The following is a 72,089-nucleotide window of genomic DNA, read 5'->3' as shown; positions in this document are numbered from 1 at the left end:
TTTATCGAGGCGAGATAAATTGGATGAACATCAAAGATTATTTCATGGATTACCAATTACATCCAAACGTCAAGCACCGCCACCACCATCAACTCAAACATCACCGCCACCATCAACTCAAGCACCACCGCCACAATCAACTATTGAAACTCAATCGAATTTAGAGATGGGAGGTTCTTCATCATCATCATCATCATCATCATCACCACCATCCACTAAACGCCGTCGAGGCTCAACACCACTACCACATTCAATTACCAAGAACAAAGGTAAGGCATGCGAGGTTTGCGGTGAGTTTTTACCGTCACTTACGTCACTCGAAACTCATCTTCAAACACAGCATGCCGAATTAATCGATAAGAATGTTGCAAAAATGATGTCATGCTATAAAAATAGGGTAAAATAGGGGAAAAAAATTGAGATGCATCAACCGTATAGTTTCGCGTACTATATCGTTTCCACCATTGATTCCAACTCCAATAAGTTTGAAACGTATGCGGGACCTGATGCACCTCAAGTTTTTATCTCTAAATTAATTGATGATGTCAAATTTATTTACAATAAATACTTTAAATCCGTAAAACCAATGCTACCTTTAACGGTCGATGAGCAACGGAATTTCGATTCAGCTGAAAATTGTTTTATTTGCCAAAATCCTTTCACTTCAGATCAGGTTAAGGTTCGCGATCATTGTCACATAAGCGGTAGGTACCGTGGGCCCGCTCATACAAATTGTAATTTAAATTTTCAACTTCAAAATTTTATTCCAATATTTTTTCATAATTTTAGTGGTTACGATTGTCATTTATTTATTAAAGAAATGGCTGATGCGGATGAAGATGGGCTTGATGTATTACCTAATAATAAAGAAAAATACATCAGTTTCAGTAAACGGATATTAGTCGATAAAGCTCAAGTGGAGGGGGACCGCGTTGAAAATACTTTTTTTAAACTAAGATTTGTAGATTCATTTAGGTTTATGGCCTCATCATTAGATTCTTTAGCTGGTAACCTTGACGAATTTGATTTAATAAATATACGTAAATTCTTTCCACACAATGATCAGTTTAGATTATTGAGCAAGAAGGGAATATTCCCCTACGGTTATATGGATTCACTCGATAAATTAAACGTAACTTCATTGCCACCTAAAAACGCTTTTTTCAACAAACTATCATTTGAAGATATAACCGATGAGCAGTATTCCCATGCTCAAACTGTGTGGGAAAAATTTAATTGTCTAAATTTAAAAGATTATTCGGATTTGTATCTAAAAACTGATGTCCTTTTACTTGCTGATGTATTTGAAAAATTCAGACAAGTTTGCTTCAAAACCTACGATTTAGATCCCGCTCATTATTATACTGCCCCAGGACTTTCTTGGGATGCAATGTTGAAATTTACCAAAATTAAATTAGAATTATTAACGGATATAGATCAAGTCCATTTTATTAAGAAAGGTATCCGTGGAGGCATTTCCCAATGCTCCCTACGGTCCGCTAAAGCCAATAATAAATATATGGATGATTATAACCTCAATTTACCGTCAAACTTTTTAATGTATTGGGACGCTAATAATTTGTATGGGTGGGCGATGTCTCAATTTATGCCCGTTTCCAATTTTAAATGGCTGAGTGAAAATGACATACAAAAATTAGATTTTAATAATATACCCGATAATTCCGATTTTGGATATATTTTAGACGTAGATATTGAATACCCTGCAGCTTTGCATGATTTACACAACGATCTCCCGTTTTTAGCTGAGAATTTAATTGCCCCCATTAATCGATCTGAAAGTGAAAGGAGATTAATTCCAAATTTATTTGATAAGAAAAATTATGTGATCCATTATAGAAATTTGAAACAAGCTGTTGCTCACGGTCTTAAAGTTTGCAAAATTAATAGAGTTTTATCGTTCAGACAGTCTGCGTGGTTGAAATCTTACATCGATAAAAATACGGAATTACGTCAATCCGCAAAGAATGCGTTTGAAAAAGATTTTTTTAAATTGATGAATAATTCTGTATTCGGCAAGACAATGGAAAACGTCGATAAGCGAGTCGATGTAAGATTAGTGACCAGTTGGGATGATGTGCATACTGGTAAAGCCGCAGGTAGACCTCGTTTAGGAGCTCGGAGTTTAATAGCAAAATTAAATTTTAAAAGTATTAAAGTATTCACAGAAACGTTTTCGGCAATTCAAATGGATCGTCTTCATGTCGTTTACGATAAACCTCTATACGTTGGTTTTACTGTTTTAGAACTTTCAAAATTATTAATGTATGATTTTTATTATGATTTCTTAAAACCTAAATATGGCGAGGACGTTCGGTTGTGCTATATGGACACCGATAGTTTCACTGTATTAATTAATTCTGATGATATATATAGAGATGTGAAATTAAATTTAAATAAATTTGACACATCTAACTACAGTCCCGATAATCGGTTTGACATACCCTTGCAGAATAAAGCGGTTTTAGGTAAAATGAAAGATGAGAATTGTGGAAATATAATGGTCGAATTTGTTGGTTTGAGATCAAAGGTATATGCTAATAGGGTTGCTGATGGGCGGATTACCAAAAAATCCAAAGGCGTTAAGAAGGCTGTTGTTAAACATCACATCTCTTTTCAAAATTATTTAGATTGTCTAAATTCCAAATCGGTTTTATTTAAAAAACAAACATTATTTAGAAGTTTTAATCACAGTATATTTACTGTATTACAAAATAAATTGGTTCTTTCACCAAATGACTCCAAGCGATATATTTGTGATAATGGAATTAATACACTAGCTTGGGGTCATTATAGTATAACGTGTTAAGTAATGTTACTATAATTTTAAGTATATAATTATTAAGTTTGATAGTTTTATTGTACAATTTTAATACCTTTTGTAATTAGTATGTTACGGAGGTTCATAATATTTTTAAAATTTAGATTATTTGATTTCATATAGATTAAGTATATTAAATAAATGTAATGTTATAAAAACTTATTTAAAAAAATGTATTTATTTTAATTTAAACAAATTGAAACAAGTGTTGGTGAGGTGCAATGAACTTTACTTAACTTCGGTAATTTAATAATAAAAACTGCTTAATTCGCATTTTATGTAGCAATAACACCTGTTATTTCTAGAAATTTTTTTTCAAGAAATCTGATATGTAATCTGATACCCTATTGTTCATACTTATGTATATTAATTGTTTTATAAAATTTATGTTTTACTTATGAAACGTAAAAAATTTCCGACCGATGACCCTGATGTTCATCTGTATGGATATATATTTTTTAAAATGTAATTGTATAATAAAAGTTATGTATATTTAAAAATTAAATAATAATAATAAATGTATTTCTTAAACACATCATTCTGTTGTTTGTATTTCACCTTCAATTCAATCCGCTTAAATTCAATTAAATAAGTAAGTTTTATATATTTCTTCATCTTTTAATATTAAATTGAAAAGATTTCGGTGGTTCATAATAAAATCAATGTAATCACTAAAATGTAAATTATCCAATACTTTCAATTTGTATGAAATGAAAGGTTCCTTAGATAAAATATCTCGCATAAATTGCAAACCAACGTGAAAATGGAAAAATGAAAAAGAACAATATTGTTATATAATTGGTTTATACAATATAAAAATTTTGTTTTATTATGTTTTTTATTAACAATTCTACATTTTTAAAAGTTTTTCATGTTACACATCGTCGTCAGGAAACGAGATGAGTTTCCTCTTTTTAACAATTCAACCCTTTCCTACATCTTCGTTGCTTTGTTGTTGTTGACTTTCAATTTAGTGATTCAGTGGTTTATTGCCTTTAAAGTACTTATATTTCACCTTGCAGCTATCAGTTCAAGTCGCGCAAAATTCAATTAAATAAGTCTGTATTATATAGTTCGTTAATTTATATTACCACTGAGCCACCGAAACCTTTTCCTTCTTTTACTTAAATGTATTTTTCACGTGCATAATTTTTGTTATTTTTATTCAACTGTCAATATAATTGAATTTGTAAAAAAGTATCATAACATTAAGGTTTTTAATTGAGACAGGTGTAACTTGACACCCCTGGCGACGTGATGCATCGGACTTTACTTAACCGTGGTAATTTAATGCTAATAAAAACTGCTGAATTTTCATTTTATAGAACAATAACACCTGTTATTTCTAATTTTTTTCTTTGCAATTGGACGTGTGAATTACATCATCCTTCTAGAAACTTCTATTGCCCATTTCCCCACTCCCCGTAATCTTTTTTTCAAGCATATAATTACATGTTCTTTATAATTTATTCAGTTTAGCAGCTATGTGCAAGCAAATAGGTTACGCTTATTATTAACCCACGAAATAATTGTTCAAAGAGCGAACCACCATGTCTCGTCATTAATCTTGTTTCAAGCATATAATTACATGTTCCTAATAATTTATTCAGTTTGGCAGCTATTTGTAAGCTAACAAGTTACGTTTTATTATTATTAATCTACGAAACAGTTGTTCAAGGAACGAACCATGTCTCGTCTAAGTCAATTGGGTCAGTATAATTTCCTACCGAAAAAGTCAATTTCTGAGCTTCAACCGGACACTCCATATCCAATTAAGTGCGTGAAACGTCTTAAAACGTGTTCTTGGCCGTCCGTGGTACTTACTTGAGTTGGAGGCTGGATTCATAATTTATTTACCAAGACGCACCGCTGAAGGTATTGCTGACGAGGAAATCATCGAACTCAGGAAAATGTGCATAATTTATAAGGGTGCAAAAGACATCGGTAAAACTCACCCAGTATATTTATTGGATTTCATCAAGAAACCTGAAACGTAAAAAATTTCCTACCGATGACCCTGATGTTCATCTGTATGTATATAAATTTCATAAACCATAATTGAATCATAAAATTTGTTTTAAAAATTAAATAATAAATGTATTAACATATAATTCTTGTTTATATTTTTCTACCAACCAAATTTTTTTTCCATGATTTTAAATTTTCGCACGCCATCTATCCCTCCCATCAGGTGAATTTAAATTTTAAAAATATAACAGAGCCATCTATCACCCATCAGGTGAATTTAAATTTTAAAAATATAACAGCGCCACCTATCACCCATCAGGTAAATTTAAATTTTAAAAATATAACAGAGCCATCTATCTAGCCCGATGGTTAGTAATTTCCGGCCCAACTTAAAAAGATGACAGCGCCATCTATCGTTCATCAGGTAAATTTTAAGCTGCGCCATCTATCAATCATCAGGTAAATTTTAAGCTGCGCCACCTATCTCTCATCAGGTAAACCAACCTTTTTTAGTTTAACTACACACCACCAGATGGCGCCACATGAATTTTGAATTTCAAATTTCCCGCCAAATTTCCCGCGCTGTGACGTCACTTCCTGCGCATGCGCAGGGAGCAGGGAGCACAGGGAGCAACTTCCGCTCCAGAACTCTCATTATTATACTACTCACATTTATTCATCGCAGATATTAAAATTAAATATAACTATTAAAATTTCATAGTAATATTTTATAGAAAGATAATAAGTGTAGTTCTTTACATTAAGAGGCAGAATTAATACTTTGATAATTTCTTGCAGTTTATAGAAAATATGGGTAGGTTTTATTTCCTTTTATGAGAACAACTCGAAGTTTCTGAGGGCGGGTTTCCGGTTTGTCTGGCGACAGCATGGCGGATGCAAGGTCCGTAAAGCGTATTGTACAATGCGCTTTACGAACCTTGGGCGGATGTAGAAACTGTTAACACGACCCGTATCGATACTTCAATACAAAATCTCGTATCAAAGTTGTAATTAACAACTTTCAATGTAAAATAATGATAGAACCTAATTTTACACTTAATCGAACATTATTCAAGTTTTTCAACAATTTATTCTAGTATTTTCGCTGCTATAAAAGTGTACGTTTTAGCATACAAAGAACAATGTTAATTTCTAAGCCACGCCCCTGTATTACATCGTCAATCCTACCCCTATATAAACCGCAGACGCTTGGCCTTCCAATTCAGTCACCTCACCGATGTTTAGTGTTTGTGTTAAGTTTAGGTTAAGTTTACCCCGCGGAGATGTTTACAACTTATTAAAAATTCTCTTCTTATATCGAAAATTTGTGAGTAGTTTTGGGTTTTATATACTTCATTTTAGTATTTTTTAATTCAGTTGTTCATTGTGACGTTACTGTCAATATTGCCGGCATTGATGAACGAGTTCAATCTATTCAATTCAATCATTAGGGTCTATTGCTTATGAAAATTATATATTTTTATTTGTTTCCAAGATAACAAATATGTATTTATTTTATATACAATTCATTCTGTGTTAACATTCGTATCAATTAGACGTATTTATCTTTGAATAAAAATATGGGCATTTTTCAAGAATCGCTCGGTCGCATAAAAATCGATTCTTTTTAATTGAAGGCAAAACAAAGAAAAAGTGCGGAAAAGTAAAAAAATCACTTTAAAGTTTTGATGTGACGTCACGTTTTGTGACTTCATCAACCATGCTAACCATATATTTTCAAAGCAACACCGTTACACATAAATTTTGAAAAAATTAATGTATTTTCGGGTGAAATAACCTTGGGTTATAAATTTCAGGTTAGGTTGGTTTTGTTGACAAAAAAAAAAACCGTCCACACGAACAGGTGTATGGTAAATAAAGACTTTTAGTCGTTGTATTATATCCGAAAATATGCGTTATAAATATTATTAAATTAATATTAACAAGTTGTTAATTCTTTCATTAAATTTGAGACAATGATTTAATTTTTACTTACTATATTCGAAATCAGATTTTGAGTTAGTTTAATTAACATTTAAACTGGTGTGAATTTCCGAATTGTCGGGTTGGGTACCGGTTGGGTTTGATGCAGGTGGTAGGTGTAAATTCCGGGTTGGATTAGGTCTGGATTAGGTTAGATTGGATTTACTTCAGAATTTTGTATAGAAATTGGATGTTCAGTTATGTTAATTAACATTTAAACTAGTGCGAATTCGCTAAATGTCGAGTTGTAAATTACGGATTGAAGGGTCCATTGAAAGAAAACCGCTAACATTTAGATCCACGCCAGTAGAAAGACGGTAAATAAAGACATTTCAGTCGTTGTAGGTTTTTGTATCACTTGACAGACAGTCTATTGATACAGTCTATCTAGGTAGTGCTATGCATCGAAAACTTAAGAAACTAGGGTATTTCATCCGAAAATATATGTTGTAATCTCTACAAGTTAAGTAAAAATAACTTTACTTTTAAGTTTATTAGATTTATTTTGTGCGTGGCTATAAAATAAACAATTTGTGGGTTAGGTGTTGACCGGTTGAATACGAAAAAGCATGTTTACAAAAAAGTTAAATGTTTAAAAAGCATTGCTTGTGACGTCACAAAAGTGAACACACTTTTTTATTGTTAACGTCATTTTTAGGTCAGTACCTATCGATTAAAAAGAATCGTCGATTTTTAAGCGACCGGGCGATTCTTGAAAAGTTCCAAAATATATTTTAATTTTAATAATCATTTGAATCGTCGTTTAATTTTTTCGGAAAAGTATAGTAATTGCATGTAATTGCATGAAATTTCTGTGATGTTAATAACGTTTATGTTTAACAAACTTCATTGCTTTTTTTTTATTAACTTCATGTACTTACACTAACATTCATAATAACGTTTTAACTATCTATAATAATAATAGCCTATATTTTTTTGTTATTTCTAGGAGGTGACCATAGATCATTTTACTCACTATTTCCTGATAATGGTAATACTGTATATTCTAATTATCGATATTATATCGATGAGGCATTGAAATTGAGACGACCTTGTATCTCTTAAACTGTCAATTTTATCGTAAAAAGTTTCAGGTAAAACTTTCATGATATAAAGGGTGAAAATATTCTGCATAGTTCCCATTTGTCCCATTACATTTCAGAAGCGTCTCGATCTGTCTTTCATTTGTCAAGTAAGATTTTTTAAATAGATACTTACCCTTTTTTAATCATTATGGTATTCTCCATAACAAACACAATAAAACAAATAAGCTTCAATTAAAAATAAAATGTAAAGGACACTACGTTGGGATACCGTACAGCCTCGAGAAATAGCGAGAGAATAAATGTGGATTATTACGAACAGCAGCTTAAACGTTGATTGTACTATTATCACTCATCGTCGTTTATCTTGAGCAAAATTTTTCAAGGCAAAAATTAATAATTTTTCACAAATTTTTTTTTAAATTATTTCACAATACGATAAAATGAAGCACGGGACGGAATGTTTCTGTAGGAAATCTTCGCATAAATTTCGAGCATCATTGATAACTCTGATGTTTCTCATAAACTAAAATTATTTAAATCGTTTCAGTAATCATATGTCCTTCCAAGCTTAATTAGTGAAACGTGACGAATGAATTAGGTAGCTACGGAAAGACTTTGTTTCTTTTTGTTTTATGTTGTTGACTTGTCTTTGTTGTGAATTATGAGTTGCATAATTTTGGGATGCATATATTTTACATTGTTTTTTTTAATTAAGATTTTTTTACAGCAGCATACTCCTGGTAATCCTCAATATTCCTTTCTTCTCTTTTCCCTTAAAAGATTCCTAATTCTTTGAATTTCTTCCTTTCATTTCGAGACCGTGTTGTGACTTTATTTTTGCGCAGGTGTAATTTTTTCTCATTCGTATAAAGGTATGTTCAAAAGCCTTCTCGTTCTCTTTCAAGTATAGAAAAGCGAAGTCACAGTTTTGTGAGTTTTTTCAATCCAAATTTTTGGGATTCATTATTCGTGATTAATTGTGAGAAAAGTGATTTTCTTTTCTCGAATTTATCGGTACATCCGGATTTCAACGTATTTTCTTATTCCCAAATTTTTCTTTGCTTAAAACCTAGACCACCTGAGGAAAGCATTTGCTTAATTACTATTCATTCAACCCATTCATCTATTCACACATCCTTTCTAGTACTACAAAACTACTATCCTAAAACTATTCTACAAAGAAAAATTAAAAAACCGTCCTAAAATTTAATCTTTAGTAATGCTTCTTAATTTTCTTTACTATTCTTCTTTAATTTTCTTTTAACCAGGTTTTATTGTGAGGAGCTATATTATTCTCGATTTACTTTTGTGGAATAATCTCATTTCATTACTTCTTCGGTTACCAATATTTTGGAGACAACTTTGGTCCGAGAGGAATTACTATTTCGTTACTGACTGGAAACAACTGCATCAATTAAGAAAAATTGTTCAATAAAAATAAATTTTCCTATAGAACACCAAAAGTTGCTGGTGTAGATAAGTTCCTTCAGATCAGATCGGAATAGTCAACGAACATAAGGTCAGATAACATCAACATTTTATTTCTGCCGGAGAATCGTGCACTAATCTTGTTCTCACTGAGGAATTTTCATGTAGTGTTTCATTCAATTATTTTTTTGATTAAAAGCAATTCATTGATTAAATTAAATTCATTTTATATCCTTCGTACATTTTTGTTGGCGAGTTTCAATTTTTTTGCCACATTTTATTTTTTTGCTTGTTTCATTTTGCGAACCATTGACAACAAATTCTGTTTTTAGTATATTATCCTTTGAATTACATTATCTATTACAATACCTTACCTGTATTATTTTTTGATTATATTTTATGCGAGTATTATTTTATTTCAATAAAATTATTGCAACTCAGAATTCCGGCCGGTCGAGGACTCGCGTGTGTCCTTAGGTGTAAACATATTTCTTTTCTCTTTGTCTAGATTTTATTTTGTTAAAGTTAGATATTTAGGCGTTACAACTTAACAATTGAAAGACATATATAGCGCTTCTAAAATGTAAACTGAATACCATACAGAATATTTTCCCCTTCATATGATGAAAGTTTTATCTGAAACCTTATTCGATAAAATTGACGATTTATGAGCTATAGGTAGTGTCAATTTAAATGCCTCAAACGGTATATGCATTATAATAATTTTTTATAAGTACGAAGGCTTTCACGGCCGGTGTGAATTAAACTAAGGTTAGAACTAAAACTAGAACTAACACTAGAAACTTTCGGGTTTTGCCGTGCGTCTTTTAATAAAAGGTTTGACGTTTCGGATGCCATGTTGCAACCTTCTTCAGAAACTGGTTCGAAGTGAGCTTTTGACATGGCATCCGAAACGTCAAACCTTTTATTAAAAGACGCACGGCAAAACCCGAAAGTTTCTAGTGTTAGTTCTAGATTTAGTTCTAATCTTAGTTTAAATAATTTTTTATCTTTCCCTTTTTGTACAGATAAATGGTGGGAATGTCACCGGCTGCATATTGAAGAAAAATCTACGGGATGGAGGTGAGATACTTTTATGATTATTTAGATCGAATTTATATTTATTTTACGTTATTTTTGTATTCATGTAAACAGAAATGACTAACACATTTTCCGTATTTTATACAGTGAATACTCCAAACATTCCAACTGATGCTTCAGTAACAGCTTCAAAGCCACTCTCTGCCAATCATCAAACTACTGAAAAGATTGATAGCTTCAAAGGAATTCCTGATAAATGTCCATCACGTTGTCATTTGTTAATTAACAACAAAAACCCTGATATATTTTCCTGTTCGCTCTGTCACCAGACCACCAGCATCTATAACATTCCTTTTAAATATTCATCAGAAGAGATCATAGTTAGCAATAATCAACCAATGGATTATTACGTGACAAAAATGAAAGAGGTATTTTTAAGACAACCTATCGCCAAACAGGAAGATAATCATAAGTGGGATAATTTTCTCAATGGAAACAATTCTACCGTAAACGGGTGGTCAAAAGCCATATCAACAAGAACTTGTACGTTTTGTCGAAGAAATTCAGAGGGGCGAGAATTTTATGAAAGTCATTCGTTGAAAGATTCCACAGGTAAAGTTTCATGTCCGGTTTTGAGAGCGTTGAAGTATCCGTATTGTTATGCAGATGGTTATAATGCTCATACTAGAAAGTATTGTCCACTGTATAAATCCGTCAATGAAACACTACCAGAACCTAGAAGGTTGGCTAATGGCACGTTGGCATCAGCTAGCAATCACAAGTAATGAACTTAATTATTGTTCTGAAGAACAATATTCTTGAATTTCCGAAGTGATTCAACATTTCTTACTGAATATTTCTAGTAAATGCATGAATGTAGTTCGTATAGTTTTGTCAAGGTTAATTTTGATTTAATTTTTAGAGATTTAATAATTGTTGTTTGGAATGAGTTGTTTATGAATATGTTTCGATTATTTGCAGTATTATTACAATTCTTGGCGATTTACATAATTTAGTTTCACTTATATATTAGATTGTAAGTGCAATATATACTTTATTAGAGTACTTATTTTATTTGCTATTGTTGATTAATTACGTCGTTTCGTAATATGTTTATATTTATTGTACTTCTTAATAATTTTCTGTCAAATTTTAAGTTCATGTGTTTGAATAAACAATTACTTATTTGTTTTTTGAATAAAGTGAATACTCCAAACATTCCAACTGATGCTTCAGTAACAGCATTTACTCGTTATTTACTCGTTTTTTGAATAGGTTTAATTTGTTATTTTTTCGGATGTAATTAATAATAATGAGCATTACATTATGTGGCTAGAATAAATATCTATATTTTTCATTGATGTTTCAGAATTTCATTGATTTCATTTTATATTTTTAACAATTTAATATACCTATTAAATATGAAGTGTGTCCCAGTATAGATGTTACAAGAGGTATGACCTAAAAATTTAGAAAGATTGGGGATTAAACTCTGCTTGGTGTGAAGAGAACTTCAAGAATATTTTCATATTTTGAAAATCAAGTCGGCGTTGACAGTGAAACTATTTTTAGTTCAGTTAGAGTATCCTTTCTGTTCATGATAGGGCAAAATTTCATCATGAAAAGTTGTTTGGAATGTGAAATAATGGCACTATGAAAAATTTCAGAAATCTAATCTTTACTCTGATCTACCTCCATACTTTTAGATTAGATCAGAGTGAAGGAACACAAACATTAGTACGCCTAGAAAAAATGTACTTAAGTAGTCGCAAATATTGGAAAATTAATTGTATTGTAATTTATTTAATATTATTTTATTGTAATTAACAACCTTCACGATCTCAACAATGTCAAATGAGAAAATATGTATATATCTTAACTTCTTTCTGAATTCAAAATAATTTCTGAAGTTGTCAAAAAGCCGAAACTAGTCAGACTATTGTATTTTTTTAAATTGCAGACCAGTTCAAACTACGAAGAAACCTTTTTATATTTTTCCTTTAAATTGTATTATCCCTCAGTTCTAGTTAAAAGTTGAATTCCTCTTGCATTATGTTAATTTTAGAACACAAAATTTACGTCGAGAAATTTTGCATAGAACCATAATTTGTCATTTTGAACAACTTTTCTTAATAAAATTTCGAATGATCATGAACAAAAAAGTTACTTTACCTGAACTAAAAATAGTTCTTTTCACTGCCAAGGCCAACTTGATTTTCAAAAAATGATAATATTCTTAAAATTCTGTTCACATCAAGCAGGGCTTAATTCCACATCCTTAAAGTAAAATTCAAAAATATGTAGGTCATTTACCTCTTGTAACATCTGTCCTGGGACATACTGTAAATATATACTTTGAGGAATTAATACAAGAATTATGCAAGATAAATATAAATTTTTGCTAGTTTTACAAGCGTAAATATAAAAGTGACATTTTAGTTTAGATAATTGTGATTTCACGTTGATTGTAGAGAGATAAGTTTAAAAAATACCAAAGGTCTTATGATAAAAAAGAGTGTATTTGAAAAACTTAGCTAATCGGTGCACAAGCTGTTTCGGTTTCTATGAAACCTTCCTCAGGCATGACTGAAAAATCAATAATAGAAAAAACCATTTTGCAAATGACAATGTTTAAACTAGATACCGTCAATAACGAAGAATCAAACTAGAAGGAGAATACATAATCAGAACACCAAGCGACTTCGGGAGTAAGAACGTAATGTTTTAATAAGTTACAAAAGATTAAAAGCCAGAAGGGCGAGTTGAAAAATTAAAGAGAACTGTAAAAAAAAGGAACGTTTAAAATTATATTTAGAATTCAGTAAAGCGGCTTTCAATTACCTATTTTTCATTATAAAAAGATTGTAAACAACAAAATGTCGCAATAAAACTTAAAATATTACCATCAACAAAAAGAACGCAAATTAAAAAAATTCAAAAAGTAAAAACGCGTTATAGCGTGAAGCGTAGTAAGACGACTAACGTGAGTTTTATTTAAGGTTATGTAGGCTATCTGTGCGGTGTTGAAACTGTGAATCATATCACAGTACGAAACGATCCAGATTTAAAAATTTAAAAGGTTTAAAAGATGTGAAAAGTAAATTTTGTTAAAAACTGTAGGCTAAGCGATAAAGTAGATCAGATTCAGGGAGCTACACGTATTTTGGGAAAAGTCGATGGTTATTAAATTCTGTAATATCATTAAACAAAGAATTGTTGTTACTGTCAATTTCACATTATTAAAATATCACTCGAGATCACTCGAGACGACGCGCAATTTCACAGAACAATACACCCTCAATGTGCATAAGCACAAACATTCCTCGCTCAAACTCGCTTAAGTAACGCGATCGCCCATCCATTGCGCACAGAGTACGATAACAATGTGGTTCCTCACACCACACTAAAAACGACCGGAATTTTCCATCCACAAAAAGTAAAAACGCGTTATAGCGTGAAGCGCAGTAAGACGACTAACGTGAGTTTTATTTAAGGTTATGTAGGCTATCGTAAAAAGGCGGATGCACCTGTGCGGTGTTGAAACTGTGAATCATATCACAGTACGAAACGATCCAGATTTAAAAATTTAAAAGGTTTAAAAGATGTGAAAAGTAAATTTTGTTAAAAACTGTAGGCTAAGCGATAAAGTAGATCAGATTCAGGGAGCTACACGTATTTTGGGAAAAGTCGATGGTTATTAAATTCTGTAATATCATTAAACAAAGAATTGTTGTTACTGTCAATTTCACATTATTAAAATATCACTCGAGATCACTCGAGACGACGCGCAATTTCACAGAACGATACACCCTCAATGTGCATAAGCACAAACATTCCTCGCTCAAACTCGCTTAAGTAACGCGATCGCCCATCCATTGCGCACAGAGTACGATAACAATGTGGTTCCTCACACCACACTAAAAACGACCGGAATTTTCCATCCACTTCGGTTTCCATAGCGACGGAATGTTCCACTTGGAAGGGTGGCTCAGACAACAATGCCGCGACGGAAAAACTCGAAACTCCCTGAATAAACTCGTCTACAGTAATCCTTTGTGCTCCGCAGATATTATGGACTTATCTTCACGCGTTCAGATTATACAGGGTGTGCTCGTGAATTATTTCCAACAGTGTCTATACAGGCAAAATAGAAAAGTTTTGTTTATTTCCAAAAATTCAAAATAACGTACAAACAATAACAAATAATGAACTCTAAACTATTAATATTAGCGAAAAAAAGAAATAACCAAAAAAAAACAATCATCAAAATTATTAGAACCCGCGAAAAATTTAATTAATTTTAGTTTATTAAGAAAATTTAACTAATAACATTAATCTAGATATCCGAGATCGTCAAGTATCTCGCAGTACCTCGAATTATTGGAGATGTACAATAGTTTTTCGTTTATTTGTTTTATTTTGTATGTAAATTTAATTTACAGTAATAATTCGAGTTATTTGACGATCTCGGATATTTAGATTAATGTTATTGATTAATTTTTATTACAATTTTACGCCATCATAAAGAAAGAATACATTGACATTTAAAAAATTTAAGTATTATTCGTTACTCATTTGTTTTCTGAATTTAAAACAATTGAATGGAGTCTAATTAAGGCAAATAAAATATTAAACAAGTTTTGCATAAAATGTTTTTTTATAAAGTTGATACCTACAAAGATATATACTATATTTCATACATAATGGGCACCCATTTCATACATAATTATATTTTTTAAAAATATTCCTGACCTTTTTCCCCGATGTAATGTTCTAGGTTCTAGTATCGATGATTTTGTATCTTAACTTTCCGCAGCAACGACCTCTGGTGCGAGGGAAAGGTAAGTATGGATGATGTTATTTTAGAATTTGATGCTTAATGTTTCTTGTAGGAAAGCAACACACCGAAGTGGATGTTTCCAAGATGGCAGAACGAAACGTTTGGTTGAACGAAATTTCGCTCTTAGAAAAATTACCAAATAAAATTGGCTCTTACTAAAACCTGCATGAAAATAATAAAAAGAAATTAGGAAAAGAAGATAAAACAGTTTTAGTATTTAAATTAGATTAAATGGGAAATTAGTTTAGTATGTATATATATATTTTTTAAAGAGTAAGTTAATTAAAGTAGTTTGGAAAAGAGAGAAAGAATGATTACATGAAAGGTTAAAAGAAATAGCAAAAGTTAGAAAAATACACGCTTACCTCTGATGTTCGAAGTTTAAAACCAGAAAGATGAATTTTAATGTAAATACACTAAAAATCCGATGACTTGAAACGTGAAAACACGATTTCAAAAGATATGCAGTGGTGATGAACCCAAAAATGCCTCAATCACCTTACACCACAGTGTATCGTAACTGGTTACTCAAGAAGAGACTCGAGAGGTAAGCCACAATGCTTTTAAATTAAATTTAAAGGGCCCAAAAAATACACCTGCTCGCTCAATATACACATGCACAAAAGAACGAAAAACGAAGAAAAATCAAGAAAAGGAAAAGAAAAATCATCTGAAAGGATAAAAGGGATTTAGGGAGTTGCTGAATCGAGATCGTTGCTAAAAAAATCAAATTAAACAAAAATTAATAAAATTAATTCCAAATAAACACAAATATTTCAATAACCGCCTATATGCAATACAAATTTCCCACCAACATAAAGAAAAGATAACAAATAACATAAATTCCGAACAAAACTCAAGTTACCTAAAGTAAAAAAAAAAATTGAGCTGTAATAATACCTCCCTTTACTAACGAAGAAATTTTCCCAGAAAATTTCTTTTGAAACTCGATTTGTCATAGTAGATATTGATGGATTTCAAAATTCGAATAGACCATATGAGGGTGTACCGGTGGGAAATAATTTGCTTCCGTGGATAAACATAAAAAAAAAAACTTTTGTGTGTAGTTCGAGGACGAACTATTGTCAGGATGGCCGAGTTGTAGCATTAATTTAATTTGATTTTAAAACGCTGATTTTTATTAGTTTGTATATTAATTATTACGCGGCATGCCTTGTGTCCGTGTCCGTTAGAGTCGACATTATGTTATGTTTTATGGTAGTTGTAAGTTTTACATTAGGCGTATGAAAAGTTAATTAAACGTACATTCGAAGAAATTGTGTTTAAATGCACACCTAATCCTAATAAGAGGCTCCCTAAGTCTTACACGTTTAAAATTTTTCTGAGTCGTGCCTTGTCTATGATTTCTGGGAAGAGTGCAATTTCGACTAAAGTGATCTTCTTGTCCACAATTATAACAGCTAAACGACTGTCTTGGCGAATTCCCTTCGGTTAATCTATTACTTATGAGGTTTATAGAATTAAATTTCTGATTTCCTTTAAACTGCGTTGTTTTTTGTCTTTGTTGATTTCTACAATTTCTTGATATGTGACCAATTTCTCCACATTTGAAACATGTAATCGAAGATTCCATCACCCGAACCGATTTGAATCGACGCCTCAAGGCGAATTGATGACTCTCTTCTAGAGTCGCAATTTCCGCCGCCTTCTCCAAAGTCAGACTTTCTTCTCGCATTAATATAATTCCGATGTTTTGAGAAATCTCTCTTCGCAACCCCATCCTAAATTGATTAAGGACGCTTTCGTTAATTTTCTTTTTAATACCTGGCAACTCGGCATCTGTCGCCCTACTTTGGTTATCCTCCAAAATTTTATTAGCTACCAATTTTATTCTAGTCTAGAATTCGGACACAGTCTCATTAGGTACCCGGAAAGTGCGATTCAATTTGTTGTATGCTTCACCTGGAATTCTTCGCGGCTTGAATCTTTGGATAAATTTTTCTTTGAATTCAGTAAACATTACCATTATTTTCAATGTTGTATCACTTTTGTTATATCGATACGCTTCTCCGGAAAGTCGATATTTTACGATATTCAATGTTTCTTGTTCTGTCCACCTATCTAACGTGGTTCTTTGCTCTATTCGTTCAAAATATAATTTTTTTCCTTTGTCCCGACAACGCTTCTACCGTTGCTGCGATCATCCCGAGTGACACGGGGGTAACGGTCATAGCTTGTATGGCGGCCTCTGCCATGATAATAACGGTTAGTAATTATTCTGATTGGTACGAAATTAAAGGTTCGAAAATTATACAAAAACTATAATGTCCCACTTCTGACACCAATTTGTAAGGAGCGGCTCTACTATGTTGTGTGGGCGTGCTAAAGGCGTATGCGACAAGCAGAACTTGTCACGCCGGCTTGAATTTAGGGAGCAAAGTTAAATGAAATTTATAAAAATAAAAGAAATTTAGTTAAATTTAAATAATAAATTAAATGTATTAAAATCAAACCAAAACAATAGCAAAACAATAAAATACAAACTAAAATTAATTAAATTAAAATGAAAGATGAGAATTGTGGAAACATAATGGTCGAATTTGTTGGTTTGAGGTCAAAGGCTAAAAGGGTCGCAGATGGGCGGATTACCAAAAAATTCAAAGGAGTTAAGAAGGCCGTTGTTAAACATCACATCTCTTTTCAAAATTATTTAGATTGTCTAAATTCGAAATTGGTATTATTTAAACAACAAACATTATTTAGAAGTTTTAACCGCAGAATATTTACTGTATTACAAAATAAATTGGTTCTTTCACGAAATGACTCCAAGCGATATATTTGTGATAACGGAATTAATACATTAGCTTGGGGTCATTATAGCATAACGTGTTAAGTAATGTTAATACAATTTTAAGTAAATAATTATTGTTTAATTTCATATAGATTAACTATATTAAGTAAATGTAATGTTAAAAAACTTAAAACAATTAAATTTATTGTGAGGTGCAAGTAAGTTAAGTAAAGTTCACTTAACCTCGGTGATTTAATAATAAAAACCGCTTTATTCGCATTTTATGTAGCAATAACACCTGTTATTTCTAGAAATTTGTTTTTTCAAGAAATCTGATATGTAATCCGATGTTTCTCTGTATGGATATAAATTTGTAAACAGTAGTTATATTAGAATATTTATGTTTTACTTAACAATTAAATGATAAATGTGTTATCATATAATTGTTATTTCTATTTTTACACCACCGAATTTCTCCGCTAGATGGCGTTACACGAGTTATGCAACCAACAACTCACCCTTGTATGACGTACTCTTCAGGATTTCTCCGATGGATGATGTTACACATATATATATACTCAAGGTTGATAAATATATTCATGTACCTTGTATATACTATCTCCTATATCGCTGACTCAATATTTAAGCAATGAGAGGAGAGCGTTTGCATCAAAGGCAGACGGAATGATGTATTTGTCTGTCTTTGTCATGGCCCAATGTCGCGAAAGCGCTTGCACGAATCGTAAATTTTAAAGTGTTTGAAGTGTTTCGCTCGTATTTTATACAGCTTTAAAATGCAATTATTGTAGATGGTTTTCTTTAACTATAAATTATCATTATAGTTAAAGTTAATTATCACTCAATGTTATTGTTGTCCAAATATCAAGTAGCGGTAGACACGAAAGAAACAATTAAACTTTTTTTGTAATAAACATCTACTTCGTTATTTGGGCAAAAATAACATCGATTGTAAAACAATTCATTCATATTAAAAATCATTGAAAATATGATATCACCATCGTGTGAGAATGTTCTAAAACATATTGCTGCCAAATATTTTGAAAGTAGTACCCATAGTGTGACGACTTCTCTACAAAAAGAAACGACAACACAATCGAACCCTTAAAAATAAGTGCGCAGATCTGCAACACCTCGGCTTCCCAGTGAAGATGGGGTGGGTCTGAATTTATAAGGCGCCACGCAGTTTCAGTTGCAGATCGCTCTAACTGCCAAGAGGGTTGGAAAGGAAAAGGTTCGACGACACCAACATATAACACAAAACAAGAAATCGGCAAAATCATATACCAAAGAAATAAATTTATTAAAAAAATAAATGGTAAACAAAAAAAAATAAATGTAAATATAAAAATAAACCAAAAGAAAATATCGAAAATCGGGTAGTAAGTTAATCGGGTAGTGTAAAAATATAAAGGGGGTGGCTACGTTTAGTAGTTTAGAAGGGTGGGTTGAAAGTACAAAGAGGGTCAAAACGTGCCCTATTATGAGTTAAACATATTCCCCAAATTTCGTTTACCTATCGTTTAGGGTTTTTGAGAAAAAAAATTAAACCAAAATTTTCAGCCATTTTTGGAGGTGTGTAGCTCCTTAGGGGAGCCAAAGTCGCCCATGGTTCATATATCAAAGTATATCAGATATATGTATATCATATTATCATATATATATCATATATATATATATCATATCATATGTATATCATATTATCATTCAGATACATCCAGTATATGGTATTACACGAGTTATCGAGCCAACAACTCATCCGACAAGTCGCTCATGCTGAATACATTGGAGTGTGACGTCACAGGGTTGGAACTGCCCATGCGCTTGTTCCTGCGCCAGAACCGGCATTAATACATTACGGTCAGGAATCGTAAATTTCTCTACTTAACTCAATTAAAGTTTGTTTAAGATAACGTAAATCAGAAGCACCAAAAACTGTGTCTAAAATTTCGTTAACTGGTTTGCCAGTGTTATCTGGAAAATCGGAAGAAAGCGTGATCGAATTCTTGACAAAGATAACGTAACGAGCGAAGTTAGAAGTTTGGATGCAAGATCAAACCGTCGCCGCGTTCAAATGTCTAAGCACCGGTCCGGCATTTGAGTAACTCGATGCTGAACCGTAGTTAAACACTGATGGTGTCACATTTAACACTCAAGTACTATACTGGGGTGTTTAGATACCCAGACACCAGTTTTTGCTTCATATCTTTTAAACCAATTTTTTTCAATTATTTGGTTTTAGATATTCTTCTACTACATTATTGTCATTCATAAATCAGACATTTTTTATTTTTAACCATTTTTGAGAAAAGCAACAGTTGGGGTGGTCTGATACTCCACTAGAGCAATTGCGTTACACTTTTTTAAAGGGAGAATTATATTATAAGTACGAAGGCTTTCACGGCCGGTGTTAATTGAACTAAAATTATCGTTTTTCTTAAAAGACGCCCGGCAAAATGCGAAAGTTTCTAGTGTTAGTTCTAGTTTTAGTTCTAATTTTAGTTCAACGAGAATTATATTATTTAGTATTACATCTATGTGAATCAGTCACACTCTTTACTTATTGCGACGTCCTTTCCTGCTTCGGTCCTAGGAAAGGGGTCTTGGTGCCCTATTTTTTATGTTCGGGATGTTAACGGTCTCGGGCGCTACCTTATGTTTACAGAGTTAAGGAACTCTTTCGCCTCCAAGTAGCTTTTGGGGGTTACAGTCGGAGATTCAGGGTGTTTTAGAGAGGGTCAAAAAAATAAAAACATGCGGTTCATAAATTAAGAAATAAAATCAAAATTTATTAATAATAAAAAAAATCAACATAGGAGTTTACGGAGGAAGGTAAAAAAATCTTTATTTAAATATATAATCGGTAAATGTCTGGCCTAGTGCAATCTTGTGGCACTCGTACTTCGGACGTGATTGAAATAATTATTCATAAGGGAATAATTGGTCTGGATGAAGTGCTACGGAAAACTCGCGGCAGCACCAGGTCGGAAAGATGTTGCGGAAAACTCGCAGCAACACCAGGTCGGGGAAAGTATTGCGGAAAACTCGCAGCAGTACCAGGTCGGAAGAGTGTTGCGGAAAACTCGCAGCAACACCAGGTCGGGGAAAGTATTGCGGAAAATAAAATCAAAGTCCCACAATTGTAAGACCAAAACGAAACTTACGATGAAACTCGGTTATTTCCAAAACTCGGAGATTTTTCGGTGAAGTCTGGCGAACTTCTTGAAGACGGTTGATGACGGCTGAAGACTCTTGAAGACTGTCGAAGACTAATCCAGAACGGTCGAAGACTGATCAAGACAGTTGAAGACTGATTCTGACAGTTGAAGACTGGTTGAATGTGAAATTTTGACCGGCTACTTATACTTGTTCGGGGTGAAAACTGGATTTTTCCGAGGTGGGGATCGTATTGAAACAAGTTATCAAAACTAAATTATAATGTGCGGGGCTAATTAATGACAATAGCAAAATTTTAACGGCGTTATCGGATGCGGGGTACAAAATTAACTAAATCCCTTTTTTGAGCGGATAAAATTTATTAAGGAATAGCGGAGTGATAATTAATTAAAAATAATTATCGGAAAAATTTATAATATAATTCAAAAGATGCCCTTGTTTATGTAGAAATTTACAAAAATATAATTAACAAAATCGGTTAGCGTTTACGGCACTTACCTACATAAACGTTTTCCCGACCGCGTGTTTCACGTTAACTTCGATTAATCAGTATTAATGAACGCGCACTTCAACACAAAGTAGCTTCAGCAGTTGGCCGGTGTCCGGGGCAATCCTATACGGGTAGTATTTTCCATGGATGACCATCAGGAATGAAGTAAATTAATTAATTAAGATGCGGGATGATTTTGGTTAATAATCATGTTAATCATAATCGGATCGTCTTTAGAATCATTTAACGGTTATTTCATGATACTAGTAATTGTTTGAAATCGGTTTGATTGTTCTAGGATTTCTAATTCCGCATCATAAAAAAAATAGTCGCTGTACGGTAGCTGAACGGTAGCTCGCTGGCTGCTGAAACTCACACGGGACGGTCGGCCTTGTTTACAGTAACACCCTGATTACTGATTACTGATACTTCTTCATATTTTACTTCGTTGCGGTGTTATTTAATTATTTTAAATAACAATTTTCAGAAACCATGTGCTTTCGGTAATTACGTCGTTTGGCGATTTCCACTAATTGCTTTTGTTTATTTGAAATTCGGTCAGGAAACGTTTTCAGAAAAAGGTTTAACGGTTTTAAATGAATTAATATGAAAATTTGAAGTTTAATTAAGGAAATTAAGAAATTAAGGAAAATGCGAATAAAGTTGCATATGTGGGTGGTGATAAGGTATCAATTTTTGGATTTTTCTAAATCGGGCGGAAACTGTAGGAGGTCGGGGTAATGTGGGAAGTATATTCGGATGTTATTAATTTTTCGGAATTAAAAAAAAAATGTTACTTCGTTACATTATTAACGAAGAAACGTAGTTTATTTTTAATTATATTATTTGTATTTTTTTACAATTAGATGACTTATTTCTTTTCAACTAGAACATTTCTTTCGACTGTTTATAATTAACGCGCTCGTACTTCTGCGTCGAGACCATAAGACCGGTACAATATTGTGCTGCTTAAGTTTTATGTGTCGAGAATATTTGACTACACAAATCGTACATACGTGATTCTCCGGTGTTTTGCATTCTATATAGAGCGACTGTAGCGTACACATAGAAATTATAACTTTTATCAAATTACCTTATTATCATAAATTACCTTTGTTACCATTTTTGTTGATTTCGATGTAAATATCATTCGATTATAAGCAACCAACCAGACAACACGTCTGCCTTTGCATTTTAATTTTTAAAAACAGTTAAAATTATTTAATTACTACAACTCTTTAGCGACCAAGAGGTTCTACTTCATTTATTCGCCAATCTTTGTCTTCGCAGATATTTCAGTACTTCCTCACACGTTGTATCTACAACACAAACAGGATTCTACTAAATTCCTTTCGGCTGCTAAGGGAAATTCGATAAATACTAATGACAAAAAATTATTAACGTGATCATTAAATCTTAGAAGTTACTTTGGTGCGACATTACTTTGACATCCCCTAAAATATATATACCTTAAAAATATAGAAGAGTAATTTTTAATAAATTTCATTCTTTAACTTATTCAGGTTTTCGTTCTACATTACACAGTGTTAAATCTCGCTTCATTTGGCCTCATATGTCAAAGGACATACAATTTTGGACAAGAATGAGATGTCTCCAGTAGCAGAAAACAAAGATCTATCAACATACCAAATCCCTTGTTGAGAAAATATCCATTCCTAAAGGACGATTTCAGCATATCCATATAGATTTATTAGGACCTTTAGTATCTTTAGGATGTTCTTATGTCCTCACAGTAATCGACCGCTTCACACTTTGGCCTGAAGCTTATCCTATAAATGATATTTCATCTTCTTCAGTAGCAAACACTCTTCTCCGTGAATATCTTTCCAGAATCGGCATACCACAATCTATCACACCCTTTTACAATTTTACAAGCACAGGACTCTCAAAACCGCCATAACAGCCCTAGGAAATGTCGATAGGTGGAATCACGAACCACCAATAATCCTGTTGGGACTCTGATTCTCTTTAAAAGAAGATCGGCGTTGTTCTCCCGCTGAGTTAGGCAACCACTTTGTCTTCCTGGAGAATTTTCTATAAATTCACATCATTCTGTTGACACAGAACCTCTCCTATCTAGTTTGCGCAATACATTTTCAAATTTAAAGCCTGTACCAATTTCATTCCGTTCTACTTCTAAACCTTAATAATCAACCTTAAGAACCGTACATAAGAATTTGTTAAATACTAAATTTGTGTTTCTAAAGTTAGAACATCGTCCATTCCTCTCTCTGCAGTTAGAAGGGCCCTTTTAAATTATAAAAATATTGAAAAAAAAGCTTTATTATTTCGCGAAATAACAAAAACTTACTTTTAGTATTCATCGTTTACAACCAACATTTTCTTTAAACGACAACGTCATTAATTTTTGTGACAATGTCACTATTAAACAGAAAATACATAGTCACCTGTCAGTTTTGACAACCTTATTTTAAAATTGTTATTTTGAATTATTTACAGTTTACATGTAGCGTACTTATCTATTAAAAATTATTAGTTTTTTGTAAAAGATCTAGTTTACGTTATTTTGGTTAGTATGATTTTATTTATAAGTACGAAGGCATTCACGGCCGGTGTTAATTAAACTAAAACTAGAACTAACACTAGCACTATCATGTGGCATCCGAACGTCAAACATTTTTTTCAAAAAACGCACGGGTTAACCCGAAAGTTTCTAGTTGTAGGTCTAGTGTTAGTTCTAGTGATAGTGCTAGTGTTAGTTTTAGTTTTAGTTTAATGATTTTGTTTATTATTTTCATTATGTTTTTCGATTTTGTCAATGAAATAGAACATTAAAAATCAATACGTGTTTATGGCATTGTTAGAGTTGGAAATATTATTTATAATGAATACTAACTCCACAACGGCTTACAAAAGCAGAATCATTTTTCACATAAATTACACCAAATAGTGGTCATGTTTGTTATGAAATAATATTGAATTATAAAGAACATATTGAAATATGTTCTTATTTATACTGTAGTTAGAAACGTGGTGTTACATCTCTCCTTTTTTATTTATTTTTTATTGATATTGTAGTAATTCAGGCTGATACGAGTATCTGATAGTATCTGATTTCATTTTTAATGAAAAAATATGACTACGTTTTCACCTGTCAGTTGAGAATCGATATTGCTCATGAAATTATCGATAAAACTTCTTACAAAGACTTATTAATGCGATCTTTCACTTAATCAATAATAATCTATGCCGTAATATTTCTAGAAAGTAATAAAATTTCCATATCCATTCCAAAATCTTATTTTAAAAATTCACCGATAATGATAGACATTTAAAACCATATTGTTCCTGAAATTGAAGAAATTAACCAACAAATCGATAATAATATCTGATAATCATTATTTTTGGAAAAAAGAAAACATATTTGAACTATTTTGATCGACATTGCATGTCGTTCCGAAATTTTACATAAATTATCTTTTAACGTACTTTGTATAACCAAAATTTATATTATTTTTGAAATAATCCACGATTGTCAGTAGCATAGTCGCTACGCATTTGATAGAAAATTGAAGAACCGACACTTGAAAAAATAACAATAACAATCAAAGTTGAATCGTAGAAGAAGACGCACCCTTTTGTTGTGAACGCGTTCGACAATGAAAATATACTAAAAAAAAAAACATAACCCCGATCATAGTGAAGAAGAAGAAGAAATAACCTAATGTGAGTTTGAATATTAAAAAAAAACTAGCAATTAAAAAAAAAACTAATTTAATCAAGTGTATAAAATTGTTTATTAAAAATTCGTGAACATTTAAAACACTAACTGAGACGATAATCAGAATACAAAAAGGAAGAATAAATTAAAACAATCGATTTGGATTTGGACATCTAGCGTATTATTATTGTGACAAGAAGTCTAAACCAAGGGCAATCATCTATGATTAATTAATATCCTTATTTAATAATCTTCCTGGTCTACGACTCCATACTTGTCTTAATCATTCCATCATCAGCTTTTCAATTATCCATCCTTTTTGTTGTGCCCTAACTAGGACCTCATTCGGGAAGTCTTTCAGATTTCAGAATGGTTTTTTTCTCAATAGTAGTAATGTCAGCAATTTTTCCCTATCACTTGTTACTGCTAGCATCAATGTGATGCGCAATTTTTCGCAACCATTCGTTTATAAAGAAATTTCCCACACACCTCTTCTTTCCAGTGTGTAGTTGGGTGGCATATCCAGATATACTACCATTTTGTTGACATTTACAGTTTGAGACAAATTGAAATTTTCTTGAAAATCATTAGGCGCTTTTGGGAGCTAGTATTAAAAATTCTTTAGTCCCTCTTTTCGTTTTTCTTGAGAGAACTAGAAAACTGCCTCGTCAATTTCATGAAATCGTCTCTTCTTTGGCCCGGTAAATTTTTTGCACGATGCCTCACAGTCTCCAATAGCTACCTGGTCTTTCCGCAACAGCTGCAACGTTACTCTCGTTATCAGCAAAAATTGTACCAGCTTTTCGATTTCCTTAACGCTAACTTAATAACATCTCTTTAAACTTTGCTGTATAGAAGAACCTTTTAGATTTTTGCTACATTTTTTTATAATTACCCTATTATATGTATAATTATTAATTAAGCACACACCACGTTCGAGCTACTACTAGGGCAGTATATGAACGGAATTCGTGCTAGGCATTACTATTTATTTTTAAAATTATATTTATTTTCCAATTTTTTCTGGCTTGGTAAATTTAAAGTCTAGTCTAATAAAAACTCGTCGTAAGCAAGGTTTCTTTAGGTGCATCAGCGTCAGTCAACGGAAAAAATTATATTTTTGGTTAACAACAAGCATCGCATCGTTTTGGTGTTGTCGAATTGCTCAAAGAAAGATGCGGATTACATTCGCAAACTAAATTTTTTTACCACTATGCATTTTTAAAATCGGGGTGCGGATTAGATTCGAGTGCGGATAAGATTCGAGAAAATACGGTATATACGATAAAGGCTCAAATTTTGATCATATCTGTCGACACCTCCCATATTGGCGTTGTATAAATTGACTAAATGTTACCCGAATAATTTTCTTTTCTTTTCGAGAAAATCTTTTTGCAGAATGAATTGGATTCACCCCTGCTGAATTTAAACATAAAGTGACAATACTATTGTCATGCCATTTTACAACAATTATATTTTGGACATCAACATTTTTATAATCGTAGCATCCCCTTGGCTCTTTCTTAATTTTTTTAGAATCCATCAGAGGATTAGCTGGTATACTGTTTTCACGAATGGTGCCTGTGTCTCTCAACTTCAAAGTATGGTACCATGGCTTCATCAATGCAATGCATATACTATTTTCTAAAAAATTTTTATTCAGATGTTGGAATAAAGGCCTCACCTTTGCGAATTTGTCTCTTGCTTCTATTTTAGTAGTATCTGCAAGATGAAAATGGGACATAATATATTCAAAATTATTTCGACTTATTGCTTTAGACACCAACACATTTTGACATTTTGTCTCTTTCATACTCCCAGTACATTCTCCTTCTTGGTACTTGCATGTATCCACTGAGTAATAGTACACGTATAAATGCTTTTATTTCTGTTTTCTCTATTCTTAGGTGGTGATTCTTCTGATTTGCATAACCATTACTTTCGATTACTATTAGATCCAGTATTTCATCATCAAAGAAAAGTGAAAATAACTCCAAAGCACTTATATCGTTATCATTTTCATCTACTTGGCCATTAAAAATTATATTATTACGCTCCAAGTCGTTATCCGTCCATTTATAACTTTTCCTTTTTTTCGTATTTTTTCGATCGAATTTAAATTCGTTGAAACTAAAATTATTTTAAACCTATTATTTCTCTACAATTTGCAATAAAGGTGTGTTCCTTAATGTGGCTCTTAGTGATAATCCCGTTTTATTCCCACAGAAGTAAAGAGACGGAGTTATAAAAACCGGGAAGACTTGTAGATTGTTATCTATAACGTACTTGTTAAAGGTTTATAACTTTTACAATTTAAATCATTTGAAATTAAAACTTCATAGAATCAAGAGGTTAAACAAGATATTGCTATAAAAATAATCGATTTTTTTGATCACGTGATCATGCGTGAGTTACTTTAATCACGCGTGAGTCCCGTGGTTCATATGTATAGTAGTAGGGAAAAACGCTATTTTAACGGAAGTACTTAGAATTTCGCCTTAAAATTTTCCTATCACATTCTTAAGATGTTCAGGCAACTTTTTATGGAAAAAAGATTTCCATAAAAAGAATTTCCGCTCTTAAGTGGTCGATGTTCTCCTGGGGTATCTCGTTCCATGCAAACTCTAGATTGTGTCGAAGGTCATCCAGATTCTCAGGAGGCCTGGGTACTTGTCTTAGTCGCCAACCCATCATATCCCAGACATGTTCAATTGGCGACAATTCCGATGACCTTACAGGCCAGGGCAAAATCTGTAATCCAACCTGTTCCAGGAACCTTCTTTTTAACTACAGCAGTATGGGGTCTTGCATTATCCTGTTGTGTGGCATTCTGCAACGTCTTCATGAAAGGTACTAACACCGGTTCCAGAACGTTGTCGATGTAACGACATGTAAAGGTCTTTCCCCACTACACCGTTCCATACTAGGACCATAACAGGAACGCGTCATATATATGCCCGTATGCCACGCGTATTATGCCCGTGTATGCAAACTGTAGATGCCCCGTTCGGATCTCGTTTAGTCACAGTATAAAGTAAATCAGTAGTCTCACTTGCCATATATGGCGTCCTCAGTCTTGCTAAAGTAACGCAAAAACAGCGACGACGGTATTGGATTCACGATGCTCTAAAAGAACGAAAAGCTGAGGGAGAATACTGGACATTATTTAGACACTTAATTGATGATGAAGAAAATTTTTCAGTACTTTCGAATGTCATCATTTCAAATTTCCTTCCAGGCTCTCTCTTTCCTTTGAGTATCCATATCAATTTTGGATGTTGAAAGTTATATAAAAATTCGTATTTACGAACACATTTCATTAGTTTTTCGTCCACCATATTTAACAACCTGCTGAACCTGCTGCAGTGTTCTAGCGCGAAAGGAATAGTAAAACAGATGTTTGCGTAACCACGCGGTTGGGCAGCCTATGCACATCGGTGCGTGCCGTGCACCGAACGTTTCGGCACCTGCAAAATATTCCTCCCTGGGAATTGCTGTCGGGTCGGGCATGGCACGGTACGGCGTTAGTCGGTGCCGGAACGGTCCAGTGGACATTGTCTCATGATAATTCATACAAAGAATATTTTTTTGCATGTGTCGATACGGTTACGCTCATAGTATATATACGGTGTAGTGGGCAAACACCCTCGTCCAGCACATATCAGCCCCCAAACTATAACCCCAGGTGTTAAGGCTGTGTGGCGTCTTTGAACGAACTCCAAATGCCGTTTTTCCCCTCGATGTCGCATCCTTCTACTACTATCATTCATCCATAAACAAAACCTTGATTCATCACTGAAGATGATGTCATTCCATTGATGAACCCACCCTTGCCGTTTTTGACACCATGCAAGTCTGGCTGCTTTATAGGGAGGTGTTAATGGAAGCCGATGGTAAGGACGGTATGAATGAAGCCCAAAGGAAGAAATTCTTCTGTAAACAGTTGAAATCGACAAGTGTCCCTTCAAAGCTCTCGTCCAATCCACAGCAATTGACCTTGTTGTTTAAAATCGATCCCTGGTAGCCATCCGCCTAAGGAGTCGGTCTTCACGTTCGTTGTTTCTTCGGGCGGGTCTTCCAGCAAGACGGCGCCTCTGAATACCTTCTTCTGATCATAAAACCCATATCTGAGCAACTATAGTGTGGTCCCGATTCATCCTTCTCCCAATTTCGGAGTAAGAGACCCACCTCTTTGATACCAAAATCGACGACCGACGTCGCATTGGGAGCATTGCAAGGCGTCTACTTGGCAGTTTGACAATCAAATTAACTTACAGTACTAGGAAGAAAATATTGAAAGTTGAGTTTTTTCGGCGGAAACTTTCATCGTTTTTTAGTTGATAATAAGGCATTATTTTACCGAAGTTTCAAAGTTGTAGTTCAAATTTTAGTGGGTGGTACATTTCATATGAAAGTGAGCCTATTAAATAATAAATTAAATAATTTAATAAATTATTATTTGATAGAAATGAAAAGAGGGTTTTAATGCATTCGACTTCGTGTCTTCGAGGAACCATGGAATACTCATCAGGATTATGGTTTGTTTTTGATGAAATGTCAAAACTTGGGAATTTGTGCAATTTAAAAGGAGTTACTGCTGTTACTCCATTAACTGTAAGCTAATTATTGGTATTAGACACCCAAATAGAACTAAAACAACTTTTTCTATTTAAAAATTAGATTGTTTTAACCGCTGGTTCAACTTTGCGATTTGATCCGGAATCGTCAATAATGGAAATCGATGATTCTTTAAATGTGAACTTGGGTGGCGATGTAGTGTGGAAATTTCGACTTGCTTTAAACGACATGATTCAACGTCACGTCACGCAACCATCTGCTAAAACTACAAAATTCGAAACGGATCTTCTCGGACTTTTTAATTATGTTCTTGTAATCGAAGAGTCTTATTTTAATCTTGTTCAACCGTTTGAATTTGGAAAAAGGCCACGACTCCCACCAGGAAGCAATGGATATTTGCATTTTAACACAAACGGCGAATCATCGAACGACTTCGATCCAAATATGGAACCTAATTTCGGTGATAATGTTGAAAGGAATCAGCAGGTTCTTAAAAGAAATTTTAATGGAATTCCAAATGATGCTGATGATAATCATGATCATCAAAGTGGTAGTTCGAAACAATACCAACCTTGTTTGAAAACTGGTTCTTCTAAACGACAAGGTTGCGGACCACATTCAAAACAGCCTGAATTGAGTCATACCAGCGGGAATGGAGCAAACGTTCCAAGCACATCTCAAGATGGTGTTTTTAGTGATCATCGCCGTTTTGGTATTCCAACGAATGTGTTGATTGATATGACAGCGACTATAGGACCAGTATATCGTTTTGGTCCGTCGTCGATATTTTATGTTATCCGTCCATTGGAATTGAGCAATATCATGATTAGTTTATCGCAAGGAATTTGGAATTTCGCCCCGCAAACTGAGCGGAAGGTTTTTAGGAGCTTCTTGGTATATATAATTAAATTTGATTTCATTTATTAATTAATTTTTTTTTTTTTTGTAACCTAGGAAAATCAAAAGACTTTTCTTCTATACAACGTTCTAGGAACTTCGGAATTTCAAGCTTTAGCCCAATTAATGTCTACTAATGACGGTCAATATAACACACCTGCCAAAATTAATTGGTTAAGTACACAAGGAGTTACATACGATCAAATCAGGTGAGTTTCCTATTAAATATATTGATAATTTTTTATTGTTTAAATAATTTTAGGGGATTTTTTCCAAATGGGATCAATTACTTCGTGGATGGGTATCAAATTAGTAGGGAGATTGGCATAAAAATAGCCACGTTGATGATGGAACGTAACGATCAACCTAACGTTTTCGCACGTCCAATTTTGTTTAGGGGTCTTGATATTTAAGAATAATTTTTAAAGTAAATCTTTTTTATTACCTCATCTTATCCGAACAATATTCTTTTTTCCAAACACTTCTTTTAGAATTTTCTCATTTTGATCGCATTTCTTTTAAAATTATTTATCTACGATGTTCGTACAGTTCCTTTAACAAAAAACATTTTAATAAATTATCCTTTTCTATGTTAGCTTAATAATTGTTACGGTTTAATTATTTTTAACTTAATTTTTTTGCATTTTTTTTTGTGCATGTAGTTTATGTCGTATTGTAAATGTGTTTATTAATGTGTTAAATCCTGATCATGCCACATCATCTCCGCACCATTATCCACATCCGATTATGAAATAAGAAGATTAATTTATTTATTAAGAAGTTACAGGTAAGTTAGAATTAATTTAGTATTAACGTTAATTAATGTTATTACTTTCTTGTAAGTATTAAGTTTTCTTAAAACTCCAGTTGCTTAACTAATATGTTTTCTTTTTTGGGTGATTTTTTCAGAGTTTCCTGAAAGAAGGAGTGGAGGTTATAAGAAACCACGTTGGAGAGGTGGATGGAGAGGAAGAAGAAATAATCATCAGTGGTAATTTTTGTTGTTTGTTGAATTAACTATTAAAAAATGACTTTTATGTTTTATTAGGGTTTATTTATTGATTAAAAAATACTTTCTGATAAAAACTAATTTCTTACTTAAAAAATTTATCATATTTAATAAAATTTCCTTTATAAGTGTTTACAGGTACACAAGATATCAAATATTACAGTAATTAATCTCCTCAATTACCTTTTAGTGTGTGAAAACTTTGAAACATACTTGAAACAATTTGAAGCACTTAACTTCATATTAAATCACTTTCTGTTAGCAGACGTCAGTTACATAATGTCTATAACTATAACAACCATTTTCTGAGTCAGTAATTTTTGCAATTCCCTACTGGGAATTTCATATAACGCGCAATATATGAATGCAGTAACCATAGTTACGAAGCTACTATATGCTTGCACTGTGCCATTGGGTAGTTTTGCATAAGAAAAGTTTAACTTGGAAAAAGGTGAGCCGCACGTCTCTCAAGACGGCTAAACCCGAATGATTCTAGTTCTAGGTCTTGTGTTAGTTCTAGTGATAGTGAAATACTAGAACTAGAAACATTCGGGTTTAGCCGCACGTCTTTCAAGACGGCTAAACCCGAATGATTCTAGGTCTTGTGTTAGTTCTAGTAATAGTGCTAGTGCAATACTAGAACTAACACTAGACCGAGAACTAGAAACATTCGGATTTAGCCGCACGTCTCTCAAGACGGCTAAACCCGAATGATTCTAGTTCCAGGTCTTGTGTTAGTTCTAGTGATAGTGCTAGTGCAATACTAGAACTAACACTAGACCGAGAACTAGGAACATTCGGATTTAGCCGCTCGTCTCTTAAGACGGCTATGCCCGAATGATTCTAGTTATAGGTCTTGTGTTAGTTTTAGTGATAGTGGAATGCTAGAACTAACACTAGACTTAGAACTAGAAACATTCGGGTTTAGTCGCACGTCTCTCAAGACGGCTAAACCCGAATAATTCTAGTTCCAGATCTTGTGTTAGTTCTAGTGATAGTGCTAGTGCAATACTAGAACTAACACTAGACCGAGAACTAGGAACATTCGGATTTAGCCGCTCGTCTCTTAAGACGGCTATGCCCGAATGATTCTAGTTATAGGTCTTGTGTTAGTTTTAGTGATAGTGGAATGCTAGAACTAACACTAGACTTAGAACTAGAAACATTCGGGTTTAGTCGCACGTCTCTCAAGACGGCTAAACCCGAATAATTCTAGTTCCAGATCTTGTGTTAGTTCTAGTGATAGTGCTAGTGCAATACTAGAACTAACACTTCACCCAGAACTAAAAACATTCGGATTTAGCCGCACGTCTCTCAAGACGGCTAAACCCGAATGATTCTAGTTCTAGGTCTTGTATTAGTTCTAATGATAGTGTAAAACTAGAACTAACATTAGACCTAGAACTAGAAAGTATCGGGTTTAGCCGCACGTCTCTCAAGACAGCTAAACCCGAATGATTTTAGTTCTAGGTCTTGTGTGTGAGTTCTAGTGACAGTACTAGTGTAAAACTAAAACTAACACTAGACCGAGAACTAGCAACATTCTGGTTTAGTCGCACGTCTCTCAAGACGGCTAAACCCGAACGATTCTAGTTCTAGGTCTTGTGCTAGTTCTAGCGATAGTGCTAGTGCAATACTAGAACTAACACTAGACCGAGAACTAGAAACATTCGGATTTAGTCGCACGTCTGTCAAGACGGCTAAACCCGAATGATTCTAGTTCTAGGTCTTTTGTTAGTTTTAGTGATAGTGGAATGCTAGAACTAACATTAAACTTAGAACTAGAAACATTCGGGTTTAGTCGCACGTTTCTCAAGACTGCTAAACCCGAACGATTCTAGCTCCAGGTCTTGTGTTAGTTCTAGTGATAGTGATAGTGCAATACTAGAACTAAAACTAGATCGAAAACTAGAAACATTCGGATTTAGCCGCACGTTTCTCAAGACGGCTAAACCCTAATTATTTTAGTTCTAGGTCTTGTGTGTGAGTTCTAGTGATAGTGGAATGCTAGAACTAACACTAGACCGAGGACTAGAAACATTCGGGTTTTAGACGCACGTCTCTCAAGACGGCTAAAGCCGAATGATTCTTGGTCTTGTGTTAATTCTAGTAATAGTGCTAGTGCAATACTAGAACTAACACTAGACCGAGAACTAGAAACATTCGGATTTAGCCGCATGTCTCTCAAGACGACTAATCCCGAATGATTCTAGTTCTAGGTCTTGTGTTAGTTCTAGTGATAGTGAAATGCTAGAACTAACACTAGACTTAGAACTAGAAACATTCGGGTTTAGCCGCACGTCTCTCAAGACGGCTAAACCCGAATGATTCTAGTTCTATGTCTTGTGTTAGTTCCAGTGATAGTGTAATGCTAGAACTAACACTAGACTTAGAACTAGAAACATTTGGGTTTAGCCGCACGTCTCTCAAGACGGCTAAACCCGAATGATTCTAGTTCTAGGTCTTGTGTTAGTTCTAGTGATAGTGCTAGTACAATACTAAAGCTAACACTAGACCTAGAACTAGAAACATTCGGATTTAGCCGCATGTCTCTCAAGACGGCTAAACCCGGATGATTCTAGTTCTAGGTCTACTGTGAGTTCTAGTTTTATTTCAATAAAAATATGCAACATAGTGATATCTCATGTTAACTAGCGCTACCTACCACTGTCACTAGAACTAACATTAGAACTAGAAACATTCAGACATGTTGCATTTTATGTGGGACAAATTTTCTTGTTTAGAGTCTTTTACTTCCAACTTCTAAGTCAGTTAGGCATTAAAAGAGCAAATTTTCCATTATTACAGTTAATTATCTTCTATTGATTGTTGTAGTCTTCCATTAAAAAAAAGCATAAAAACAATTACGTTTGTTTATTTCGCCAATTTAAATTACAATAACACTTATTTATTATGATAATTGTTTACAGTTCATTTCGACTTACTTAAAACACTACATATTATCTAAAATAGCGAAAGTAGAAAAAGAACTTCACCAAAAAGCCCCCTTCTTGGCACCATTTCTTATTTTAATTCAATCACTGTCATCGTCATTTCTTGCCCTATTCAACGGCCTTCTACTTTCATCTTCGGAACCATAAATAACATCTTCGTCGGAATCATTAATCATCGAAAAGGTTGGGTTATCTTTAGTTATAATTGATTCTAAAACGATTTTTTTTAAATCAATCGATTACAAAATGAGATTTTTAATGTTTACCTTGAATGGTTTTAGTATTTGGAGAATAAACATAGGTCATGGCGTAAACGTAGAAATTTAATAAACCGTAAAAAGACATGAATTGAACAGAACTGTTGTAATGGGTGGACAATTGGGCGACGAAGTTATCTTCCAAAACTCCGATTCCAAATCTTAAAACTGTTATTGTTAAGCTTATCGATAAAACCACCAACATTAGTAGTGTCAAAAATTTTAATCTCATATCGAAAAATGGCATTGATCTTAATTCACTATAAGCTCTTAGTAGTAACAATAGTAAATAGGCGATGTAAATTCCGCAAAATGTAAAAAAGATTACTTTTAATGTCTAAAACAAAACATAATGGCACTGATTTATTTAAATAATCAACGTAAAAAAGGAGATGTGTAAAATAACACATTTTCTAAATCGAGTAAGTAAAATGTTCATATTTTAATTCATAAATTTCTTTTTGATTTTCTGTGATTAGTTATGTAAAATTAATGGAGCAACAGAAGTACAAAAAGGAGGCAAAAATGGATTACATTGCAACCAAAGTATGTCATTTTACTCATCTTTTTCTTAAATAGATGTAAGTGATAAACATGAATCACTAATTATTTCATTTAATTAAGTGGAGTGGTCTACACTCAACTGATACAGACGACTTCCATATACAGGTACGTTTAAATACACTTAACCGCAAAATTAACGCACCGTTTATATATTTCGATTTATTATAATTAAAGTCAAAATTATCATACATTTTGTAAAACATATTAAAAATAGAATACATAAACAGAATTATTTCGATAACAACAATAAGTTTGACTTAAATGAATTGTAGGAAATAAACGAAAACTAAAAATAAACAAAATCATGTAAAATATATGTGCTTTAACACGTATAATGTGGTTTCTCGAATGTTACATGTGGAATATCTTTCATTTGGCCTTCTGTACATTCTGTCACTGGCCTTCTGTTACGACGATCAGAACTTACAAGGCAAAACGAAGCATCAAAAATTGATCCTCCACCGCATTTATAGTTCATGGCCTGCCTTGGTCACGTCGTCTAGCATAATTGTTGGTCTCTACAAATCTCTGCAAAACCCTACCGACCGTTGTATGAGCCACGCCAAGTTACACATTCATCACGATTTAAATTTCGTCTAGCACGCTCCATTATGTATTGCACGAATGACAGTTATCTTATCAATTGGTAAAACAATTAAAATGCAATGCCTACTTTTATTTTAGAAGTGAGGCTTATTTACTTAAAAAACAAGCCCCTCATGAAAAGCTGCTATGATTTCAAAATTAAATTAAGAAGACTGACAAATCCTATACAAAAGGCGTAATTGAGCCAATAGAAATATAGCCAAATTAAACTATACTGAAGACTGTCGCTCTTCGTTTAGCAATTTAAAAATCTTTGAATGTTTGAAATATACAATGTTACTTCATTGTCAACTAAAAAAAAATGGTGATTTTCACAATTACAAAACTAGGAGGGGGGGTGACATCCGACATGATGCGTTGAGACTGACCAGATCTAGGAACGCCTATAAATATTATGGAATAAAATTTTTTAATAGTCTGCCTGGTAGTTATAAGTATTTAACATTTAAAGTTTTTGTAACTAGGATTAAAGATGTTTTATTGCGTAAAGCCGCAATTACAATTAATGTTGATGTATTGTACGTTAATGGATTCAGAAAAAAACCTCTATCCAATAACGTGAAGAAAAACATACCTAGCAATTTAAAAATCAAAAGTTGATAATCGCTTGAAATTGAAGATGGCGTTGGAAAAAGTTTATTTGTAGCATGAATCAAACCATTTAATTTGATACCTCGCTCATGAAAATCGAAATGTAAATGACAGAGTTACAGCTTGGGGCGTTTTTTATCTGACACCCTGTATAATATTTCTCGAAATAAAACTAAAAGTCAGAGTGGTGCGTTAATTTTGCGGTTAAGTGTATATCACAGTTACAATATTTTCTCTTTATACAGGATGTTTTAAAACAACGTTTAAATATTTATAGGGGTAGTGCTACAGTAGAAAACAAGTCGAAAAGTGTTAACCAAGATGGGTCCGAAAATCAACCGTTTTCGCGTTACAGGATGTTCAAATTTTTTGGGACGCTAGGATTTTTCTTTTAAACTGTAACTACTACAGATTTGATACTTGGGAAATCGATACAGTATGAAACTGTCTCTTTTTGAGAGTAGTATGATGTTTCCATTGCTTCCAGTTAGTATAAGTTATTCCATTACAAAACGTTATGCCATTAGTTACCAAAATTTGGCCATTACAAGGAGTAGGCTTTGCCTTACGTACAATCTGCTAAGATACATTAATTTGACGTTTTGTTGAAATTACGAAATAACCAAACTCCAGTCATTTGATTTTGCGAAATGTGAAGTGAAATCGTTTGCAATGGTCTTGTATTCAAATGCTGAAATGAGCGATATGGTGTTTATGTACGGCCGTGTCAATGCAAATAGTTTGAGAGCACATCGTTTCTATGCTGAAACATTTTCCAATCGCCGGCTAACAGGGTTGCCAAACAATTCGTGAAAACTACGGGCTATTTGAAAGAGTTCGGGCTTCCTTTGAACGTAGAATGAGAAACTGTATTGATGTTGCAGGTCGACATTTTGAACATCTTCAGTAAAAAGCTTCGTTTTGATTAATGTTAGTATTACGTTGTGTCAATTCAATTTTTCTAATAATTTATTTTTTAAAATGTTTTCTTTTTCGGAAACCTTAAGGAGTACAATTCCTTTTTTCGAATTAATGTTGTTTAGAATTAAGCTATCTGACTAATTGTTAAATAAAATTTTTGAATTTTCTGAAAAATAGTGGTATTTATTTTCACTTCCGGTCTAACCGGAAGCAATGGAAACATCATACTATTCTCAAAAAGAGACAGTTTTATACTGTATCGATTTGCCAGGTATCAAATCTGTAGTAGTTATAGTTTAAAAGAAAAAATGTAATGTCCCAAAAAATTTGAACATTCTGTATCTCGAAAACGGTTGATTTTCGGACCCATGTTGATTAACACTTTTCAACTTGTCTTCGACTGTAGTACTACCCCTATAAATATTTAAACGTTGTTTTAAAACACCCTGTATACATTGTATATGTGAGTGAAATAATCTGAATCAGAATGAAATAATTATTGATTAGAGTAAACCATACAGTTATTGGACAGTTAAGGGATTTTTTGTAGTTACTTATCTGATTTCGTAGATAATACACGAATTACATTTTTAATTATTTATTGCAAAAAAGTACAAATAGTCATTGGGCGGTAATGTTACAGTTATTGGACATATGTTAATTGTAATACATTACTGTTGAAACTTGATTATACACACAATGCGCTTATTTAGGATAAATTTTTTCATCTTCATCCAATCCTTCAAGTTATATTTTGACACCTTGCTGTTGTTTCTTGTCTTACTGATTTTGCAAGGATCATTATTAATGTTCTTATCCTGGCCAGTTTCAAGTTGTTAAAATTTGTCTGTATTTAATAAGTTTTCATCATAGGAGTTCTTATAAAGTTCATTTTCTGGGCTCTTCGCTGTAACAATTATGGCATAGATAAGTATTCATATCAGGAATAAGAATTCGATGAGATTTTGGAACGTATTTCTTATGGAAACTATGTTTAGGTTCCTAACACTTCAAGTTGATCTTATTTTGACACGTTTTTCCGTAAACAAAACATTTGAGTTTAGTATCTCTTTATGTCTTCGTTTCTCCTCTTTTTATCGTTCTGTTTCTATCTGTAATGTAATATTCTTTTTTGATCAAGTCTGTTTAATATTGTACATGTTTTTTTTGCTCCTTTTTCCGCATTGACCTTCCCTATGGACGGACATATACAGGGTCATCCACGACGATCGTTCATTAGAACTTTACAGGGTTCTAGCTAAAACAAAAATTTGAAAATTCAGATTTAAGTATTATTAATTGCGTTCTCTTCGACTAAAATATTTTCAGATTTCTAGCACTTCCGGTTATACCGGAAGTCGACACCTACTTTATTTTTTTAAATGGAACACCCTATATATTTTTACATATTTGGATTTGTCTGTTTTCAAGGTTTATGAATAACTTTACTTTTTGCAATTTCATTCGGCCGTTCTCGAGTTATTCGAATTTTTCTAGAAAAATCTGCTCCAGCAGACATTTGTTAAAAAAATCAGAGAACACTCGATTTTTGGGATATCAATTTAGGATTCAGAACATGCGTAAGCAACATGATGGAGTATGTTTTGGTGCCGAGTACGTCCGTCTAGAACGTTTGGTTACTTTACTTCGGCACGTTAACTTTTCGAAATTTGGAAATTTCATAACTTCATTTTTTTAAATGGCACCCCCCATATTTTATTACTTAGTCGTCTTGGGTGTCTCATTTTACATCTTTTATATCCCATATGCCCTATACCTAACATTTATAGTTTGGAAGATAATTAGGGTTTTTTGAAAAATGCACACATATCATATCGATATTTAACCTAGTGTGCCATGAATAGCTAGTGTGACCTAGTGTATAACCATATGAAGTGGCCTTTTGAAAATTTACAGACTTCTGATGTTTGATGCCAGCTTTTTAGTCAAATATTTTCAGGTTCCGGGTACTTGCGGTTACACCGGAAGATGTGACAACTTTCATATTTCAAATGAAACACCTGTATTTCATTACATTTTTGAAATTTTTGTTCAATTTTTTTAGGCCATTTGTAGGTTGCAGCCGACACGTATATGGCATTATTTGGTTACACTCTCAACAGAAATAAACCATAGCTTTAGCAAATGTCAAACTGTTTACTCTTTCCTTACTGATCCTCTGATTACACTCCAATTACACTCCAACAGAAATAAACCATAGCTTTAGCAAATGTCAAACTGTTTACTCTTTCCTTACTGATCCTCTGATTACACTCCAATTACACTCCAACAGAAATAAACCATAGCTTTAGCAAATGTCAAACTGTTTACTCTTTCCTTACTGATCCTCTGATAATACATAACCACAACAACATTCCACAACACCAAATTTTTTTTCCGGCGGTAAACTAGATGATTTATAAATTATAAAAAGTAACGTTGTAGTTGACATTTTTGATTGAAAAATGTAATAAAACTCAAGGTGTTCCATTTGAAATATGAAAATTGTCACCTCTTCCGGTGTAACCACAAGTACCCGGAACCTGAATATACTTTAGTTAAAAAGCTGGCATCAAACATCACAAGTCTACAAATTTTCAAATTTCCACTTCATCCGGTCATTCACTACATGACGGTATTCATGACACACTAGGTTAAATATCGATGTGTGTGCATTTTTCAAAAAACTTTAATTATCTTCCAAACTATAAATGTTAGGTATAGGACATATCGGATATAAAAGATGTAAAAAGAGACACCGAAGACGACTAAGTAATAAAATATGGGGGGTGCCATTTAAAAAAATGAAGTTATGGTACTTCCAAGTTTCGAAAAGTTAACGTGCCATAGTAATGTGACCAAACGATCTAGACAGCTGTTCTCGGCACCAAAACATACTCCATCATATTGTTTAAACATGTTCTGAATCCTAAATTGATATCTCAAAAATTGAGTGTTCTATGATTTTTTTAACAAATAACCGCTGGAGCAGATTTTTCTAGAAAAAATCGAATAACTCGAGAACGGAAGAATCAAATTGCAAAAAGTAAAGTTATTTATAAAGCTTCAAAACAGACAAATCCAAATATGTAAAAATATACAACAGTTGGGATGGTCTGATACTCCACTAGAGCAGTTGCGTTACACTTTTTTAAAGGGAGAATTATATTATAAGTACGAAGGCTTTCACGGCCGGTGTTAATTGAACTAAAATTAGCGTTTTTCTTAAAAGACGCCCGGCAAACTGCGAAAGATTCTAGTGTTAGTTCTAGTTTTAGTTCTAATTTTAGTTCAACGAGAATTATATTATTTAGTATTACATCTATGTGAATCAGACACACTCTTTACTTATTGCGACGTCCTTTCCTGCTTCGGTCCTAGGAAAGGGGTCTTGGTGCCCTTTTTTTTATGTTCGGGATGTTAACGGTCTCGGGCGCCACCTTATGTTTACAGAGTTAAGGAACTCTTTCGCCTCCAAGTAGCTTTTGGGGGTTACAGTCGGAGATTCAGGGTGTTTGAGAAAGGGTCAAAAAAATAAAAACATGCGGTTCATAAATTAAGAAATAAAATCAAAATTTATTAATAATAAAAAAAATCAACATAGGAGTTTACGGAGGAAGGTAAAAAAAAATCTTTATTTAAATATATAATCGGTAAATGTCTGGCCTAGTGCAATATTGTGGCACTCGTACTTCGGACGTGATTGAAATAATTATTCATAAGGGAATAATTGGTCTGGATGAAGTGCTGCGGAAAACTCGCAGCAACACCAGGTCGGGAGAGTGTTGCGGAAAACTCGCAGCAACACCAGGTCGGGGAAAGTATTGCGGAAAATAAAATCAAAGTCCCACAATTGCAAGACCAAAAAGAAACTTACGATGAAAGTCGGTTATTTCCAAAACTCGGAGATTTTTCGGTGAAGTCTGGCGAACTTCTTGAAGACGGTTGATGACGGCTGAAGACTCTTGAAGACTGTCGAAGACTAATCCAGAACGGTCGAAGACTGATCAAGACAGTTGAAGACTGATTCTGACAGTTGAAGACTGGTTGAATGTGAAATTTTGACCGGCTACTTATACTTGTTCGGGGTGAAAACTGGATTTTTCCGAGGTGGGGATCGTATTGAAACAAGTTATCAAAACTAAATTATAATGTGCGGGGCTAATTAATGACAATAGCAAAATTTTAACGGCGTTATCGGATGCGTGGTATAAAATTAACTAAATCCCTTTTTTGAGCGGATAAAATTTATTAAGGAATAGCGGAGTGATAATTAATTAAAAATAATTATCGGAAAAATTTATAACATAATTCAAAAGATGCCCTTGTTTATGTGGAAATTTACAAAAATATAATTAACAAAATCGGTTAGCGTTTACGGCACTTACCTACATAAACGTTTTCCCGACCGCGTGTTTCAGGTTAACTTCGATTAATCAGTATTAATGAACGCGCACTTCAACACAAAGTAGCTTCAGCAGTTGGGCGGTGTCCGGGGCAATCCTATACGGGTAGTATTTTCCATGGATGACCATCAGGAATGAAGTAAATTAATTAATTAAGATGCGGGATGATTTTGGTTAATAATCATGTTAATCATAATCGGATCGTCTTTAGAATCATTCAACGGTTATTTCATGATACTAGAAATTGTTTGAAATCGGTTTGATTGTTCTACGATTTCTAATTCCGCATCATAAAAAAAATAGTCGCTGTACGGTAGCTGAACGGTAGCTCGCTGGCTGCTGAAACTCACACGGGACGGTCGGCCTTGTTTACAGTAACACCCTGATTACTGATTACTGATACTTCTTCGTATTTTACTTCGTTGCGGTGTTATTTAATTATTTTAAATAACAATTTTCAGAAACCATGTGCTTTCGGTAATTACGTCGTTTGGCGATTTCCACTAATTGCTTTTGTTTATTTGAAATTCGGTCAGGAAACGTTTTCAGAAAAAGGTTTAACGGTTTTAAATGAATTAATATGAAAATTTGAAGTTTAATTAAGGAAATTAAGAAATTAAGGAAAATGCGAATAAAGTTGCATAAGTGGGTGGTGATAAGGTATCAATTTTTGGATTTTTCTAAATCGGGCGGAAACTGTAGAGGTCGGGGTAATGTGGGAAGTATATTCGGATGTTATTAATTTTTCAAATGTTTAGTAATTATAACAAACTTTACCGCAATCTTTTTCATCAAGCGGTTGCGAAGATATCTATGTCTAAAGTGAGAGGCCTAGACTTTCAGCACGGATAGTAGTGTTCGTGATTTTTATCGGTGTGCATTGGTTGTAGTAAGTCTTAACGTAATTTATTTTAATTTAAGGATTATTATTTGTTAAATATGAACAACGAATGTGATGTAATGACAACGAGAACATAAGTTTAATACGACAAACCATATCAAAAATATTTAAGAAAATGTTTAAAAATTGCGAAGGCATATATATATATCTTAGCCATTTATGGGTTTAGACCAGAAATTTTTAAATGATTTGTCATAATTTTTAGTCACGTAGTATTTGTGATTAAAAATATCCAAACACTTACAGAAACAGCCTGCATACGCGGTGTAGATTTTGAAATTTCGCACCACAAAGTTTCCCTTTTGTTTGAAATTCTCGTTGGCGTAAATCGAATCTTTTACAGTTATTTGTTAATGTTTTTTTAGTGAATTATGTTGGCACTCAATATGGCGAATGTTAGTAATTATGAAGTTATGTGTGTTATATTAAATATATTTAAACCATACATGCTAACTTGTGAGTACGGGAAGTTAGCCCCCTATTTTTTTATTTTTAAATGTTTTATTGATGTAGATTGTTCTAGAGTTGTTCTACATTGTACCAAATCGGCAAATCGAAAAAATAAAAACTCCGCGAGAAAACCGGAAAAACGGGTTTTTTTACTAGCCCCCCATCTTTGGAAAAATCAAATTTTCTTTGTTGTTCTGGGTTGTTCTAGTTATTGTTCTAGAAAATCAAAATTAGGGGATACAGCATTACGAAGTTATAATTAGAAATAGGTTTGGCCGCCCAAATGTCTAGTTGATTGCTGTGACCATAGTTTTTCTATTATCAGTTCCATATAACAAATATATACTTATTATAGCTAACGCAATCTGGAACAGCTATTATTTTCACTAGAACAACTCTCTAAAGGGCACTTTAGTCTTTGAAAATTAAAATTTTTGGAAGTTTCAGTCAGTAATTCTTGTGACAGCGGTTTTATATTACACAATAAGAATTAAAAAACATAGAACAATCTAAAATAATTCAAACTTTGCCGATTCAAATTGTTCTAGATGTGTTTTGCGTTTAACACGGACATTAATTTTGCGAAATCACATATTTTTTGTTGCTCTAAATTGTTCTTGTTGTTCTAGGTACTTAAAATGTTTATTTAATCACTGCGGTTTTAGTTCTTTTAAAGTTTCATATTAAAAATTACTACTTACAACAATTAAAACAATTCAGAACAGCTGTTATTTTCACTAGAAAAACCTTAAATTTTATTAGTTGTTGTGATATCGGACAGGTTTTGTTGAATCAGTGAAACCAACCGTTAATATAATAATAGTTTTAAAAAATTAAAAAATATGGAATAATCTGACCATCTAATTTTCTAAAAATCACCTTTCTATTTAAACTTATAATAATAAAACATAAGATGCGATTTAAAGTGTATTTTATTTTGTAAAACTAAGTAATAAATTAATAAATAAACTAACAAAACAATACCTATTCTTTCACAAAAACTGTACAAAAAATTATTCTAAAGTAAAGTATAACTAAATAAATTAAATCATCTAAATGGACTAATATCACGGAACTCATTTACACACATATATGCACATTTGTGCATTTATTTCTGTTGCTTCTTCAACCTGTATGGATTTTTTTCTTAAATCATTAAATAATAACTAATTGTTGGGCACAAATGCCGTGTAGTATCCTACATCACTCAAAGAGTGAGTACCTTCGTAGCTGATGATACTTGCGAGGATATAGACTTTGTTCTGGAGTTGTAAATTGAGGGGGTAATCGAGTACGGGAAGTTAGCTCCTCATTTTTTGATTTTTAAATTTTTCATTTTTGTTCTAGATTGTTCTAGAGTAGTTTACATTGCTCCAAAGCGGCAAATAGCAATAATAAAAACTCTGCGAGAAAAACCAAAAAAACAGGCTATTTACTAACCCCCCATTTTTGGAAAAATGATTTTCTTTGTTGTTCTAGTTATTGTTCTAGAAAATCAAAATTATGGGATACGGCATTACGAAGTTATAACTAAAAATAGGTTGGGCTATTCATTTAGAAATCATGTTGAGAATGTTTGCACATATTGCTTTAGTTTCCTAAAATTATTTTTAAAAACCGGTTCTAGTAAAGCAACATATAAAAAAAGAGCTGAACTATTAACAGGCATAAATTATTTTGGAAACCAGAATATTGCTGGCCTGATAATAGTGAATGTTGTATCAAATATTACGTTTCTTTGCACACAACGATTTAAAGAAGAATTTAGTTATTGTAGCACTAAAAACTGCAATAATGGTTTAAACGTTACTTTCCATAAAAACATAATTTCACCAATCGACATTGACATCGTAACAATATTAGGCTATGCATAGCTAAACCAAGTAATAGAAAACTACATGCAAACCCTAAGCAACAATTGCAAAAAAATGTGGTCTGTTTATAGAAACAACAAATGGAGAGAACAATAAAACAAAATTGAGTGATTACGTACGCAATTTGTAACTCCACAACAAATTCTATATCCCCGCAGGTATCATCAGTTACGAAGGTACTCAAACTTTGAATGATGTAGGACACTACCTGGCATTTGTGCCCAACAATGCCAATTGGAAATTATTTAAAGACTTACGAAAAGAATCCGTACAAGTTGAAAAAGCTACTGAAATAAATGCTTAAATGTGCATATATGTTTATAATTGAGCAAAGTGATGTAACCGTATTATTCCATGATATTAGTTTATTTACATAATTTAGTTTATTTAGTTATAGTTTACCTTAAAATAAATTATTATACTAATATAGTAATACTGATCGAATAGTTAGTTTTATTTCTTAGTTTAGTTTATTTATTAATTTATTAGTTTATACAAAATAAATACACTTTAAATCGCATCTTTTGTTTTACTATTATAAGTTTAAAGAGAAAGGTGAAACTTGTGATTTTTAGATAATTATGATGGTCAGATTATTCTATATTTTTTTAGTATTTTAAAACTATTATTATATGAAACTTCAAAAGAACTAAAACCGCAGTGATTAAATAAACATTTTAAGTACCTAGAACAACAAGAACAATTTAGAGCAACAAAAAATATGTGATTTTGCAAAATTAATGTTCGTGTTGAACGCAAAACACATCTAGAACAATTTGAATCGGCAAAGTTTGAGTTATTTCTGATTGTTCTATGTTTTTTAATTCTTATTAAAACTTCGAAAAACTTTAATTTTCAAAGAGTAAAGTGCCCTTTAGAGAGTTGTTCTAGTGAAAATAATAGCTGTTCCAGATTGCGTTAGCTATAATAGGTATATATTTGTAATATGGAATTGATGAAAAGCTATGGTCACAGCAATCAACCAGACATTTCAGCGGCCAAACCTATTTTTAGTTATAACTTCGTAATGCTGTATCCCACAATTTTGATTTTCTAGAACAATAACTAGAACAACTAGAACAACCCAGAACAACAAAGAAAATTTCACTTTTCCAAAAATGGGGGGCTAGTCAAAAAACCTGTTTCTTCGGTTTTCTCGTGGAGTTTTATTTTTTCAATTTGCCGCTTTGGAACAATGTAGAACATCTCTAGAACAATCTAGGACAACAATAAAAAATTTAAAAATCAAAAAATTGGGGGTAACTTCCCGCACTCCTAACTTGTATGTTTAAAATAGACGAAATGCTAAATAAATGTTAATAATAAGTAGAACATTTCGTTTTATGTAATAATAACGTGAATTTAAATTTACCGCCAAAAATATCCAGTGATATTTTTTAATGATATTTCTTATTCTAAATCTAAGTTTTGTATTCAATCCTCCTAGTTTAAAACGAAAGTAAAAGTAAGAATAAACAATGCAACAAATGTCAACAAATCAATGTCAACAATTTATTACAATTTTGAATAAACACATTTATTCATCGCAGATATTAAAATTAAATATAACTATTAAAATTTCATAGTAATATTTTATAGAAAGATAATAAGTGTAGTTCTTTACATTAAGAGGCAGAATTAATACTTTGATAATTTCTTGCAGTTTATAGAAAATATGGGTAGGTTTTATTTCCTTTTATGAGAACAACTCGAAGTTTCTGAGGGCGGGTTTCCGGTTTGTCTGGCGACAGCATGGCGGATGCAAGGTCCGTAAAGCGTATTGTACAATACGCTTTACGAACCTTGGGCGGATGTAGAAACTGTTAACACGACCCGTATCGATACTTCAATACAAAATCTCGTATCAAAGTTGTAATTAACAACTTTCAATGTAAAATAATGATAGAACCTAATTTTACACTTAATCGAACATTATTCAAGTTTTTCAACAATTTATTCTAGTATTTTCGCTGCTATAAAAGTGTACGTTTTAGCATACAAAGAACAATGTTAATTTCTAAGCCACGCCCCTGTATTACATCGTCAATCCTACCCCTATATAAACCGCAGACGCTTGGCCTTCCAATTCAGTCACCTCACCGATGTTTAGTGTTTGTGTTAAGTTTAGGTTAAGTTTACCCCGCGGAGATGTTTACAACTTATTAAAAATTCTCTTCTTATATCGAAAATTTGTGAGTAGTTTTGGGTTTTATATACTTCATTTTAGTATTTTTTAATTCAGTTGTTCATTGTGACGTTACTGTCAATATTGCCGGCATTGATGAACGAGTTCAATCTATTCAATTCAATCATTAGGGTCTATTGCTTATGAAAATTATATATTTTTATTTGTTTCCAAGATAACAAATATGTATTTATTTTATATACAATTCATTCTGTGTTAACATTCGTATCAATTAGACGTATTTATCTTTGAATAAAAGTATGGGCATTTTTCAAGAATCGCTCGGTCGCATAAAAATCGATTCTTTTTAATTGAAGGCAAAACAAAGAAAAAGTGCGGAAAAGTAAAAAAATCACTTTAAAGTTTTGATGTGACGTCACGTTTTGTGACTTCATGAACCATGCTAACCATATATTTTCAAAGCAACACCGTTACACATAAATTTTGAAAAAATTAATATATTTTCGGGTGAAATAACCTTGGGTTATAAATTTCAGGTTAGGTTGGTTTTGTTGACAAAAAAGAAACCGTCCACACGAACAGGTGTATGGTAAATAAAGACTTTTAGTCGTTGTATTATATCCGAAAATATGCGTTATAAATATTATTAAATTAATATTAACAAGTTGTTAATTCTTTCATTAAATTTGAGACAATGATTTAATTTTTACTTACTATATTCGAAATCAGATTTTGAGTTAGTTTAATTAACATTTAAACTGGTGTGAATTTCCGAATTGTCGTGTTGGGTTCCGGTTGGGTTTGATGCAGGTGGTAGGTGTAAATTCCGGGTTGGATTAGGTCTGGATTAGGTTAGATTGGATTTACTTCAGAATTTTGTATAGAAATTGGATGTTCAGTTATGTTAATTAACATTTAAACTAGTGCGAATTCGCTAAATGTCGAGTTGTAAATTACGGATTGAAGGGTCCATTGAAAGAAAACCGCTAACATTTAGATCCACGCCAGTAGACAGACGGTAAATAAAGACTTTTCAGTCGTTGTAGGTTTTTGTATCACTTGACAGACAGTCTATTGATATAGTCTATCTAGGTAGTGCTATGCATCGAAAACTTAAGAAACTAGGGTATTTCATCCGAAAATATATGTTGTAATCTCTACAAGTTAAGTAAAAATAACTTTACTTTTAAGTTTATTAGATTTATTTTGTGCGTGGCTATAAAATAAACAATTTGTGGGTTAGGTGTTGACCGGTTGAATACGAAAAAGCATGTTTACAAAAAAGTTAAATGTTTAAAAAGCATTGCTTGTGACGTCACAAAAGTGAACACAGTTTTTTTATTGTTAACGTCATTTTTAGGTCAGTACCTATCGATTAAAAAGAATCGTCGATTTTTAAGCGACCGGGCGATTCTTGAAAAGTTCCAAAATATATTTCAATTTTAATAATCATTTGAATCGTCGTTTAATTTTTTCGGAAAAGTATAGTAATTGCATGTAATTGCATGAAATTTCTGTGATGTTAATAACGTTTATGTTTAACAAACTTCATTGCTTTTTTTTTATTAACTTCATGTACTTACACTAACATTCATAATAACGTTTTAACTATCTATAATAATAATAGCCTATATTTTTTTGTTATTTCTAGGAGGTGACCATAGATCATTTTACTCACTATTTCCTGATAATGGTAATACTGTATATTCTAATTATCGATATTATATCGATGAGGCATTGAAATTGAGACGACCTTGTATCTCTTAAACTGTCAATTTTATCGTAAAAAGTTTCAGGTAAAACTTTCATGATATAAAGGGTGAAAATATTCTGCATAGTTCCCATTTGTCCCATTACATTTCAGAAGCGTCTCGATCTGTCTTTCATTTGTCAAGTAAGATTTTTTAAATAGATACTTACCCTTTTTTAATCATTATGGTATTCTCCATAACAAACACAATAAAACAAATAAGCTTCAATTAAAAATAAAATGTAAAGGACACTACGTTGGGATACCGTACAGCCTCGAGAAATAGCGAGAGAATAAATGTGGATTATTACGAACAGCAGCTTAAACGTTGATTGTACTATTATCACTCATCGTCGTTTATCTTGAGCAAAATTTTTCAAGGCAAAAATTAAAAATTTTTCACAAATTTTTTTTTAAATTATTTCACAATACGATAAAATGAAGCACGGGACGGAATGTTTCTGTAGGAAATCTTCGCATAAATTTCGAGCATCATTGATAACTCTGATGTTTCTCATAAACTAAAATTATTTAAATCGTTTCAGTAATCATATGTCGTTCCAAGCTTAATTAGTGAAACGTGACGAATGAATTAGGTAGCTACGGAAAGACTTTGTTTCTTTTTGTTTTATGTTGTTGACTTGTCTTTGTTGTGAATTATGAGTTGCATAATTTTGGGATGCATATATTTTACATTGTTTTTTTTAATTAAGATTTTTTTACAGCAGCATACTCCTGGTAATCCTCAATATTCCTTTCTTCTCTTTTCCCTTAAAAGATTCCTAATTCTTTGAATTTCTTCCTTTCATTTCGAGACCGTGTTGTGACTTTATTTTTGCGCAGGTGTAATTTTTTCTCATTCGTATAAAAGTATGTTCAAAAGCCTTCTCGTTCTCTTTCAAGTATAGAAAAGCGAAGTCACAGTTTTGTGAGTTTTTTCAATCCAAATTTTTGGGATTCATTATTCGTGATTAATTGTGAGAAAAGTGATTTTCTTTTCTCGAATTTATCGGTACATCCGGATTTCAACGTATTTTCTTATTCCCAAATTTTTCTTTGCTTAAAACCTAGACCACCTGAGGAAAGCATTTGCTTAATTACTATTCATTCAACCCATTCATCTATTCACACATCCTTTCTAGTACTACAAAACTACTATCCTAAAACTATTCTACAAAGAAAAATTAAAAAACCGTCCTAAAATTTAATCTTTAGTAATGCTTCTTAATTTTCTTTACTATTCTTCTTTAATTTTCTTTTAACCAGGTTTTATTGTGAGGAGCTATATTATTCTCGATTTACTTTTGTGGAATAATCTCATTTCATTACTTCTTCGGTTACCAATATTTTGGAGACAACTTTGGTCCGAGAGGAATTACTATTTCGTTACTGACTGGAAACAACTGCATCAATTAAGAAAAATTGTTCAATAAAAATAAATTTTCCTATAGAACACCAAAAGTTGCTGGTGTAGATAAGTTCCTTCAGATCAGATCGGAATAGTCAACGAACATAAGGTCAGATAACATCAACATTTTATTTCTGCCGGAGAATCGTGCACTAATCTTGTTCTCACTGAGGAATTTTCATGTAGTGTTTCATTCAATTATTTTTTTGATTAAAAGCAATTCATTGATTAAATTAAATTCATTTTATATCCTTCGTACATTTTTGTTGGCGAGTTTCAATTTTTTTGCCACATTTTATTTTTTTGCTTGTTTTATTTTGCGAACCATTGACAACAAATTCTGTTTTTAGTATATTATCCTTTGAATTACATTATCTATTACAATACCTTACCTGTATTATTTTTTGATTATATTTTATGCGAGTATTATTTTATTTCAATAAAATTATTGCAACTCAGAATTCCGGCCGGTCGATTACTCGCGTGTGTCCTTAGGTGTAAACATATTTCTTTTCTCTTTGTCTAGATTTTATTTTGTTAAAGTTAGATATTTAGGCGTTACAACTTAACAATTGAAAGACATATATAGCGCTTCTAAAATGTAAACTGAATACCATACAGAATATTTTCCCCTTCATATGATGAAAGTTTTATCTGAAACCTTATTCGATAAAATTGACGATTTATGAGCTATAGGTAGTGTCAATTTAAATGCCTCAAACGGTATATGCATTATAATAATTTTTTATAAGTACGAAGGCTTTCACGGCCGGTGTGAATTAAACTAAGATTAGAACTAAAACTAGAACTAACACTAGAAACTTTCGGGTTTTGCCGTGCGTCTTTTAATAAAAGGTTTGACGTTTCGGATGCCATGTTGCAACCTTCTTCAGAAACTGGTTCGAAGTGAGCTTTTGACATGGCATCCGAAACGTCAAACCTTTTATTAAAAGACGCACGGCAAAACCCGAAAGTTTCTAGTGTTAGTTCTAGATTTAGTTCTAATCTTAGTTTAAATAATTTTTTATCTTTCCCTTTTTGTACAGATAAATGGTGGGAATGTCACCGGCTGCATATTGAAGAAAAATCTACGGGATGGAGGTGAGATACTTTTATGATTATTTAGATCGAATTTATATTTATTTTACGTTATTTTTGTATTCATGTAAACAGAAATGACTAACACATTTTCCGTATTTTATACAGTGAATACTCCAAACATTCCAACTGATGCTTCAGTAACAGCTTCAAAGCCACTCTCTGCCAATCATCAAACTACTGAAAAGATTGATAGCTACAAAGGAATTCCTGATAAATGTCCATCACGTTGTCATTTGTTAATTAACAACAAAAACCCTGATATATTTTCCTGTTCGCTCTGTCACCAGACCACCAGCATCTATAACATTCCTTTTAAATATTCATCAGAAGAGATCATAGTTAGCAATAATCAACCAATGGATTATTACGTGACAAAAATGAAAGAGGTATTTTTAAGACAACCTATCGCCAAACAGGAAGATAATCATAAGTGGGATAATTTTCTCAATGGAAACAATTCTACCGTAAACGGGTGGTCAAAAGCCATATCAACAAGAACTTGTACGTTTTGTCGAAGAAATTCAGAGGGGCGAGAATTTTATGAAAGTCATTCGTTGAAAGATTCCACAGGTAAAGTTTCATGTCCGGTTTTGAGAGCGTTGAAGTATCCGTATTGTTATGCAGATGGTTATAATGCTCATACTAGAAAGTATTGTCCACTGTATAAATCCGTCAATGAAACACTACCAGAACCTAGAAGGTTGGCTAATGGCACGTTGGCATCAGCTAGCAATCACAAGTAATGAACTTAATTATTGTTCTGAAGAACAATATTCTTGAATTTCCGAAGTGATTCAACATTTCTTACTGAATATTTCTAGTAAATGCATGAATGTAGTTCGTATAGTTTTGTCAAGGTTAATTTTGATTTAATTTTTAGAGATTTAATAATTGTTGTTTGGAATGAGTTGTTTATGAATATGTTTCGATTATTTGCAGTATTATTACAATTCTTGGCGATTTACATAATTTAGTTTCACTTATATATTAGATTGTAAGTGCAATATATACTTTATTAGAGTACTTATTTTATTTGCTATTGTTGATTAATTACGTCGTTTCGTAATATGTTTATATTTATTGTACTTCTTAATAATTTTCTGTCAAATTTTAAGTTCATGTGTTTGAATAAACAATTACTTATTTGTTTTTTGAATAAAGTGAATACTCCAAACATTCCAACTGATGCTTCAGTAACAGCATTTACTCGTTATTTACTCGTTTTTTGAATAGGTTTAATTTGTTATTTTTTCGGATGTAATTAATAATAATGAGCATTACATTATGTGGCTAGAATAAATATCTATATTTTTCATTGATGTTTCAGAATTTCATTGATTTCATTTTATATTTTTAACAATTTAATATACCTATTAAATATGAAGTGTGTCCCAGTATAGATGTTACAAGAGGTATGACCTAAAAATTTAGAAAGATTGGGGATTAAACTCTGCTTGGTGTGAAGAGAACTTCAAGAATATTTTCATATTTTGAAAATCAAGTCGGCGTTGACAGTGAAACTATTTTTAGTTCAGTTAGAGTATCCTTTCTGTTCATGATAGGGCAAAATTTCATCATGAAAAGTTGTTTGGAATGTGAAATAATGGCACTATGAAAAATTTCAGAAATCTAATCTTCACTCTGATCTACCTCCATACTTTTAGATTAGATCAGAGTGAAGGAACACAAACATTAGTACGCCTAGAAAAAATGTACTTAAGTAGTCGCAAATATTGGAAAATTAATTGTATTGTAATTTATTTAATATTATTTTATTGTAATTAACAACCTTCACGATCTCAACAATGTCAAATGAGAAAATATGTATATATCTTAACTTCTTTCTGAATTCAAAATAATTTCTGAAGTTGTCAAAAAGCCGAAACTAGTCAGACTATTGTATTTTTTTAAATTGCAGACCAGTTCAAACTACGAAGAAACCTTTTTATATTTTTCCTTTAAATTGTGTTATCCCTCAGTTCTAGTTAAAAATTGAATTCCTCTTGCATTATGTTAATTTTAGAACACAAAATTTACGTCGAGAAATTTTGCATAGAACCATAATTTGTCATTTTGAACAACTTTTCTTAATAAAATTTCGAATGATCATGAACAAAAAAGTTACTTTACCTGAACTAAAAATAGTTCTTTTCACTGCCAAGGCCAACTTGATTTTCAAAAAATGATAATATTCTTAAAATTCTGTTCACATCAAGCAGGGCTTAATTCCACATCCTTAAAGTAAAATTCAAAAATATGTAGGTCATTTACCTCTTGTAACATCTGTCCTGGGACATACTGTAAATATATACTTTGTGGAATTAATACAAGAATTATGCAAGATAAATATAAATTTTTGCTAGTTTTACAAGCGTAAATATAAAAGTGACATTTTAGTTTAGATAATTGTGATTTCACGTTCATTGTAGAGAGATAAGTTTAAAAAATACCAAAGGTCTTATGATAAAAAATAGTGTATTTGAAAAACTTAGCTAATCGGTGCACAAGCTGTTTCGGTTTCTATGAAACCTTCCTCAGGCATGACTGAAAAATCAATAATAGAAAAAACCATTTTGCAAATGACAATGTTTAAACTAGATACCGTCAATAACGAAGAATCAAACTAGAAGGAGAATACATAATCAGAACACCAAGCGACTTCGGGAGTAAGAACGTAATGTTTTAATAAGTTACAAAAGATTAAAAGCCAGAAGGGCGAGTTGAAAAATTAAAGAGAACTGTAAAAGAAAGGAAAGTTTAAAATTATATTTAGAATTCAGTAAAGCGGCTTTCAATTACCTATTTTTCATTATAAAAAGATTGTAAACAACAAAATGTCGCAATAAAACTTAAAATATTACCATCAACAAAAAGAACGCAAATTAAAAAAATTCAAAAAGTAAAAACGCGTTATAGCGTGAAGCGCAGTAAGACGACTAACGTGAGTTTTATTTAAGGTTATGTAGGCTATCTGTGCGGTGTTGAAACTGTGAATCATATCACAGTACGAAACGATCCAGATTTAAAAATTTAAAAGGTTTAAAAGATGTGAAAAGTAAATTTTGTTAAAAACTGTAGGCTAAGCGATAAAGTAGATCAGATTCAGTCAGCTACACGTATTTTGGGAAAAGTCGATGGTTATTAAATTCTGTAATATCATTAAACAAAGAATTGTTGTTACTGTCAATTTCACATTATTAAAATATCACTCGAGATCACTCGAGACGACGCGCAATTTCACAGAACGATACACCCTCAATGTGCATAAGCACAAACATTCCTCGCTCAAACTCGCTTAAGTAACGCGATCGCCCATCCATTGCGCACAGAGTACGATAACAATGTGGTTCCTCACACCACACTAAAAACGACCGGAATTTTCCATCCACTTCGGTTTCCATAGCGACGGAATGTTCCACTTGGAAGGGTGGCTCAGACAACAATGCCGCGAATAAAAAAGTCGAAACTCCCTGAATAAACTCGTCTACAGTAATCCTTTGTGCTCCGCAAATATTATGGACTTATCTTCACGCGTTCAGATTATACAGGGTGTGCTCGTGAATTATTTCCAACAATGTCTATACAGGCAAAATAGAAAAGTTTTGTTTATTTCCAAAAATTCAAAATAACGTACAAACAATAACAAATAATGAACTCTAAACTATTAATGTTAGCGAAAAAAAGAAATAACCAAAAAAAAACAATCATCAAAATTATTAGAACCCGCGAAAAATTTAATTAATTTTAGTTTATTAAGAAAATTTAACTAATAACATTAATCTAGATATCCGAGATCGTCAAGTATCTCGCAGTACCTCGAATTATTGGAGATGTACAATAGTTTTTCGTTTATTTGTTTTATTTTGTATGTAAATTTAATTTACAGTAATAATTCGAGTTATTTGACGATCTCGGATATTTAGATTAATGTTATTGATTAATTTTTATTACAATTTTACGCCATCATAAAGAAAGAATACATTGACATTTAAAAAATTTAAGTATTATTCGTTACTCATTTGTTTTCTGAATTTAAAACAATTGAATGGAGTCTAATTAAGGCAAATAAAATATTAAACAAGTTTTGCATAAAATGTTTTTTTATAAAGTTGATACCTACAAAGATATATACTATATTTCATACATAATGGGCACCCATTTCATACATAATTATATTTTTTAAAAATATTCCTGACCTTTTTCCCCGATGTAATGTTCTAGGTTCTAGTATCGATGATTTTGTATCTTAACTTTCCGCAGCAACGACCTCTGGTGCGAGGGAAAGGTAAGTATGGATGATGTTATTTTAGAATTTGATGCTTAATGTTTCTTGTAGGAAAGCAACACACCGAAGTGGATGTTTCCAAGATGGCAGAACGAAACGTTTGGTCACAGTATAAATAACAGACAGTACTCTCACTCGGTTTGGTGGGAAGATATGCGCAGCCCTCATTACGCAGGCGAGCGGCCATTACGCTGGTTTAAATCTTGCTAATCGCCAGTGTGTCTGTGAGGTTTGTTTTTGTGCAGAGCCGTAACGACAAGTGTAAAGATTAAAATAAAATATCAAATATTATAAATAATGACGTTATTACTTATATAATATATAACTCAATAACTAATGTTTTTATCAGTTCAGAAATTTAATTGCGAATAACTTTTTTAATTTAATATTTTCGACGTTTTAAATATTTTTAATGCGGACCTGTTGTGTTTTATGCCAGAATAATGGCTTCGAGGTCATTGAAAATCAATTCGCCACATCAAACGTGCCGCCACTGAGTGAGAGTACTGTCTGTTATATATACTGTGGTTTGGTTGAACGAAATTTCGCTCTTAGAAAAATTACCAAATAAAATTGGCTCTTACTAGAACCTGCATGAAAATAATAAAAAGAAATTAGGAAAAGAAGATAAAACAGTTTTAGTATTTAAATTAGATTAAAGGGGAAATTAGTTTAGTATGTATATATATATTTTTTAAAGAGTAAGTTAATTAAAGTAGTTTGGAAAAGAGAGAAAGAATGATTACATGAAAGGTTAAAAGAAATAGCAAAAGTTAGAAAAATACACGCTTACCTCTGATGTTCGAAGTTTAAAACCAGAAAGATGAATTTTAATGTAAATACACTAAAAATCCGATGACTTGAAACGTGAAAACACGATTTCAAAAGATATGCAGTGGTGATGAACCCAAAAATGCCTCAATCACCTTACACCACAGTGTATCGTAACTGGTTACTCAAGAAGAGACTCGAGAGGTAAGCCACAATGCTTTTAAATTAAATTTAAAGGGCCCAAAAAATACACCTGCTCGCTCAATATACACATGCACAAAAGAACGAAAAACGAAGAAAAATCAAGAAAAGGAAAAGAAAAATCATCTGAAAGGATAAAAGGGATTTAGGGAGTTGCTGAATCGAGATCGTTGCTAAAAAAATCAAATTAAACAAAAATTAATAAAATTAATTCCAAATAAACACAAATATTTCAATAACCGCCTATATGCAATACAAATTTCCCACCAACATAAAGAAAAGATAACAAATAACATAAATTCCGAACAAAACTCAAGTTACCTAAAGTAAAAAAAAAAATTGAGCTGTAATAATACCTCCCTTTACTAACGAAGAAATTTTCCCAGAAAATTTCTTTTGAAACTCGATTTGTCATAGTAGATATTGATGGATTTCAAAATTCGAATAGACCATATGAGGGTGTACCGGTGGGAAATAATTTGCTTCCGTGGATAAACATAAAAAAAAAACTTTTTTGTGTAGTTCGAGGACGAACTATTGTCAGGATGGCCGAGTTGTAGCATTAATTTAATTTGATTTTAAAACGCTGATTTTTATTAGTTTGTATATTAATTATTACGCGGCATGCCTTGTGTCCGTGTCCGTTAGAGTCGACATTATGTTATGTTTTATGGTAGTTGTAAGTTTTACATTAGGCGTATGAAAAGTTAATTAAACGTACATTCGAAGAAATTGTGTTTAAATGCACACCTAATCCTAATAAGAGGCTCTCTAAGTCTTACACGTTTAAAATTTTTCTGAGTCGTGCCTTGTCTATGATTTCTGGGAAGAGTGCAATTTCGACTAAAGTGATCTTCTTGTCCACAATTATAACAGCTAAACGACTGTCTTGGCGAATTCCCTTCGGTTAATCTATTACTTATGAGGTTTATAGAATTAAATTTCTGATTTCCTTTAAACTGAGTTGTTTTTTGTCTTTGTTGATTTCTACAATTTCTTGATATGTGACCAATTTCTCCACATTTGAAACATGTAATCGAAGATTCCATCACCCGAACCGATTTGAATCGACGCCTCAAGGCGAATTGATGACTCTCTTCTAGAGTCGCAATTTCCGCCGCCTTCTCCAAAGTCAGACTTTCTTCTCGCATTAATATAATTCCGATGATTTGAGAAATCTCTCTTCGCAACCCCATCCTAAATTGATTAAGGACGCTTTCGTTAATTTTCTTTTTAATACCTGGCAACTCGGCATCTGTCGCCCTACTTTGGTTATCCTCCAAAATTTTATTAGCTACCAATTTTATTCTAGTCTAGAATTCGGACACAGTCTCATTAGGTACCCGGAAAGTGCGATTCAATTTGTTGTATGCTTCACCTGGAATTCTTCGCGGCTTGAATCTTTGGATAAATTTTTCTTTGAATTCAGTAAACATTACCATTATTTTCAATGTTGTATCACTTTTGTTATATCGATACGCCTCTCCGGAAAGTCGATATTTTACGATATTCAATGTTTCTTGTTCTGTCCACCTATCTAACGTGGTTCTTTGCTCTATTCGTTCAAAATATAATTTCACGTTCCTTTGTCCCGACAACGCTTCTACCGTTGCTGCGATCATCCCGAGTGACACGGGGGTAACGGTCATAGCTTGTATGGCGGCCTCTGCCATGATAATAACGGTTAGTAATTATTCTGATTGGTACGAAATTAAAGGTTCGAAAATTATACAAAAACTATAATGTCCCACTTCTGACACCAATTTGTAAGGAGCGGCTCTACTATGTTGTGTGGGCGTGCTAAAGGCGTATGCGACAAGCAGAACTTGTCACGCCGGCTTGAATTTAGGGAGCAAAGTTAAATGAAATTTATAAAAATAAAAGAAATCTAGTTAAATTTAAATAATAAATTAAATGTATTAAAATCAAACCAAAACAATAGCAAAACAATAAAATACAAACTAAAATTAATTAAATTAAAATGAAAGATGAGAATTGTGGAAACGTAATGGTCGAATTTGTTGGTTTGAGGTCAAAGGCTAGAAGGGTCGCTGATGGGCGGATTACCAAAAAATTCAAAGGAGTTAAGAAGGCCGTTGTTAAACATCACATCTCTTTTCAAAATTATTTAGATTGTCTAAATTCGAAATTGGTATTATTTAAACAACAAACATTATTTAGAAGTTTTAACCGCAGAATATTTACTGTATTACAAAATAAATTGGTTCTTTCACGAAATGACTCCAAGCGATATATTTGTGATAACGGAATTAATACATTAGCTTGGGGTCATTATAGCATAACGTGTTAAGTAATGTTAATACAATTTTAAGTAAATAATTATTGTTTAATTTCATATAGATTAACTATATTAAATAAATGTAATGTTAAAAAACTTAAAACAGTTAACCCGGGAGGACGCGCGCCTCTGGCTCTCACGTTAAAACGCGCGTCGGGTATTTTTTACCCGATATTTGATTTTTATAAATATTTTGGGTATAAGTATAGATATTTGAGTCTTCTTTCGGGAAATAAAACAATGGATTGTGTAACTGAACTTATAAACTCTATTTGTGACATATTTAAAATAAATGAACATAAAATTGTACTCAATAAAACCAAATCAACACATGATGAGACTGAACAAAAAAAAATAATAAAAAAATGATAAAATGACCTAGACATCCTCTTCTTCCAGTTCTTCATCTTCTTGCAGAACGGGGACAACCTTATTTGCGAAACAGCCTTGGCAAATTGGTATAGAATGTTCTCGGCATATGAGTTTATTACACGCACTACAGCATGTTTTAGTTTTTCTGTCTTTGCGGCCTGAGCAAACTTGACACCTTCCCGACAATACTTTCTGGCGCTTCGCTGGAAGAAATTCTTCCTGTTCATTTTGTGGAATTAAAAGCATTATCCTTGTTTTTATGTCACTGGGTAGCGAGACAATAGTGGACCTATACCGTAAATGTTCTCTTACTAGTTCTTTTGCCAAGTTTTTCAAGAATACTCTTCGGGCAATTTGTTCCTGCTTGTTGCTTTTATAAACAATGTAAGCATTTATCGCCGCAATATTCAGAAAACCAAAAAATATAGTTAGTGGCCACCTTTGCGACCTCCTGGATACAGAATATAATCCACATAATTATGTGGATTATATTCGACAGTATCGACAGTATCGACTCCACCCTTAGTCAAATTGTAGAACTCTATTATTTCAGGTTTTTGCTTTTCAGATTCACTGTTGATACAGTCATCGTTATGCATAGTTGAACCCACCAAAACTACTTTACCTTTCTTAGGGCAATATGAAACTACTGTTTTATTTTCCGAGAACGCAAATAAACTAGAATATTCAGACCGATTTTTTGGAGTGACAAATGCAGTTGGTACTTCCCTTTTATTTTTTCGGATAGTTCCAACACAGGTCAAGCGATGATTTTTCAAAAGATCATTCATTAGCTTTATACTCATAAACCAATTGTCCATTGTTATGTTTCGGCCAGTTTTTTCAATTGGTTTGATGAGACGGCATACGACTGAATAAGGATCATTTTGTAACTTGTACTCACCTTCCGGTTGCTTACCAGCATATATTTCAAAGTTGTTCGTATAGTATGTACGACTGTCAGTCAAAAGAAAAATTTTTATGCCATATCTTGCTGGCTTACTCTTTATGTACTGCCTAAACGAGCATCTTCCCCTAAAAGGTTCCAATTTTTCGTCTATTGTGGCATAATCACTAATAACATAGGAGCTTTGAATGTTGTTTTTAAATAATTCTGAGAGTTCACGTATGGGAGCCAGTTTGTCACTTTGTCGTCTGGTGTGCCTATCACGTATGTCATCAAAACGTAAAGAAGTGAGTAAAAATAAAAAGCGTTTTCGAGACATGACGGCTGGAAATATGTCCACACCAGATCCATGTTTTTCCCACAATTCCAATGTATTGAGTCTCCCAGACTTCAGTACCCCAGCGTAGTACAGCAAACCGAAAAGTGCTTTCATCTCTCGTTGGTCTGTAGGAGCGGCATCTCTCTCCCTAACAAATTTTCCTCGCGACAAATCTATGTATATGTTGGTATATCTGACAATATGGTTTATCATATTATCAGAAATCATACAATTCCAACCTTCAAAAGGAGTAGTTGCATCCTTTGCTTTTCCTTTCGGTCCCGGTAGATGGGTCACTAAATTATGGGCTCTAGTCCTTACATTTATTGGTGGATGTTGTTTGGACCAACGTGTACCATCTTTCCCCAGATAAAAGTGAGAAGATGGAGTACCTGCCAAGCTTGATTCGTAAAAATTGCCTTCATCTTCTGATGGTTCGTCTGCGTCAGTGTCGGTAAGATGGTCGCTTACTGAAATGTGGTCAACTTCACTATCTGATTCAGTTGGTGGAATTTCATTGTCATCACTCTCCTCCTCCATTATTTTCCTTATTTCCTCTTCTAGATCTTTTTTAGTTAAAGGCCTTCTATCCACCCATTTACTGATATTTGATGGCCCTGGCTGAGAATCCATTATCTACTGCAATACTGATATGCCAATAAACTATAGTTACTTCATTTGTTATAATTTTAACTTACTGGAACTCGAACTGATAAAATTGAAATAATGCGACAACTGTTCAATAATAACCACAATTCACCAAAAACTAATAAAAGACACAAAACACAGAAATAAAATGGTCCACTTCGCATAAATGAGACCCTAGCACTGATCGAGAACGGTATAATAATATCGCCTGAGCATAGGTACTTCTGTTACACTCTACTCGAGAGGTATACAGGGGATTCCCCGATTTAATCGACATTTGGAGAATATACACATCATTTAATAAGCGCCGGGTATTTTCTACCCACGCGCGCGTCCTCCCGGGTTAAATTTATTGTGAGGTGCAAGTAAGTTAAGTAAAGTTCACTTAACCTCGGTGATTTAATAATAGAAACCGCTTTATTCGCATTTTATGTAGCAATAACACCTGTTATTTCTAGAAATTTGTTTTTTCAAGAAATCTGATATGTAATCCGATGTTTCTCTGTATGGAAATAAATATGTAAACAGTAGTTATATTAGAATATTTATGTTTTACTTAACAATTAAATGATAAATGTGTTATCATATAATTGTTATTTCTATTTTTACACCACCGAATTTCTCCGCTAGATGGCGTTACACGAGTTATGCAACCAACAACTCACCCTTGTATGACGTACTCTTCAGGATTTCTCCGATGGATGATGTTACACATATATATATACTCAAGGTTGATAAATATATTCATGTACCTTGTATATACTATCTCCTATATCGCTGACTCAATATTTAAGCAATGAGAGGAGAGCGTTTGCATCAAAGGCAGACGGAATGATGTATTTGTCTGTCTTTGTCATGGCCCAATGTCGCGAAAGCGCTTGCACGAATCGTAAATTTTAAAGTGTTTGAAGTGTTTCGCTCGTATTTTATACAGCTTTAAAATGCAATTATTGTAGATGGTTTTCTTTAACTATAAATTATCATTATAGTTAAAGTTAATTATCACTCAATGTTATTGTTGTCCAAATATCAAGTAGCGGTAGACACGAAAGAAACAATTAAACTTTTTTTGTAATAAACATCTACTTCGTTATTTGGGCAAAAATAACATCGATTGTAAAACAATTCATTCATATTAAAAATCATTGAAAATATGATATCACCATCGTGTGAGAATGTTCTAAAACATATTGCTGCCAAATATTTTGAAAGTAGTACCCATAGTGTGACGACTTCTCTACAAAAAGAAACGACAACACAATCGAACCCTTAAAAATAAGTGCGCAGATCTGCAACACCTCGGCTTCCCAGTGAAGATGGGGTGGGTCTGAATTTATAAGGCGCCACGCAGTTTCAGTTGCAGATCGCTCTAACTGCCAAGAGGGTTGGAAAGGAAAAGGTTCGACGACACCAACATATAACACAAAACAAGAAATCGGCAAAATCATATACCAAAGAAATAAATTTATTAAAAAAATAAATGGTAAACAAAAAAAAATAAATGTAAATATAAAAATAAACCAAAAGAAAATATCGAAAATCGGGTAGTAAGTTAATCGGGTAGTGTAAAAATATAAAGGGGGTGGCTACGTTTAGTAGTTTAGAAGGGTGGGTTGAAAGTACAAAGAGGGTCAAAACGTGCCCTATTATGAGTTAAACATATTCCCCAAATTTCGTTTACCTATCGTTTAGGGTTTTTGAGAAAAAAAATTAAACCAAAATTTTCAGCCATTTTTGGAGGTGTGTAGCTCCTTAGGGGAGCCAAAGTCGCCCATGGTTCATATATCAAAGTATATCAGATATATGTATATCATATTATCATATATATATCATATATATATATATCATATCATATGTATATCATATTATCATTCAGATACATCCAGTATATGGTATTACACGAGTTATCGAGCCAACAACTCATCCGACAAGTCGCTCATGCTGAATACATTGGAGTGTGACGTCACAGGGTTGGAACTGCCCATGCGCTTGTTCCTGCGCCAGAACCGGCATTAATACATTACGGTCAGGAATCGTAAATTTCTCTACTTAACTCAATTAAAGTTTGTTTAAGATAACGTAAATCAGAAGCACCAAAAACTGTGTCTAAAATTTCGTTAACTGGTTTGCCAGTGTTATCTGGAAAATCGGAAGAAAGCGTGATCGAATTCTTGACAAAGATAACGTAACGAGCGAAGTTAGAAGTTTGGATGCAAGATCAAACCGTCGCCGCGTTCAAATGTCTAAGCACCGGTCCGGCATTTGAGTAACTCGATGCTGAACCGTAGTTAAACACTGATGGTGTCACATTTAACACTCAAGTACTATACTGGGGTGTTTAGATACCCAGACACCAGTTTTTGCTTCATATCTTTTAAACCAATTTTTTTCAATTATTTGGTTTTAGATATTCTTCTACTACATTATTGTCATTCATAAATCAGACATTTTTTATTTTTAACCATTTTTGAGAAAAGCAACAGTTGGGGTGGTCTGATACTCCACTAGAGCAATTGCGTTACACTTTTTTAAAGGGAGAATTATATTATAAGTACGAAGGCTTTCACGGCCGGTGTTAATTGAACTAAAATTATCGTTTTTCTTAAAAGACGCCCGGCAAAATGCGAAAGTTTCTAGTGTTAGTTCTAGTTTTAGTTCTAATTTTAGTTCAACGAGAATTATATTATTTAGTATTACATCTATGTGAATCAGTCACACTCTTTACTTATTGCGACGTCCTTTCCTGCTTCGGTCCTAGGAAAGGGGTCTTGGTGCCCTATTTTTTATGTTCGGGATGTTAACGGTCTCGGGCGCTACCTTATGTTTACAGAGTTAAGGAACTCTTTCGCCTCCAAGTAGCTTTTGGGGGTTACAGTCGGAGATTCAGGGTGTTTTAGAGAGGGTCAAAAAAATAAAAACATGCGGTTCATAAATTAAGAAATAAAATCAAAATTTATTAATAATAAAAAAAATCAACATAGGAGTTTACGGAGGAAGGTAAAAAAAATCTTTATTTAAATATATAATCGGTAAATGTCTGGCCTAGTGCAATCTTGTGGCACTCGTACTTCGGACGTGATTGAAATAATTATTCATAAGGGAATAATTGGTCTGGATGAAGTGCTACGGAAAACTCGCGGTAGCACCAGGTCGGAAAGATGTTGCGGAAAACTCGCAGCAACACCAGGTCGGGGAAAGTATTGCGGAAAACTCGCAGCAGTACCAGGTCGGAAGAGTGTTGCGGAAAACTCGCAGCAACACCAGGTCGGGGAAAGTATTGCGGAAAATAAAATCAAAGTCCCACAATTGTAAGACCAAAACGAAACTTATAAAAAAATAATAAGAGAGAAACTTATGAAACTCGGTTATTTCCAAAACTCGGAGATTTTTCGGTGAAGTCTGGCGAACTTCTTGAAGACGGTTGATGACGGCTGAAGACTCTTGAAGACTGTCGAAGACTAATCCAGAACGGTCGAAGACTGATCAAGACAGTTGAAGACTGATTCTGACAGTTGAAGACTGGTTGAAAATGAAATTTTGACCGGCTACTTATACTTGTTCGGGGTGAAAACTGGATTTTTCCGACGGGGGAATCGTATTGAAACAAGTTATCAAAACTAAATTATAATGAGCGGGGCTAATTAATCACAATAGCAAAATTTTAACGGCGCTATCGGATGCGGGGTACAAAATTAACTAAATCCCTTTTTTGAGCGGATAAAATTGATTAAGGAATAGCGGAGTGATAATTAAAAATAATTATCGGAAAAATTTATAACATAATTCAAAAGATACCCTTGTTTATGTGGAAATTTACAAAAATATAATTAACAAAATCGGTTAGCGTTTACGGCACTTACCTACATAAACGTTTTCCCGACCGCGTGTTTCACGTTAACTTCGATTAATCAGTATTAATGAACGCGCATTTCAACACAAAGTAGCTTCAGCAGTTGGGCGGTGTCCGGGGCAATCCTATACGGGTAGTATTTTCCATGGATGACCATCAGGAATGAAGTCAATTAATTAATTAAGATGCGGGATGATTTTGGTTAATAATCATGTTAATCATAATCGGATCGTCTTTAGAATCATTCAACGGTTATTTCATGATACTAGTAATTGTTTGAAATCGGTTTGATTGTGTAACGGTTTTATTTGAAATAATTTGAAAACGCGAATTATTTTTTTTGGAAAAAAGTTATTTATTTTGAATATGTTTGAAGGGTTACATATAGATGAGGGGTTAAATTTTCTTAAATTTTCGGATCGTGGTTTTTTGGCGGAACGGGTTTGACGCGGCGGGCCGTTCTTGAAAACGTAGAGATTTTGGAGAAGTGGTTGAAGCGTTGAGCTAGCGACGAAAGTTTAAATTTTATTAACATCCGCGTGCGTTTTTTTTACGTTGAGACCAAATTAAGGGTTTAGTAGTGCCCTCCAAAGTTATTTTGGGATTGTGGGTCTCATAGTGAATTTTTTTCGACGATTAATTCTTGTTGGTTTTTGCAAATTTTCGTCGGTACTCCTTTGGGAGGATTTTTCAAACCACGTTTTGCGTTTTTACGCGTGCTTCTAATAAATTTTCGTGCGTGAAGTGAGACGCTTCTTGTATTGGATATTTATTTTTGATCTAAATTTTTCCCGTCTACGACCTGTCGATTTCGGTCCGTCAATCCAACAGGCGAACATCGTTAAAAACCGTCGTTCCCAAGATCGTATGGCTTTTCCGGATAAAGAATTATCATCGGGAAAGTAAAATTTTCAGCGTGTGCAGAATTTTCAAGGTCAGATTACTTAATTTTCTCGTTCTCGGAACATTCGTCGAGTCGTCTTTTTCGTAACCTGTTAACAAACAAAAAAAGCGTGTTTTTCAAATATATGAACGCTATATATATTTTGAGAAAAATATTGAATTAAATATATAATTTAATATAATAAAGTTTGAGATAAAAAAAAAAGGAAAAAAATATATAAAAAAAAAATAGAACATTTTATTGTTACTTACCTAGAATTATATTTGATATTTTTATACTTACCTGAAATAATTGGTTATTTATTATTATTTGGTTTAGTTTATTTTTAGTTCATTTTCTTACTTTTTTTGATTTTGTAAGATCACAGTTAACTCGAGTAAACTTTGGTTAAATTAAATTTTTGTTTCTTATAGTTTTTGAATGATTATTATTATAATTGATTTATTTATTTTTTTTTTACTTGCACGAAAAGTTACTTTATTTTTTTAAATTCTTTTAATAGAGTATTATTATTATTATTATCCGTTTTGTTTTCTTTGATTTTCGTCATTCACTTTCACTTCAGAGTGGGTCCTGTTGTGATTGGCATTGAGACAAGGAATACTATCGTAGATCCACTGGCGCCCTATATAAAAAAAAAAAAGAAATCCACCCCTTCTCTACTGAGATTGCCGGCACCTTGTTTCTCGTGGCGTTTTGTTTTGAGTTTTTGATTATTAATTTTTTTTGTACGCTACATTTTTGGCGCCCAACGTGGGGCCTGAAAGAAAAAAAGTAGGTTTTTGCTAATATTTTTGGGGATATTCATTGTGCTTTGAAATTATATTGTTTGAATTTGTAACTGATTGATTATAATATAAGTGATTGTTATAAGAGTAGTTATTGGTGGTTATTATTTTGGTGAATTTGATCGCAACTATGAGCCTGAAGGTAACGGTAAATTATTTGACTAAAGAAGAGTTGTCATATGAATTGTGGGTGCGTGGTATAGAACCGACAACGGTCGATGACATGCGCAGAAAGCTTCCCCTTTGCTTACAGAAAGAGAAGTTGGGAACATACGATGAATTGGGATATCCTGATTATCCATATACGCAGGAAGAAGATTTGAAAGCGCTTCATCCTAAACTTAAAGAAATAGCTGAAATGCTGAGTAAATTTTCCAGTAAGGATTCGCGTAAAATTGAAACAAAATTGTGGCATACACTTGGGCGTATTAAACGCATGGGCGAATCGGAAGAAAGAACAAAAGTGTTGACGGAAGCAATGGAACTCAACACCAAATATATGTCTGTTGTATCTGCATTAACACGGCCGCCTGAATTAGAAGTTTTAGAACAATCTTTGAATATATCATTAAATTTTTCTTCGCCATCTGGAGCATCGTCTCCACAGGTAAATATTCCTGTAAGCCGTGAACAACATATAAAGATCGTACCAGTGCATAAATGGGACGTGAAGTTTTCAGGAAAACCTGGTTCATCTGTTGGAGCGTTTTTAGAAAGGATAGACGAGCTTTCATCGGCTAGAGGGATTCCTAAAAACCAAGTGTTTTTGTCAGCATTAGATTTGTTTGAGGGACCGGCTCTCGCATGGTATCGTTCTATTCGGAGATCTGTTTCTTCTTGGGCGGAGTTGGAGTCGTCGTTAAGAGAAGAATTTCAACCACCGGATTATAACGAACATCTTATGGAAGAAATTAAGCATCGAACACAGGGAGAGCAAGAACCAGTAAATATTTATATTGCAAATATGATGGGACTTTTCAGTCGGTTAACATGTCCAATATCGGAAGATGCCAAAATAAAGATTTTGAGAAGAAACGTTTTGCCTTACTTACAGAATCAGTTGGCATTGCAGAATGTGAATTCAATCTCGTATTTGAAGACACTATGTAAGCGAATCGAAGAGAGTCGGAGGACTGTAGAAGAATTTGCACCTCCTAAGCGACGAGGAAAAATGTTGGAGCCAGACCTAGCGTATGTTGAATTAGAAGCTAAAGAAGGTTCATCTGTTGAAGTGATAAGAGTGGCTACGACTACAGAAAAAGAACGAGAATCGTCGAGAACTTGTTTCAATTGTGGAAATGTTGGTCATTTGGCAAAAGGATGTGCTGCACCTCTTAAATTACATTGCTATAAGTGTAAGAAGCCAGGAGTTACCATTCGAAATTGTCCGATTTGTTCGAAGAATTATCCCACTACGTCATCGTCGGGAAACGAAAGGCGTCGTCACTAGGTGGTCGGATAGTAGACATAGACGCCGATATATCGACCGAGAAATTTAGAGCCGTATTACATTATATTTTGGAGAGTTCTGAGCCTGATGAACGACCCTACCTTACTGTGAAAATTCTTGGGAAAAGAATGTTAGGATTGTTGGATACTGGTGCATCAAGAACGATTCTAGGTGGTTTTGGTTGGAAAATAATATCTGAATTAGGACTTAGTTTAGAGAGTGCATCTGTTACAGTGCGTGTGGCTAACGGCCAATGTTGTAATAGTATTGGCAGTGTTTTGGTTCCGGTTGAACTTCGTGGTGTGTTGAAATTAGTGAATATGATAGTTGTACCAGAGTTACCTCATACCTTGATATTGGGAGTTGATTTCTTCAGAGCACTGGGAGTTGTACCGGATTTACGCAGCAACGAATGGTATTTCTCGCGGAAGGATTTACAGGTTGATGGTGTGGGGGAGGATTATGTTGATGATTTGTCGAACATTGAGAAATTACAATTGGAGAGATTGATTGACAAACATAAAGAGATGATGGGTTCTGGATTGGGCTGCACAAATTTGGCGGAACATGTGATAAAGACTTCTTCGCCGCCGATCAAGCAAAGGTACTACCCGGTATCTCCTGTAGTTCAAAAATGTATTAACGAGGAATTAGATGAAATGTTGTCCAAGGGTATTGTAGAACCGTCGACGAGCGGGTGGTCATCGCCAATTTTACTGGTAAAGAAAAAAGACTTAACCTACAGATTTTGCGTAGATTTTCGCCGCTTAAATGCAGTAACGGAACGGGATGGATATCCACTACCTTACATATCCGCTACATTAGACAAGCTTAGAAATGCGAGATATCTTTCTTCCGTGGACATCAAGTCAGCTTTTTGGCAGGTACCAATGGAAGAGACCTCGAAGAAGTATACAGCGTTTACTGTTCCCGGCAGAGGACTATTCCAATTTACAAGGATGCCGTTCGGATTGCATAATTCACCAGCAACGTGGCAGCGATTAATGGATCGAGTTATTGGAGCAGATCTTGAACCTAACGTTTTCGTCTACCTGGATGACGTTATCATTGTCACCGAAACATTTGAAAAACATATCGCTATACTAGAAGAAGTGTTTAGAAGACTGATTAACGCAGGTCTTAAAGTTAGTTGGGACAAATGCAACTTTTGTAGATCACAATTAAGTTATCTTGGTTATGTCGTAGATAAGCATGGATTGCATGTCGATCCCAGCAAGGTGGATGCTATGTTGAGGATACCGACACCAACGACCCAGAGAGAGGTTCGTCGCATGGTGGGAACTTTTTCATGGTATCGTCGCTTTATACCTGATTTCTCATCGTTGATTTCACCTATAACTAGTTTATTGAAAAAAGGTGCTAAAGTTGTATGGTCTCAGAAGTGTGATGAAGCTTTTAAAATCATGAAAGAAAAACTGGTGACTGCACCTATACTTTGTTGTCCGGACTATTCGTTACCATTTGAACTCCACACTGACGCATCTGGAGTTGGATTAGGAGCTGTTCTTTTGCAGCCATCAGAAGAGGGAGATCGAGTCATTGCCTACCTAAGTCGCACTTTGTCGAGAACTGAGTCTAATTATTCTACCACGGAGCGAGAGTGTCTGGCCGTTATATGGGCCGTAGAGAAGTTGAGGCCATATCTTGAAGGTATTCCTTTTACTGTGATAACGGACCATTACTCGTTGTTGTGGTTGTTGAAGTTGAAGGATCCGACTGGTCGAATAGCGCGATGGGCTGTACGATTGCAACAGTTTGATTTTCAAATAAAACATAGCAAAGGTACCGAGAATATCATTCCGGACGCACTTTCCAGATCGTTTCAAGCTGTTGATTGTGTTGATACTAGTGTTGTTTTTGATACGAATAGTGATAAGTGGTATAGTAAGCTTCGTAAATTGGTAGAAGAGTATCCGGCTAAGTATCCGCAGTATCGTATAGAGAATGGACTACTTTACAAACATGTTGCATCTTCCTTACCTGGTTGGAAAGTTGAACCCTGGAGGTTATTAGTACCAAAAAAACATCGATCGTCGTTGATATCAGACGCACATGACCCACCAACCTCTGGTCATATGGGAATTTTCAAGACGGTGGGACGATTATCTCAGCGTTATATATGGCCTAAGATGCGCGCTGATGTGGCGAAGTATATTGCTAATTGCAAGATATGTGCTGCGCATAAAATTCCTGCATCGAAACCTATCGGTCTTTATAAGGCTCAACCAATTTGCGATAAACCATGGGAATTGATCTCGATGGATCTCATTGGACCATTGCCTCGTAGTAAAATTGGAAATCAATATGTACTTGTCATATCCGATTATTTTAGTAAGTATTGTTTACTTTATCCTTTACGAACTGCTACTTCTGACAAGGTAGTGAATATTGTGGAAAATAATGTTTTTCTCAGATACGGTGTTCCTAAAACATTGATTTGCGATAACGGGCCTCAATTTAGGTCAAAACAACTGTTAGCGCTTATGGATGAATATGATGTGAAAGTGCGTTACAATGCGAGCTACCATCCCCAAGCAAACCCAACCGAACGTGTCAATAGAATTGTGAAGACGTTAATATCTATCTATTGTAGGGATGATCAACGGACTTGGGACGTCAGTTTACCAAAAATCGAATGTGCGTTGAATAGTGCAAGACACGAAACTACAAGGTTCACACCACATTTTATCTGTACTGGAAGAGAAATTATACTCGATGGTAAACATCATGAACGTTTGATTACAGATGATGCTGATAGTGGTATGATTGGTAGTAAGCAGCTTCACAAGATTTTTGAAGATGTTAAACAAAGAATTTGGTCTATTTCTAAGAAGAACGAGCGATTATATAATTTACGCAAACGTCCTGATGTTTTTAATGTAGGTCAAAAGGTATGGAAGAAGAATTACGTGCTTTCGGACGCTTCTAAATATTTTTCAAGCAAATTAGCTCCTAAATATGTTGGACCTTATACCGTTGTGAAAAGTGTGTCGCCATGGACTTATATGTTGAGGGATGAGTTGGGAAATTCGGTGGGGACGTGGCACGCTAAAGATTTAAAATTGTATTTCGATTCAAAATAAGGAAAAAAGTTTCGGTGAAACTTTAATGTAGTAAGGGGGGAATTTGTAACGGTTTTATTTGAAATAATTTGAAAACGCGAATTATTTTTTTTGGAAAAAAGTTATTTATTTTGAATATGTTTGAAGGGTTACATATAGATGAGGGGTTAAATTTTCTTAAATTTTCGGATCGTGGTTTTTTGGCGGAACGGGTTTGACGCGGCGGGCCGTTCTTGAAAACGTAGAGATTTTGGAGAAGTGGTTGAAGCGTTGAGCTAGCGACGAAAGTTTAAATTTTATTAACATCCGCGTGCGTTTTTTTTACGTTGAGACCAAATTAAGGGTTTAGTAGTGCCCTCCAAAGTTATTTTGGGATTGTGGGTCTCATAGTGAATTTTTTTCGACGATTAATTCTTGTTGGTTTTTGCAAATTTTCGTCGGTACTCCTTTGGGAGGATTTTTCAAACCACGTTTTGCGTTTTTACGCGTGCTTCTAATAAATTTTCGTGCGTGA

General features: G+C 33.3%; 1 protein-coding gene and 3 long non-coding RNA genes across 4 annotated transcripts; 2 read left to right on the top strand and 2 right to left on the bottom strand.

Annotated features, from left to right (window-relative positions):
• Positions 1–26,932: 26,932 nt before the first annotated feature.
• Positions 26,933–27,385, bottom strand: LOC139429658 (uncharacterized). The gene is made up of 2 exons (XR_011640212.1): positions 27,225–27,385; positions 26,933–27,007 (listed from the first exon to the last, which is right to left on the bottom strand). It is a non-coding gene; the product is annotated as an uncharacterized lncRNA (long non-coding RNA).
• A 2,215-nt stretch (positions 27,386–29,600) lies between these two features.
• Positions 29,601–31,804, top strand: LOC139429657 (3'-5' RNA helicase YTHDC2-like). The gene is made up of 5 exons (XM_071195607.1): positions 29,601–29,899; positions 29,966–30,757; positions 30,818–30,969; positions 31,023–31,547; positions 31,670–31,804. The coding sequence occupies exons 1-4, from the start codon at positions 29,771–29,773 to the stop codon at positions 31,171–31,173; spliced, it is 1,224 nt and encodes a 407-aa protein (XP_071051708.1). The 5' UTR covers positions 29,601–29,770; the 3' UTR covers positions 31,174–31,547; positions 31,670–31,804.
• A 2,824-nt stretch (positions 31,805–34,628) lies between these two features.
• On the bottom strand, positions 34,629–35,747 carry LOC139429656 (uncharacterized). Its single transcript, XR_011640211.1, has 2 exons — positions 34,990–35,747; positions 34,629–34,934 (listed from the first exon to the last, which is right to left on the bottom strand). It is a non-coding gene; the product is annotated as an uncharacterized lncRNA (long non-coding RNA).
• An 11,657-nt stretch (positions 35,748–47,404) lies between these two features.
• On the top strand, positions 47,405–53,017 carry LOC139429667 (uncharacterized). The gene is made up of 3 exons (XR_011640221.1): positions 47,405–47,485; positions 49,091–49,132; positions 51,644–53,017. It is a non-coding gene; the product is annotated as an uncharacterized lncRNA (long non-coding RNA).
• The last annotated feature ends 19,072 nt before the right edge of the window (positions 53,018–72,089 follow it).

This window comes from Onthophagus taurus, chromosome 4 (genome assembly GCF_036711975.1).
Source record: "Onthophagus taurus isolate NC chromosome 4, IU_Otau_3.0, whole genome shotgun sequence".
NCBI lineage: Eukaryota > Metazoa > Arthropoda > Insecta > Coleoptera > Scarabaeidae > Onthophagus > Onthophagus taurus.
Note: the sequence above shows the minus strand (reverse complement) of the source record. Positions and strands in the feature narration are given on the sequence as shown.

Coding starts and splice junctions, on each gene's coding strand:
- LOC139429657 (XM_071195607.1), top strand. CDS start 29,771: ATGCATTCGACTTCGTGTCTTCGAGGAACCATGGAATACTCATCAGGA. Junction 29,900..29,965: donor CTGCTGTTACTCCATTAACT/GTAAGCTAATTA, acceptor TTTAAAAATTAG/ATTGTTTTAACCGCTGGTTC. Junction 30,758..30,817: donor AGGTTTTTAGGAGCTTCTTG/GTATATATAATT, acceptor TTTGTAACCTAG/GAAAATCAAAAGACTTTTCT.